General features: G+C 43.4%; 1 protein-coding gene and 1 long non-coding RNA gene across 3 annotated transcripts; both read left to right on the forward strand.

Moving 5' to 3' along the window:
• The first annotated feature begins 18,282 nt into the window (after positions 1 to 18,282).
• LOC125453933 (zinc finger protein 239-like) lies at positions 18,283 to 23,268 on the forward strand. Its single transcript, XM_048534097.2, has 2 exons — positions 18,283 to 18,486; positions 20,745 to 23,268. The coding sequence occupies exon 2, from the start codon at positions 21,070 to 21,072 to the stop codon at positions 22,063 to 22,065; it is 996 nt and encodes a 331-aa protein (XP_048390054.2). The 5' UTR covers positions 18,283 to 18,486; positions 20,745 to 21,069; the 3' UTR covers positions 22,066 to 23,268.
• Positions 23,269 to 31,048: 7,780 nt separating this feature from the next.
• LOC125453869 (uncharacterized) lies at positions 31,049 to 59,055 on the forward strand. 2 transcript variants are annotated; one of them, XR_007247878.2, is made up of 5 exons: positions 31,049 to 31,198; positions 47,049 to 47,291; positions 47,949 to 48,218; positions 56,221 to 56,467; positions 57,213 to 59,055. It is a non-coding gene; the product is annotated as an uncharacterized LOC125453869 (long non-coding RNA). The 2 variants fall into 2 exon arrangements; XR_007247880.2 differs by lacking the exon at positions 56,221 to 56,467 and having other exon boundaries at positions 31,050 to 31,198.
• The last annotated feature ends 13,034 nt before the right edge of the window (positions 59,056 to 72,089 follow it).

Consider the following 72,089-nt stretch of genomic DNA (forward strand, 5'->3'; position numbering starts at 1 on the left):
TAGTGTTTAACTTTTAACTTTATTCTGTCTTTTTGCCGTGTTCTGAAGATCCTGTACCTAGGTACTTGTCCCTAAGATGGTGTCCTGTGTGGCAACATTATACAGTTTTCACTGTACTTCTATGCTTGAGTAGATGTGACAATAAAATATTCAAAATCAAATCAGTCCTGAGATCATCATTCAGCTATGATTCAAAACTTTTTTTTGTTTGTAATCAGTTCTAACACTGCACAGTGGGAAGACCTTTAACCATACAGATTGAGTGAGTGCAACACTACACATGGCGGGGGGGTGGGGGGGGGGGGTGGAGAAGAGAACAGTGAGAGGTGACCCCATCAAAACGAATCAAATTTTGAAGGGGCTCGACAGGGTAAATGCTGAGAGGATCCTTCCTCTCTTTGGAGAGTCTCGGGCCAGAAAGCATTGTCTAAGAATAAAGAGATACCAAATTGAAGCTGAGATGAAGAGAAATTTCTTCTCAAAGGGTTCAGAGGTTTTGTAACATAGTGTCACAGAAAACTGTGGGAGCAAAGTACTTGTATATATACACAAGGCTGAGATAGCTAAATTCTTGATCACTAGAGGAATCAAGGGCTACAGGAAAAGCACTGGAAAGTGGACATGAGGAATGTCAGATTAGCCACAGTCCTATTGACTGGCAAAACAGACTTGAAGGACCAAATAGTCTATTCCTGTACCTATTACATATGGTCTTCCTTTAGACTGTAAAAAGAGCTCTAACCAGTTACACAGCCTGAGTGAGACTGTTGCAGTAAACTGACTGTCGAAAGAGTTTTAACTTAAACTAAAAACAAATACACCACATACAGTTGAGAGATACTATATGGAAGTTCTGTCCATCGGATTTGCATTTACCTGCTCACTTAGCCAGGAGAGACAAAAGATGCCTACACTATGAAGATACTGCGGAAATATCAGGATAATGACAGGGTTACAGTTACGTACCCGAGCTGGCCACCCACTGATGCCGTCATACCAGAGACAGAGCATTCTCCCGTTCCATGAGCAGGGAGGATTCAGTCAGTCATCCAGCTGCTGAAATACCTGCAAATTTACAGGTGAGGTTACATGAGTTGGATAGTTGCTTTTTATCACATCCAGCTTCACCTCCCCTTAAATGTTGCTCTTTTACCGCAGTAACCAAACAAAACTGCAGAACCCCGGATGGAAACCTTGGGACGGAAGAGAAGTGGGAGACCGGAAACGGGGGGGGGGGGGTGCTATGCGCGCCTCCCGCCCCCAAAATACATCTCGAAACTAACTGCGCACGCGTACTCCTACGTCCCGCTGATCCGAGATGGTGGCTGTTGTCTGGGGAGAAGCCTCAGGCTCTCTGCAGTTTAAATTGCAGCAACGGAAAACTCATGTTCGGATCTGGATGTTTAAGTTTGGTAATTATAAATCCTTCTTGCTGTACTATTTTGCCGAACGCTGGTCTACGCCTTTACTTACCGCCTGTGACTGATGGACAAACATTTTCTTTTCGCTGCGCATGCCGAAGTCCTAAATCACTGTCTGACTCTAAATAAACTAGATTAGATTCCCTACAGTGTGGAAACAGGCCCTTTGGCCCAACAAGTCCACACCGCCCGTTGGAGCATCCCACCCAGGCCCATCCCCCTATAACCCACACACCGTAAACACTATGGGGCAATTTAGCATAGCCAATCCACCTAGCCCGCACGTCTTTGGACTGTGAGAGGAAACTAGAGAACCCGGAGGAAACCCACGCTCACACGGGGAGAATGTGCAAACTCCGCGCAGATAGTTGCCCGAGGCTGGAATTGAACCCGGGTCCCTGTTGTTTAGTGCAGTTGTTTATTGCGAACCGAGCGGAGGTGTTCTGCAAAGTGGTCCCCAAACCTCGCTGCGAAGCCTCTTCTAGAAATGCCTAACCTGAAGAACCTCCGCTCGGTTCGCAAGAAACAACTGCACCTCCCAGTCGCGAACCATTTTAACTCCCCCTCCCATTCCTCAGACGACATGTCCATCATGGGCCTCCTTCAGTGCCACAACGATGCCACCCGTAGGTTGCAAGAACAGCAATTCATATTCCGCTTGGGAACCCTGCAGCCCAATGGTATCAATGTGGACTTCACAGGCTTCAAAATCTCCCCTTCCCCCACTGCATCCCAAAACCAGGCCAGCTCGACCCCCTCCCCCCCCTCCCCCCCCTCCTCCCCCCCCCCCTCCTCCCCCCCCCCTCCTCCCCCCCCCCCACTCCTCCCCCCCCCCCCACTCCTCCCCCCCCCCCCCCACTCCTCCCCCCCCCCCACTCCTCCCCCCCCCCCCCCACTCCTCCCCCCCCCCCCCCACTCCTCCCCCCCCCCCCCCACTCCTCCCCCCCCCCCCACTGCATCCCAAAACCACCCCAGCCTGTATCCGCTTCCCTAACCTGTTCTTCCTCCCACCCATTCCTTCCTCCCACCCATTCCTTCCTCCCACCCATTCCTTCCTCCCACCCATTCCTTCCTCCCACCCATTCCTTCCTCCCACCCATTCCTTCCTCCCACCCATTCCTTCCTCCCACCCATTCCTTCCTCCCACCCATTCCTTCCTCCCACCCATTCCTTCCTCCCACCCATTCCTTCCTCCCACCCATTCCTTCCTCCCACCCATTCCTTCCTCCCACCCATTCCTTCCTCCCACCCATTCCTTCCTCCCACCCATTCCTTCCTCCCACCTCAAGCCGCACCTCCATTTCCTACCTACCACCTCATCCTGCCTCCTTGACCTGTCCATCTTCCCTGGACTGACCTATCCCCTCCCTACCTCCTCACCTGTACTCTCCTCTCTACCTATCTTGTTTTCTCTCCATCTTCGGTCCGCCTCCCCCTCTCTCCCTATTTATTCCAGTTCCCTCTCCCCATCCCCCTCTCTGATGAAGGGTCTAGGCCCGAAACGTCAGCTTTTGTGCTCCTGAGATGCTGCTTGGCCTGCTGTGTTCATCCAGCTCCACACTTTGTTATCTAACAACTATTCACCCTCCCAGCCTGATCATTATCAACTCTTTATCTGTCCAAATGCTCTTCTCCCTCTTTAGGCTCTATCCTACCATTTCCTCCCTACCGCATCATCCTCCCCCCACCCTTTTTTTGCGTATAAACTGACGTTTTCCCAGCCACCATCAATTCTGAGGAAGAGTCACCAGACCTGAAATGTTAACTTTTTTTCCTTCAGTGTTGCTGCCAGACCTGCTGAGTTTTTCCAGCAACTTTGTTTTTGTCCCATCAATCACTGCCTGGACGAGTAAAGCATTGTATTTGACACAGAGTAAAGTTCCCCTAACAATGCCATCAACAAAAATGTGAAGGGTAGGTATAATCTGAGGAGAGATAAAGAATTAAACTCTGTCAACTATCCCCTCCAACACCATCACCGCACTACCTCCGAGAAATGAACCAGGTGTGAGTTGCTGCACGGAGTCTAATTAAAGGTGCTTTATCACAGATACATGGGAGTGAGTTTACAGTCTTGATCATTAGGAGGCTGGGGTGGTTGGTGTACAGAATAACAGGTAGTCAGGAGTGATATACAGACTGAAATCTAATTGAGTGGCTTGGGGATGTGTTTTGCATGGAAGCACAGATACCCTGGAGTGAGTTTGAGACTGTAAACTGAGCAATTTGGGGTGGTTTGTGCATAGAATACCAGATGCAAGGGAGTGTGTTACAGCTTGGAATCTAATCGAGGGGTTCAGAATGGTTTATGTACAGAGTCACAGATACATGGAAGCGACTTACAGATTGGAAACTTATTGAGGCATGCTGAGTGGTTTATATTCAGAATAACAGATGCATGGAAGTGATTTACAGATTGGAATCTAACTGAGGGGTTTGAGATCGTTTACGTGGAGAATAACAAAATGACTTGAGTGACTTCCTGGTTGGAATCTAACCAAGGTGTTTGCTAATAGTTTATGAGGAACAACAGATACTCAATGATGAGTTACATGCTAGAATCTAATCAAGGCATTTGATGTGGTTTATATACAGAATTGCGAGGATGAGTTACAGATTGGAATCTGACAGAGGTATTCGGTGTGGTTTATTTTTGAAAAACATACCCAGGAGTGGTACAGACTGGAACCTAATTGAGAGGTGGTTTATGTACAGAGCCATGGAGACATGTAAGTGATTTACAGATTGGAAACTTATCAAGGGTTTTGGTGTGGTCAGAGGTTACGTTGTCAGGAGAGATTACACAAATGAGCCATGTTATCTGTAGAATTCAGAAGGTTAAGGAGATGATGTGATTGAAGTCTTTAAGTTATTAACAGGGCTAGACAGGATTGATAAAGATAACAAGATGGAGAGCTGGATGAACACAGCAGGCCAAGCAGCATCAGAGGATTGGGAAGGCTGATGTTTCGGGCCTAGACTCTTCTTCAGAATCTAATTTCTGAGGAAGGGTCTCAGCCGGAAACGTCACCCTTCCTGCTTTTCTGGTGCTGCTTGGCCTGCTGTGTTTGTCCAGCTCTACACCTTGTTATTTCAGATTCTCCAGTATCTGCAGTTCCTACTATCATTGATAAAGATTAACTATTTTCACTGGTTGGAGATTTGAGACTAAGCAGCAGAATTAGGGGCAGACCATTCAAGAGGGATTTAGGAAGCACTTTGACTTACAAAAGTTGCTAGACATTTGGAATTTTTTTTCAATTAGACTAAATTCCCTACAATGTGGAAACAGGCCCTTTGGCCCAACAAGCCCATACTGCCCCTTGCAGCATCCCACCCAGACTCATCCCCCTATAACCCACACACTATGAACACTATGAGCAATTTAGCATGGCTGATCCACCTAGCCTGCACATCTTTGGACTGTGGGACGAAACTGGAGCACCTGGAGGAAACCCATGCAGACATGGGGAGAATGTGCAAACTCTGCACAGACAGTTATGTGAGGCTGGAATTGAACCCAGGTCCCTGGTGCTGTGAGGCTGCAGTGCTAACCACTGAACCACCGTGCCCCCCACCCCCCTCAACCTCCCACAACCACTTTCTTCCACAAACAGCAGTGGATGCCAGATCAGTTGTTAAGTTTGAATCTGAGATAGATAATTTTACAGAAATGTGGTAAGGGATATGAGCCAAAGAAAGGTATCTGGGGTCAGGCCACAGATCAATTATGATCCCATTGAAAGACCCAACAGGTTTGAGGGGCTGAATGGCCTACTCCTGTTCCCATGTTCCAGACTTAAGATCCCCTCTACATTGTCCTCATCAAACACTCTCGGGACATAAACAACATGGGATTATATACAGAGTAAAGCTCCTTTTACTGTACAAATCAAATACTCCCAGGACAAGGGCGGCATGGGATACGATACAAAGTAAATCTCACTCCACACTGTCCCCATGAAACACTCCCAGGACAGATAAAACATTGCATTTGATATATCCCTGAACTCTCGACTGTGATGAACTGGTTCAACAGTCTCAACAAGAATGGACTTACTCCACAGATTCAACACAAAAGTTCTTTATTTGATTCTCTCTGTTCTATTCTGTTTCTCTACGACATTCCTGCTCCTTAATATCCATATGTATAATCATGCTAATCCCATGTGCAACATCCTGCTCCCAAAGCCAGTGTGTGATCCAGGAGCCTGTCAGTTTCAGGGGGAGGTGAGTCTGGCTCCTGACCCAGCTGTGTGATTGTCCTGTGTTAATCTGACACACATGAATTATTTAAAGGAGCTGTAATGTTTGAAAATCCTAATATTATTTGGTATTCCCTGTGCCCTAATAACTGTTTTGTATTATTGGGTCAAGTACTCCTTCACTTCAGAACATAAATTATTAAATGTTATTGTCTGGATCCTAGTACACAATACACAGAAACCTAATGTGACAATTTCACCAAATATTCGGAGGACAACCGATGGATTGCCAGTTATTACCAGGGGATGGGATTTGGCATTGAGGATGTTTTGCATGATTATACAGGAGATTCTACTGGATAGGTTTGTCTCACTGAGGCAAGAAAGAAATGGTAAGGAGAAGGAACCTTGGATGACAAGACATGTGGAACACCTACTCAAGAGGAAGATGGAAGCTGACGTAAGGTTGAGGAAGCAAGGATCAGACAGGGTTCTAGAGGTCTACGAGGTAGCCTAGAAGGAACTGAAGAATGGACTCGAGATCCAGAAGGGAGTATGAGAAAACCTTGGTGGGTAAGATCAAGGAAAACATCAAGGTGTTCTATGCTTATGTGAAGAACAAGAGGACGGCCAGACTGAGGGTAGGGCCAATCACAGATAGTGAGGGAACTTGCGTGCAGAGTCAGAGGAGGGAGGGGAGGTCCTTAACGAATACTTTGCTTCAGTATTCACCGGTGAGCAGGATCTTGACATTTGTGAGGAAAGCATTGAAACAGGCAAAGATGCTCAAACAGGTTGATGTTAGGAAGGAGGATTGCTAAAAATTTTGAAAAACATGAGGATAGATAAGTCCCCTGGGCTAGACGGGATATACGCAAGGTTACTTCGGGAAGTGAGGCAAGAGATTGCTGCCCCTTTGGGAATGATCTTTGCATCTTCACTGTACACTGGAGTAATTCCAGATGATTGGAGAGTGGAACATGTCATTTTGTGGTTCAAGAAAGGGAATAGGGATAATCCTGGGAATTATGGACTGGTCAGTCTTACTTCTGTGGTAGTCAAATTGTTGGAGAGGATTCTGAGAGATAGTATTAATGATTATTTGGAAAAGTGCAGTTTGGTTAGAAATATTCAGCATGGCTTTGTCAGCGGTAGATCATGCCTCACAAGCCTTATTAAATTATTTGAGGATGTGACAAAACAAATTGATGAAGGCAGAGCAGTGAATATGGTGTATATGGATTTTAGCAAGACATTTGTTATAGAACATAGAACAGTACAGCACAGAACAGGCCCTTCAGCCCACAATGTTGTGCCGACCATTGATCCTCATGTATGCACCCTCAAATTTCTGTGACCATATACATGTCCAGCAGTCTCTTAAATGACCCCAATGACCTTGCTAAGTTATGGTTCCACATGGTAGGCTCATTTAGAAAGTAAAGGAGACATGGGATTCGGGGAAATTTGGCTGTCTGCATACAAAACTGGCTATCCAACAGAAGACAGAGAGTGGTAGTAGATGGAAAGTATTCAGCCTGGACCTCGGTGACCAGTGGTGTTCTGCAGGGATCTGTTCTGGGTCCTCTGCTCTTTGTGATCTTTATAAGTGACTTGGATGAGGAAATGGAAGGGTGGGTTAGTAAGTTTGCTGGTGACACGAAGGTTGATGGAGTTGTGGACAGCTTAGAGGGCTGTTGTAGGTTGCAACGGAACATTGACAGTTTGCAGAGCTGGGCAAAGAAGTGGCAGATGGAATTCAACTTAAGTGTGAAGTGATTCCTTTTGTTAAGGTCAAGTTTGAATGCAGAATACAGGGCTAATGGCAGGATTCTTGGCAGTGTGGAGGAACAGAGGGATCTTGGGGTCCACATCCATAGATCCCTCAGAGTTGCTACTCAAGTTGATAGGGTTGTAAAGAAGGTGTATGCTGTGTTAGCTTTCGTTATCAGGGACATTGAGTTTAAGAGCTGTGAGGTTATGCTGCACTTCTGGTTAGATCACACTTGGAATATTGTGTTCAGTTCTGGTCACCTCATAGGAAAGATGTGGAAGCTTTAGAGAGGGAGCAGAGGAGATTTACCAGGATACTGCCTGGACTAGAGGGCAGGTCTTATGAGGAAAGGTTGACGGAGCTAAGGGTTTTTCATTTGAGCAAAGAAGGATGAGCAGTGCCTTAATAGAGGTGTACAAGATAACGGGAGGCATAGATAGAGTGGATAGTCAGAGACTTTTTCCCAGGGTGGAAAAGATTGTTACAAGGGGACATAATTTTAAGGTGATTTGGAGGAAGGGAGAGGGGAGATATCAGAGGTAGGTTCTTTGCACAGAGAGTGATGGGTGTGTGAAATGCACTGTCGGCAGTGGTAGTGGGGTCAGATACTTTACAGACGTCCAAGCAACTCTTGAATAGGCACATGGAGGATAGTAAAGTGTAGGTTATGCAGGGTAGTTTGGCTTCTTGGAATAATAGGTTGGCACAACAACATGGACTGAAGGACCTGTACTGTGCTGTACTGTTCTATGTTCTATGAGACACAGTCACCATGAACGAACTCAAAAACGTTAACGGATGAATGTGGCAATTTACAGATATTCCAGGAGAGCAGAGAGAAACAGACAAAAGAAAAAAAAAATCAGAATTAGTTTTTTCGGGTCTGGTGACCCTTCCTCAGTTCAGGACAGTCTTCGATTTTAAAAAAAACATTTTCTTGCTGAAAATAGCTAGGCAGGTAAATCATGAATTGGATGTAATGGGTATTCAAATTGAGTGATGTAGGGATGGTCATTACGTGGGTAAAATATTGTCTCATGCAGTATTAAATGAAGAGTGTGATGTTTGTCAGGAAAAATCAGTAAAGAGCCTTTAATTTAGTTAGGAAGCATGGACTGGGAGCAGTTGTTCCATGGTAAGGGAACTATAGACATGTGGAGACGGTTTAAGGAACAGTTGTTGGGAGTGATGAGTAAATATGTCCCTCTGAGACAGGCAAGAAGGGGTAAGATTAAGGAACCTTGGATGACGAGAGCGGTGGAGCTTCTAGTGAAAAGGAAGAAGGTAGCTTCCATAAGGTGGAGGAAGCTAGGGTCAAGTTCAGCTAGAGAGGATTACATGCAGGCAAGGAAGGAGCTCAAAAATGGTCTGAGGAGAGCCAGGAGGGGGCACGAGAAAGGCTTGGCAGAAGGAATCCGGGAAAACACAAAGGCATTTTACACTTATGTGAGGAATAAGAGAATGGTCAAAGAAAGAGTAGGGCCAATCAGGGATAGCATAGGGAACTTGTGTGTGGAGCCTGAGGAGGTAGGGGAAGCCCTAAATGAGTTTTTTGCTTCTGTCTTTACGAAAGAAACCAACTTTGTAGTGAATGAATCCTTTGAAGAGCAGGTGTGCATGCTGGAATGGATAGAGATAGACGAAGCTGATGTGCTGAAAATTTTGTCAAACATTCAGATTGACAAGTCGCCAGGCCCGGATCAGATTTGTCCTCGGCTGCTTTGGGAAGCGAGAAATGCAATTGCTTCGCCACTTGCGAAGATCTTTGCATCCTCGCTCTCCACTGGAGTCGTACCTGAGGACTGGAGAGAGGCAAATGTAATTCCTCTCTTCAAGAAAGGAAATAGGGAAATCCCCGGCAATTATAGACCGGTAAGTCTCACGTCTGTCGTCTGCAAGGTGTTAGAAAGGATTCTGAGGGATAAGATTTATGACCGTCTGGAAGAGCATGGCTTGATCAAATACAGTCAACACGGCTTTGTGAGGGGTAGGTCATGCCTTACAAACCTTATTGAGTTTTTTGAGGATGTGACTAGAAAGGTTGATGAGGGTCGAGCTGTGGATGTGGTGTATATGGACTTCAGTAAGGCATTTGATAAGGTTCCCCATGGTAGGCTCATTCAGAAGGTCAGGAGGAATGGGATACAGGGGAACTTAGCTGCTTGGATACAGAATTGGCTGGCCAACAGAAGACAGCGAGTGGTAGTAGAAGGAAAATATTCTGCCTGGAAGTCAGTGGTGAGTGGAGTTCCACAGGGCTCTGTCCTTGGGCCTCTACTGTTTGTAATTTTCATTAATGACTTGGACGAGGGAATTGAAGGATGGGTCAGCAAGTTTGCAGACGACACAAAGGTCGGAGGTGTCGTTGACAGTGTGGAGGGCTGTTGTAGGCTGCAGCGGGACATTGACAGGATGCAGAGATGGGCTGAGAGGTGGCAGATGGAGTTCAACCTGGATAAATGCGAGGTGATGCATTTTGGAAGGTCGAATATGAAAGCTGAGTACAGGATTAAGGATAGGATTCTTGGCAGCGTGGAGGAACAGAGGGATCTTGGTGTGCAGATACATAGATCCCTTAAAATGGCCACCCAAGTGGACAGGGTTGTTAAGAAAGCATATGGTGTTTTGGCTTTCATTAACCGGGGGATTGAGTTTAAGAGTCGTGAGATCTTGTTGCAGCTCTATAAAACTTTGGTTAGACCGCACTTGGAATACTGCGTCCAGTTCTGGTCGCCGTATTATAGGAAAGATGTGGATGCTTTGGAGAGGGTTCAGAGGAGGTTTACCAGGATGCTGCCTGGACTGGAGGGTTTATCTTGCGAAGAGAGGTTGACTGAGCTTGGTCTCTTTTCATTGGAGAAAAGGAGGAGGAGAGGGGACCTAATTGAGGTATACAAGATAATGAGAGGCATAGATAGAGTTGATAGCCAGAGACTATTTCCCAGGGCAGAAATGGCTAGCACGAGGGGTCATAGTTTTAAGCTGGTTGGTGGAAAGTATAGAGGGGATGTCAGAGGCAGGTTCTTTACGCAGAGAGTTGTGAGAGCATGGAATGCGTTGCCAGCAGCAGTTGTGGAAGCAAGGTCATTGGGGTCATTTAAGAGACTGCTGGACATGCATATGGTCACAGAAATTTGAGGGTGCATACATGAGGATCAATGGTCGGCACAACATTGTGGGCTGAAGGGCCTGTTCTGTGCTGTACTGTTCTATGTTCTATGTTCTATGTTCTAATTTAAATGGTGATATGTTGCAGAACTCTCAGATGCAGAGTGATGTGGGTGTCCTGTGATATGAATTACCTCACATTGAGTTAACCTGCAGGAGCAGCAAGTGACGAGGAATGCAAAGGCATTGTAGATCATCAGTGAGTGGGCCAGCAGATTTAGACAATAGACAATAGGTGCAGGAGTAGGCCATTCAGCCCTTCGAGCCAGCACCACCATTCATTATGATCATGGCTGATCATCCACCACCAGTATCCTGTTCCTGCCTTATCCCCATAACCCTTGATTCCAGTATCTTTAAGAGCACTATCCATCTCTTTCTTGAAAGTATCCAGAGAATTGGCCTGCACTGCCTTCTGGGGCAGACCATTCCATTATATCTGCCACTCTCTGGGTGAAAAAGTTTTTCCTCAACTCTGATCTTCACTGCCTGCTGTACCTGCATGCTTGCTTTCATTGACTGATGTACAAGAACACCTAGATCCCGTTGTACTTCCCTTTTACCTAACGACTCCATTTAGATAGTAATCTGCCTTCCTGTTCTTGCCACCAAAGTGGATAACACCACATTTATCCACATTAAACTGCATCTGCCATGCATCCGTCCACTCACCTAGCCTGCCCAAGTCACCCTGTATTCTCATAACATCCTCCTCACATTTCACACTGCCATCCAGCTTTGTGTCATCAGCAAATTTGCTAATATTACTTTTAGTGCTTTCATCTATATCGCTAATGTATATTGTAAACAGTTGTGGTCCCAGCACCAAACCTTGTGGTACCCCACTGGTCACCGCCTGCCATTCCAAAAGGGACCCGTTTATCACTACTCTTTGCTTCCTGCCAGCCAGCCAATTTTCAATCCAAGTCAATATTTTGCCCCCAATACCATGTGCCCTAATTTTGCTCACCAATCTCCTATGTGGGACTTTATCAAAGGCTTTCTGAAAGTCCAGGTACACCAGATCCAATGGTTCTCCCTTGTCCACCTTCATAGTTACATCCTCAAAAAATTCCAGAAGGTTAGTCAAGCACGATCTCCCCTTCATAAATCCATGCTGACTCTGACCTATCCTGTTACTGCTATCCAAATGAGTTGTAATTTCATCTTTTATAATTGACTCCAGCATCTTTCCAAGAACTGACGTCAGGCTAATCGGTCTGTAATTTCCTGTTTTCTCCCTCCCTCCTTTTTTGAAAAGTGGGACAACATTAGCCACCCTCCAATCTGCAGGAACTGATCCTGAATCTATAGACCAATGAAACATGATTACCAATGCATCCACGATTTCTAGAGCCACCTCCTTAAGTACCCTGGGGTGCAAACCATCAGGTCCCAGGGACTTATCAGCCTTCAGACCTAACAGTCTATCCAACACCATTTCCTGCCTAATATAAATTCCCTTCAGTTCATCCATTACCCTAGGTCCTTCAACCACTATTACATCTGGGAGATTGCTTGTGTCTTCCCTGGTGAAGACAGATCCAAAATACCATTCAGCTCTTCTGCCATTTCCTTGTTCCCCATAATAAATTCACCCGTTTCTGTATTCAAGGGCCCAATTTTAGTCTTAACCATTAGTTTTCTTTTCACATACTAAAAAAGCTTTTTCAGTCCTCCTTCATATTTTTGGCCAGTTTTCCTACGTACCTCATTTTTTCTCTGCGTATTGCCTTTTTAAGTTATCTTCTGTTGCTCTTTAAAAGCTTCCCAGTCCTCAGGCTTGCCACTCATCTTTGCTATGTTATACTTCTTCTCTTTTATCTTTATACAGTCCTTAACTTCCCTCATCAGCCACGGCCGCCCCTGCCTCCCCTTGGGATCTTTCTTCTTCTTTGGAATGAACTGATCCTGCACCTTCTGCATTATATCCAGAAATACCTGCCATTGTTATTCCACTGCCATCCCTGCTAAGGTATTGAACCATTGAATTTTAGCCAGGTCCTCCCTCATAGCTCCATAGTTTCCTTTGTTCAACTGCAATACTGACACTTCCGATTCTCCTTTCTCCCTCTCAAATTGCAGATTAAAACTTATCATATTATGGTCACTACCTCCTGATGGCTCCTTTACTTTGAGGTCCCTGATCAAATCTGGTTCGTTGCATAACACCAGATCCAGAATTGCCTCCTCCCTGGTAGGCTCCAGTACAAGCTGTTCTAAGAATCCATCTTGGAGGCACTCCACAAACTCCCATTCTTGGGGTCCAGTACCATCCTGATTCTCCCAGTCTACCCACATGTTGAAATCTCCCATAACAACTGTACTAATACCTTTGCCACAAGCCAATTTCAACTCCTGATTTCAATTTGCACCCTACATCTTGACTACTGTTTGGTGGCCTGTAGATAACTCCCATTAGGATCTTTCTACCCTGAGAATTTCTCAGCTCAATCCATACTGACTCAACATCTCCTGATTCTATGTCCCCCACCCCTCGCAAGGGACTGAATATCATTCCTCACCAACAGAGCCACCCAATGCCCTCTGCCCATCAGTCTGTCCTTTTGATTTACCCACCATTCCTGTCAGCCCTCGAGAAGTTGGCAGTGAGCAGCCTTATTGAACTGCTGCATTCTAGAAAACTAATTTTTTGGAGAAATGGAACATGGCAGAAATTAAACTTTCTCTTTTCCTGCTCCCAGTTTACCATTTAGCCATTCAGTTCCTACTGAGTTCGAGATTGGAATCTCACTGATGGTCTCAAAGTACATACGTAGAATAACACAAGGGGGAATGAGTTACCAACTGGAATCTAATCAAGGAGATTGGGGTTTTACATAGAACATAACGTACCGGGGATTGACTTACAGTCTGAAATGTAACTGAGGGATTTAAGGTTGTAGATGGAGAATAATAGGATCACAGACTAGAATCTAAACAAGGGGTTCAGGGTGGTTTATATCTGGAATACACGAGAGTGAACTATGGACAGGAATCTAAGCAAGCGGTTTGAAGTGGTTTTTGTATGGACTCGGATACATGGGAGTGAGTGAGTGAGTGAAATGTTATTGAAGTGTTTAGGGTGGTTTATATATAGAATATCAGCTATATAGGAATGAGTTAGAGACTGGAATCTAATTGAAGGATATGTTCGCAAAACCTAACAGGGTCTGCAGAAAAACAGGAGAGGAGAAAGAGAGAGACAAGGGAATAAAAAAAATGAAGAAAATGTGGGAATGACGAGACAGGAATAAAAAGAAAAAGAAAAAAAGTGTGGAAAAGAACAGAGATAAAGGCAGTAAGATGAGGTTAGAGAATGGATTAAAAAAAGACAACACAAAAAAAGGGCATGGGTGAAAAATAAATCGTGAGAAAGAACAGAGACAGTTCAGGGTTAGAAATACGAAAGAAAGAAAGAGACAGTGTAAAAGACAGGTGGAGACAAACACAGGCAGAGACCAAGACAGAGACAGACAAGCAAAAAAAGTCAGAAAGAAACAGACAAGAGTTAGGGAAGAACCAGGAGAAATCAGGGAGGGGCAAGTCCTGTCCTGGTGAAGGGTGTAAACATGAAACAGCAACGTTTCTGCTCTTCTGATGCTGCCTGACTTTGTTTCCCTCCAACTCCACACCGTATTGACACAGACTCTCATCTGCAGTTCTTGGGGATACTCACCATTCCAGTGGGTCCCACCTCCTTCAATGGTTTCTCACTCCCTATCTTCCACAAGGTACAAGCCCTGCTCCTGAGGTTTGCTTCAGGGAGATGGTAAGGTGAGATTCCAACAGTACCTACATTCTCTCTTACACAGATGCAGAAACAGACAGAAACCCTCTGATACTCAGCTCCTGTTGTGTGCATATGACAAAGGGAACTATGGTTGCCAGTACCTACTTTAAATACCTTCAGGTCTGTCACTCAGACTTTTCTCCACCCAAATCCCTCTAGGTATGGAGATCAACAGGCAATTTTGAGATTAAAAGGGGGAGGGAAGAGTTGAGGGAGAAAGCAGCAGCTCAGTGGTCTAGTCCAGACTGCTTCTGTCTGCCCCTCTCCTCCCTACCTCTTCACCTCACACACTGGCCCCAGATTTAAAATCCACACAGAGACAAAGCTGCAGTTTCAAACCAGTAGCAGCCACAACACACAGGTTCATTTCAACAGTGGAACACAGGCTTCTGCAACCAATGGGCACACTTATTCCACAAGATAACACAGGATTTCACACAGATCAACATGAAGTACAAGTGGGACTAAAACGAACAAGTCACCAAGCTTACTTTTAATGAGTCTGAGAATTCTACAGATGAATCAATCCATTTTACAAACAAACAAAGTGATTACACAGATCTATTGTACAAATTAACATGTTTATTGTATGAAGGATTTATTAAACAGATCAACACTTATGAATTACTGAGAGAGTATTTGTGTCTCTATATGGATGTTTTTGGGTGTCTGTGTTTCTCTCTCTGTTTGAAAGTGTGTTCGTGTGACCTGTCTACATGTGTGTCTGTATACTTAATCTCATTTTGTGCTGTGTATGCGCACCCAGTTCTGCCTGCAATGGGATATACTTTGAAGGAGAGTATGAATCAAAATCACAGCGCATCTCTCTCATGTTTTAAGTGACAATGCCAACATCTACTGACCTCCCCAAATTACATCACAAAGTTACACATATTTCACTGTTCCACTGCATCTCCTTCGTGGCCCTCCGGGGTTGGATCAATCCACATTCACATTGATCACTCAGTCCTCCAGGGATTGGATCAAAGTTTCATTAAGAGCAACAGCAACCGACACTTGCCCTGCAGTCACTTGTGAACTCATTGGTGTGTCAGCAGTGGGATGCCTGAGTAAATACTTTCCCATGAGGGAGCAGGTAACAACTTCTCACCAGTGTGTATTTGTTGGTGTCTCAGAAGGTTTTTTGAATTCACAAACTGTTTTCCCACACACGCAGCAGAGGAGTGGTCTGTCCCCAGTGTGAATGTGTTGGTGTGTCAGAACTTCACGTCTCCACTTAAAGCTCTTCTCACAGTGAGAACATTTGAAAGGTCTCTCATCAGTGTGAGCCAGTTGGTGTGCCCTGAGATTGGATAACAGAGAGAATGCCTTGCCACACTCAGAGCAGGGGAATGGCCTTTCCCCAGTGTGAACTCACTAGTGTATCTGTAGGTACAATGAGTCACTGAATCCCTTCCCACACTCTGGACAGAAAATTGGCTTCGCCGAAGTGTGAACTCACTGGTATCTCAGCTGGTAGGCTGACTGAGTATATCCCTTCCCACAGTCTCAGCAGATGAATGGCTTCTCCCCTGTGTGAACCTGCCAGTTTGTCAGAAGGTTGGATGAGTCTCTGAATCCCTTCCACACTCAGGGAAGAAGAACAACCTCACCCCAGTGAGTGTGTTCATGTTTCAAAAGGTCAAAATCCCGTGTGAATCCCTTCCAACAAACAGAGCAGGTATATGGCCTCTCCCCAACGTGACTTTGTCAATGAGTTTCCAGTTGGGATGGGTATTTGAATTCCTTCCCATAATCTGTACATTTCCGAAGTTCCTCTGTGGTGCACGTGTCCTCATATCTCTCTCCATACTGCATGATTAGGTGACTCCTCATCCGTACCCAGGACTAAGATAGATTTTGTACCCGCGATGAACAGTGTGCTGTTATTTAGGATGTGTGACTGGTTCAAGACTTGTCCACAGTCTGTTCACTGAAACACTCATTAGGTGGATGATTGTGGTTCATTTCCAGTCACACTAACATTTGAAATCTTTTCACACAGAAATATGTAGAAAAACCAATGGTTTTCAACTCCTGATGATTTGAGTCACTCTCAGATCTTGATAGGATGTTTATTTGGAATCCTTGCGAATAAATGCACCTCTGTGATTCTCTGTAAAGCAAAGTTGAATCAGGAAAAGGTGAGTATGAGAAAGAGACCTGTTCAAGACACTTAAGGAGATAGTGAAATGGAGCGCATTGAATTTGGTAATTTGTGTGAAAGACACTCAAATAGAGACCATGAAAAGTTACTGGATTGTCATAAATACTCAACTTGTTCATTAATGAGACCAACTGCTTGTCCTAGACTTTCACAAGACTCAGCCATCAATGGGAAGAGAGACAGTGGTATACTTATATAATGGTATACTTAAGGACACGATTTACTCCATTGGCATCACAGGAGTAACACTGACAGATCATCACTCCAAGAGATGGTGCTAGGAGTAAAATCCAGCAACTTCTCCTCGCGCTGCACTATGGTTGAAAATGAAACATCAAAAAGTGACCTACACAGGAGGCCATGGACCCATCTCTGCATTCAACTGCCACTCTGATGTAAAACAGCTCTTTAACTGATTCACCTGTGGTTCGAGACTGGCCTCTGGGAGTAGTCCCTTACAACAGATACAAGCATGGGGTTGCAGGAAATTTGCAAGGAAGTGAAAGTACTGCGAATCGTCACCAGCTCATGCAGTGTCAGGGGGTAGGGGCGAGGGTGCAACTTCCAGAACATTGATGTTCAGTTTTCAGCTGCTCCAAAACCTTTCAGTCCAGGAGAGAAAAATGTTTCTCCAGCTTTGAATTTGCCGTGTGTAACTCCTGTCACTCCAACACCTTCCCACCGCCCGCTTTTCGGTAAAAAGAATTTCCTGGGCTCGGTACAAACGAAGGTCCAGGAGTTTCTAATCTGGCTACGGACAACTTTGACCGTGTACCAGTACCCCCTCCGTCTAAAATTTTTTTTTACGTACGTGTGGATATTACCTATTTAAGAACCGGACAGCTCTTGGACCTTGCCTCACCCATCAGTCCCCTACTGGAAATTATTCGGTTCCGTTCGTGGTGAAAACTAGCAGCTTTTCCGCCATCTCTAAGTCAAACTGATACAAGTTTTAAAAAGAAACACGCATACAAGACCTGGGACTGTCATCCTCATCGAACCTCCACATACCTGTCCGCCTGTCTTTCTACAGTGGGTTTTAGGAACAATCCCTGAAAGAAACACGAACAAAATGGTGGTAGTCTGCAACAACAGAGAAAATGCCGAAAATCCTCCCTACTCAGACGGTACCGGTGGACAGAAAGTGGACATTCTAGTTCAAGTACTTTCACTCCGCAATAACCAGCCTCTCCGTCGTGTCCTATACCTTCACTGCAAAAAGCTCTGTCCTGGGTTCTGTGAGACGCTAAGACTCAGTCATTGAGGTCACATTCGGCTTCCGAAAGGCGCACCCCGCAAAAGAAAAGTCTGCTTCCGAGGTGCGGCCTTTTGGCGTTTGCGCAGTAATGCTCTGGTGATGGATTAAGGCAGCAATTAATGCCATTTGGTCTTGCCATTTCACCATTGGCAGTAACTTTCCTCACGATAAATGAAGACCAGACGATGGACAGACGTTTCTTTCTCGGATCCTCAACGGTAAAAAAATACAAAATCCAAGACAGCCAGATGTACAGAGCATGTGAGGCAGTATCTGGTTAGAGAAAATACAGTGAATCATTTGAGTCCAGTTACCTTTCAGCAAATTTTATATATCTATTCGTTTTTAATTTTATACTTTGATCTCTCTGTGATCGCGCATTCTGGTGATGCAATGGCGTATGTTTTACCCAGAATGCCCTGCGAAGGCGACAATGTCTGATTCACATTGAAGGAGTAAATGCGCAGCTGCAATACCGGGTCACGGTTGCGAACATGAGCGCCTGCAGGCTGACGAGAACATGGTGTCGTGAGCATGCGTACTGATGGTCCGGAAGCAGGAAGGGAGACTGTTGTTCTTCTCCTGGGCAGACAGTGATGGCTCCTGGAAACTCCTTTCGCAGGGGTGAAAGGAAGGAGTAGGGGACCATTTCCAGACAGGAAACCTTTTCTTCGAGGAATGTTTTACTGGAGCCATGTGGGTGAGTCTTTCTAATCCCTGTCTTACTCTCCTGATGTCAGTGGAACGTAGTTCGCTGCGAACGTTAGGCTGCACTCCTTTCTTCCTCCTTTCTTTTATTTCCCATCCTAAATTGTGTCAGCCTGAGCTCAAAGCTTCAGACCCTTGAGGTTCGATATTATCTCGAGTGAGACTGTTGGGCACTGGCTCAGCTCCTTGGATTCAGAGATGCAGAGCTGGGGAAGATTATAGAGATAGCCATTTACCTGACTACGATGGAGAACTGGCGTTTTAAAATTGAGCTGCTGCTCAATATCAGAAGCCTATGTGGGTCAGCAGACACTGAAATCATAGGTTAACTGGACTTGGTGTGAGGGAGGCTATAGCCAGCAGTGACCTGGAATCAAACAATATCATTGGACCTGAAACACTGACTCTGCTTTCTCTCCATAGATGCTGCCAGACCTGTTGAGGTTCTCCGTCAATTTTTGTTTTTGTTTTTGTTTCAGATTTCCAGCATCTGCAGTCATTTGTTTCTTCTTTGATTAGTAATCTGGGTGATCTGAGATTGATGGAGAATAGACTGAGCGCTGACAAGTACATAATGTAATTTTCAGAAGATGCGCTAAGGTGGGATAGAGCCAGACACTATTCCTGAGGATGTAATGACATGGTCATACTGATAGTGTAGACATGTAGTTGGAAGCTACATTTTGGAGGCAAATTATTCACCAAGCTTTCAAGGAGCCTGGTTTAGTCTTGCACTTTTGGCAGGAAGAGGTGGCTGGAGAGTAGTGTTAACAACAGAGGTTGAAGACACTGGCTTGAATGACTTTATTTATTTATTTAATTAATTATTTAATGTGCAAAATTTCTAAGTATCTAGAATTCAAGGTTGGAAAAGTCAAGACAGTGTAAACATAGGGAGAAACTTCAGGACAATGATATTTCCATGAAGCTGCATTTTGTTTCATGATTATAGATTTGGCAGGTTCTGTCAAGCATCTTCTTGTGTTAATGACACCTAAAATGTCCACCCTTTTCTCCCTGTCTCCTCGCTCTCAGTCTCTATCACGCTGTCTTTCCTGTTTCGGGTCCCGAGTCATCCATAAGCCCAAGCCAGGAAGAGGGGTTCCTTCACTAAAGGAGATTGTTGAACCAGTGACAATCCATCCATATCCATGCCCATTAATTCCTAGTTTTGACCCCACAACCTGCCTTTGTGATTTTGTGGCTTCTCACTCCCTCCCATTTTTTATTGACCAGTTACATAAGATACTGGATTGGCATAATTTGCAGACAGAAGTTTCAACCATGCATGACGTCACATCAAAATTGAAGAGTAACCCAATTTCTCAGAACCCAAACACCACCTTGAATTATGAACATGAAAGGCTATAGCACATTCACAGTAGAAAGTGTACACGTGCTGTGTGTATGGGTCAGGTTTCAAGCAATCATCTGGCATGTCCATGCACAAGCGCAGGCACATTAGGGAGAACATGTGGAATGTGGGGATAGTGGGAAAGAATTCAATTCCCACCAAACCAGAATTTTATCTGTATATTCACACGAGGCGAGGCTACTCACCTGTTCCCAATGTCGGAAAGGATTCACTCACTCATTTCGTCTGCTGAGATATAAGTGAAATCACACCGTGGAAGTTCTGAGGTCCAAATGTCCCATGAATGTGTTCACACTTATCAGAGACCATTCAGGTGTTCCCACTGTGGGACTGGCAATCAGATAAACTCACTCGCTTGTATTGATGAGAGTCCATTCCGCTGCTGGGCATGTGGACAGGGAATTTAGTCAGACATCCACTCTGCTCAGACACCAAAAAATTCACAAGTAACTGCAGCGAATGGATTTTTCAGTTAATCACATCCGGGCTGACCCACGGTCATTGTGTTCTATTTGTACTGGTGTTCATTCAGTCCAATCCAGTCACAGATGCTGATATTTTGGATGAAAGTAGAATACAGTCACTTTACGTTTGTGTTTTTAATTTCTCTTACACAGGATCACTCATTTTCAAGGGCAGGCACCCTCCATTTTCTGCTTATCCCTCCCCTCCAACAGCTGGAGAATTGAAGCCAGCCGTAGTGGAGGGAGGGTGAAAACTGGGGGAAGAGAAAAGAAATGCTGGAATTGAGTTTGAATTTCGACCCAGGGAGAAGTTGTGGGCAGGGATTTACAGCTTTGGCAGAACGAGCGAAGAAAAACTGTTGTGTAGTAACTAGAATTGTGTCCTGAGTTTGTTTTGTGCCTCTTTTCTAGGGTATAAAGGAAGATCCACACAAAGTGAACCAAACAAAACTTCTCATCAAGGTATGAAATATTTACTGGATTCAACATGAGCTGAACTTCATTGGCCTTTGAATGTATTTGGGAGAAGTTGTTTGTGGAAGATTTCAAACATCTGTATGGCTGAGAACAAAACTCACACCTGCCCAAATGGTGTGTTCTAGCCTCCTGACATTGGAAAGAGCTTTTCAGCCTGAAAAGAAATCACACCATTCCCAGTGGGGAGAAACCACACTTGTGTTCCGTGTGTGGTCCAGGCTTCAATTATTCATCCAAACTGGAGAAACACAGGGATACCATGGAGAAACCGTGGAAATGTGAGGACTGTGGGAAAGGATTCAGTTATCCATCCCGGCTGGAGCGCCATCGGCGCAGCCACATTGGGGATGACACCATGGAGAAACCATGGAAATGTGAGGATTGTGGGAAAGGATTTTATTATCCATACCAGCTGGAAAATCATCGCCACAGTCACTCAGGGGAAAAGCCGTTCATCTGTTCAGAATGTGGCAAGGGATTCACTGTGTCCTCCCACCTGCTGTTACACCATCGAGTTCACACCGAGGAAAGGCCTTTCAGCTGCACTCACTGTGGAAAGAGGTTTTCGTGTTCGTCCAACCTCATTGTACACCAGCGAGTGCACACTGGGGAAAAACCATTCAGCTGCTTGGAATGTGGGAAGGGATTCAGCCAGTTGTCGGGTCTCCAGTCACACCAGCGAACTCATACTGGGGAGAGGCCATTCACCTGCTCTGTGTGTGGGAAGGCATTTGCTCTGTCTTCCAACCTGCTGTCACATCAGAGAGTTCACACTGAGGAGAGGCCATTCACCTGCACATCCTGTGGGAAAAGGTTCAGGTCGTCATCCAACCTCAGTGCACACCAGCGAGTTCACACTGGGGAGAGGCTGTTCACCTGCTCTGTGTGTGGGAAGGAATTGACTAATTCATCCAGCCTGCGGTCACACCAGCGAATTCACAGCGAGGAGAAGCCATTCAGCTGCACTCACTGTGGAAAGAGATTCAGGCAGTCATCCACCCTCACTGCACACCGACGCACTCACACTGGAGAGAGACCATTCACCTGCCCTGAGTGTGGGAAGGGATTCACTCAGTCTGGCAGCCTGCATTTACATGAACTGTCTCACACTGGAGAGAAGCCGTTTCCCTGCTCCGTGTGTGGGAAGGGATACACTCGGTCATCCCATCTGCTGACACATCAACAAGTTCACGTGCTAGTACAGGGTTTGGATTCTGCTGTGACTGCTGCTGTTAATCACACCCAGGATGATTGATAGCCTGATAACAGATGGTTTGTTAACATCTGTAACTGACTGGAGCTTAATATTCTGGATGTGTCGCTGATTTTTCAGTGTTGCACGGTCTCCTTTTAAAACACCACCTGTGATCTTTCCCCAATTACACCACTGTTCCGAACTTCTGCTTTAACTTTTCATTGGTATAAAATCTACAATTCAGTGTTCAAGACATTCTACTGATATCAAGAAAGTGCTGATTAATTCGTGCTGACAATTCTTACTGACTTACACATTCTTCATAGTGACTCCTTCATTATGGACTGAAATTATCAAGGAACATGAAGCAGCTTACTAAAATATTTTCCAGGCCCATCAATAAATGCTTCATAAATTAACATTGATATTGAAGAAGTTTGGAAGTCGCTGGATTAAATAACTCATGTCACAATTATCAATATTAGGAAAATGTGGAGCTCATAACAAAGACTGGTTTCGGACCTGCTCACCAGAGGTAGCAAATGTCATTGAAGCCAATTCCAAAGCCTTCTCAACATAAACCCAACAACTAGAACACTGAGGTAACAAGGTGTAGAGCTGGGTGAACACAGCAGAACAAGCAGCATCAGAGGAGCAGGAAGGCCAACGTTTCCGGCCTAGACCCTTCTTCAGAAACTAGAACATTATCACTTGGAATGAGCAAAGACAGTCTTGTATACTGCAGGGAGATACAGTACAAATAAACATTGGGTCAATCTAAGCTTTGAAATCCAAACTGCCATCGCGGATTGAAATCTACCTGCAGTGTGCAATACCATCGAGAGAGAACTCTGAAAAACCATCACTGACATTACCCCTGCTTGAAGTCAACAGACAGTGAAGTACGCAGGGAGGCAAATTGACAGAAGCGCCACACGGTTGAATATTACTTTGAGTAGTACTATGAGACAGATATCTCCCAATCTCCATTTGGTACTTCCTTGCAGTTTCCTGTCATGAATGAGTTGAATGCCGATCCCTCCTCAACTGATCTGAAAATGGCCATTTGTTGGATTGAGCGAACATTTGTAATTACACAAAAATGAAATGTTTGTCAAAAGCAATAGTTGGTCTACCCAGGCAGAAACGGGAGAATTTTTAATGGGAAATAAAGAAACAGCAAAGAATCTGTCTTCTTAGAGGAAGATACAAGAACAAAAACAAAGTTGCTGGAAAAGCTCAGCAGGTCTGGCAGCATCTGTGGAGGAGAAAACAGAGTTAACGTTTTGGGTCTGGTGACCCTTCCGCAGAGCACACCGGACCCGAAATGTTAACTGCGTTTTCTCCTCCACAGATGCTGCCAGACCTGCTGAGCTTTTCCAGCAACTTTGTTTTCATTCCTGACTTGCAGCATCCACAGCTCTTTTGGTTTTTATTTGGAATATACAAGAAGTCTCCCAGAAATAATTAATATGGAAAGTTCTAGTATTAGTACAAAGTAGAATTGGAGAAATTAATGGGACTGAAAGTTAAGAAATTGCCAGGACCTTCATTGTCAAATGTTGAAGTGATGGCTCTAGAGATAGTAGATAAATTGGTATTTGTCTATTAAAATGCAGGACATATACATTTAATGTTAAAGTCCTGGCGAGTGTTGCTGAACAAAGAGACTTTGGGGTGCAGGTTTTCTATCCTTAAAATTAGAGTTGCAGGTAGATAGGATAGTGAAGAAGGCAAATTTGATATGCTTTCCTTTGTTGGTCAATGCATTGAGTTTAGGAGTTGAGAGGTCATGTTGCAACTGTAGAGGACATTGATTAGGCTGTTTTTTGAATACTGTGTTCAATTCTGGTCTCCCTGCTGTAGAAAAGATGTGAAACTTGAAAAAGTGCAGAAAAGATTTACACGGGTGTTGCCAAGGATGCAGGGTTTGAGCTAAAGGTAGAGGCTGAATCTGGCTGGGGCTGTTTTCCCTGGAGTGGCGGGTGACCTTTATAGGGGATTATAAAATTGTGACGGACATGGATTGGGTGTCAAGGTCTTTGCCTTGTTCTGGGGATATCCAAAACTTCAGGTCGTAAGTTTAAGGTGAGAGGGAAAAAATTTAAACAGGACCTAAGGAGCAACGTTTTGTCACAGAGGATAGTGCATGCGTGGAATGAGCTGTCAGAGGAAGTAGTAGAGGCTGGTACAATTACAACATTTAAAAGGCATCTGGATGGGTATATGAATAAGAAGGGATTAGAGGGGTATGAGCCAAATGCTGGCAGATGGAGATAGATTAATTTAGGCTATCTGGTCAGCATAGATGAGTTGAACTGAAGGGTCTGTTTCTGTGTTGCACGTCTGTGACTGGATGATTAGTTTGCAAAGGTCCCTGCAAAATGAGAGGTTATAAATGTCCTGCAGTGTTAAAGGAGGGAGGAGAATAAACAGGGAGCTCAGACCTATTAGATCGCTGTGAATTGGTGAAAAATACTAGAGTCTATTTTGAGGGATATGCTTGCTGAATTTTCAAAAATAGTTGTTGGATTAAACAGAGCAGACTGACTTATTAAGGGAAAGTCATGTTTGAGAAACCTGATGTATGTTCTTTAAGGATTTTACCAGCAGAATCAAGAATGGGTGGGGTGAATATAGATTTTCCGAAGAGTTTGTTAACATTCCATACAGGAGCGTAATGAAACTGAAGTGCATCGGATTGAAAGAAATATACTAGGATGCATTGAAGACTGGTTAAAGAGGTAGAATGCAGAGAGTGGGAATAAATGAGTCACTTTCAGTTGCTGGTCTGTGCCTTGGACTCCAGCTATTCACAATCAATATCAATGATTTGGATATGGGAGCTGATGGCGATAATGTTGAATAGAGGAGGGGATTTATTTAGAATATTTCCTCATCGCCGATTACACAATCTTAGTGGGAATGTGCAATGCAAGGAATCTGTAAAGAGCCTTCAAGGCCTTAGACTGGATTAGAGAGTGGGCAAGAGCATGGCAGATGGAATATAATGTGGGGAAGTGAGAGGTAATTATCCACTTTGATTGGGAAAATCAAAAGTGTAAGGTGTTTGTTAAATGGTGAGAGATTAGAAAGATGTCTAAAAATATCCTTGTTATAACTCAGTGGAAGCTATTATGCCAGGTCCAAAACCAATTAGGTTTACAAATTTGCAAAAGGTTTTGAGAACTGAAGCAGTCTTGATTTAATTGTACAGAACACTAGTGAGACCACAACAGTAGTACTGTGTGCAGTGGGAAGAGTGTACTTGCCATAGAGGGAGTGCCGTAGAGCTTCACCAGACGATTCCTGAGATGGTAGAACTACTGTATTAGGAGGGATTGAGCTGATTGGTTCTCTAATCACTGCAGTTGAGAAGAATGTGAGATGAGCATTCAAAAATGTATATATTTCTGGAAGAGGTGAAGAGAATAGATGCAAAATGGATGCTTCCCCCTATCTGTGAGGGCCACAACTAGGGACAGAGGATCAGAATAAAAGACAATCCACTTAGGATTGAGATGGGGAGGACAGTCAGAGGGTGATGAACCATTGAAGCTCTCTTTCCCACAGGGCTGTAAAAGTTCAGTCATTAAGTAATTTGAGTAGAAATATTGATAAATTTCCTTTTATTAATGGCATCAAAGGATGTGGTGATAGCATGGGAATGTGGTACTGAGGGAGATAATAGAGGAGCAGGCTTGACAGGCTGAGTGGCATACTTCTTTGCTCCAACACAGCTCGTGTCATTGTTAATGACTCCCCAACAATCTCTGAGCCTCTGTAAAATGTGAGCTATTCATAGCTTGTGTCATAATTCTGTGTGAACTGATCACTCACTGAGTGAGATAATAAAATGTGAGGCTGGATGAACACAGCAGGCCAAGCAGCATCTCAGGAGCACAAAAGCTGACGTTTCGGGCCTAGACCCTTCATCAGTCTGATGAAGGGTCTAGGCCCGAAACGTCAGCTTTTGTGCTCCTGAGATGCTGCTTGGCCAGCTGTGTTCATCCAGCCTCACATTTTATTATCTTGGAATTCTCCAGCATCTGCAGTTCCCATTATCTCTCACTCACTGAGTGAGTCTGTTTCAATGTAACTGAGGCACAGCTTCCTTTGCCTCTGCTGTGACAAGTTGACCTGAGACAATATCAACCCCCTCACCTTCACCTCTATTGCCACTCTCAGTAGGGGAGTTTGTGTGGGGAAGAGTCTTCAACTAACTGTATCACTGCCAGTGACAACAGGAAACCCGCCTGAAGGGAGTTCAAAGAGAAACTAGGGACCATCAGATGAAGTTTGGCCCACTGGAAGAGAGAAAGAGAGGGAAGCAGCAGAGAAAGCTGATCAGATTCTCTCAATTCTTATGCCAAAGAAGCTCCATGAGCTCCTTGTTCTTGTGTTTGGAGGTGAGAATGAAGGACAAAGAGAGAGGGAGAGTGTTTGGAAAAGGGGTGATCTCATGTTGGGAAACATTTAAAGACTCAACACATTGTGTGTAAGACAAAGATAATTTATTTGACCTGCAGAGTGTTAACACCCATTACTAGGTTTATTAACATCAACAGAAACAGAGCCCCTGAATATGGTTGAAGCTTGGATGTGATGAGCAGCAGAATCCTATCATTGTATTTACTGGTGGACTTGCTGGTATGTCAGCAGGTTGAATGACTGAATGAAATCCCTTCCCACTCTCAGAGCAGGTAAATGGCCTCTTCCCAGTGTAAACTCACTGGTGATTCCACAGATGGGACAACTGAGTGAATCCCTGCCCACATACCGTACAGGTGAGCATTCTCTTCCCCAGTGTGAACTTGCTGGTGTCTCTGCATTTGGTGCAGGTGAGTGGTCTCTGTGCAGTGTGAAGGCACTGGTGTTTGAGGGGGGTGGATGACTGAGTAAATCCTGTCCACGTTTAGTGCAGATGAATGGTGTCTCCCCAGTGTAACTACACCAATGATTTTCAAGCTCAAATGGGCTATGGAATCCCTTCCCACAGTCCTCACATTTCCACAGTTTCTTCCTGTTGTCACCGCATTTGTCTCCCCACAGGTCACATGATTGACTGATGTTTTGTCCACACACAGAACATCACTGTAAACAATGCTTTTTCTTTGCATGTTCAAAGGCTGATGATATTCAGCTCCTTAGAATCGACCATTGCTGGCACTTCTTGATTTGAAGTTTGATTTGAGCTTCCTGTCCATAAATTTCTAATTGCCTGGAAAATAATTTAGAACAGGACAAAAATGGAATGAAAGTTGCTGGATTGTGATAAAATAACATAACCTGTGTCACTTTGTAATTGGATCAGTGTTAATGACCTAAGCTTATTGAAAAAGTAACATTGTAAGTAAGTGGGAATTGATGGACCACCTTCAGACACATGCAGCCCCCCTTGCATACTGCTGAAACTGCAATTTGAAGGATTTTGTTAACTGGTTACTATACTTAAAGAATGTTGCCAGTACATTGGAAGCAGTTCAGCAAAGGTTTAATGGACTAATACCTGGAATGAATGGATTACCTGATGTGGGAAGGCCAGACAAGCTAGACCAGTATCCTCTGGAGTTTCTTGAAGACCAAGATGATGAAATATTTTTGGGGATATGCAAGCACAGATTTGAGATTGAAATCAGATCAACCATGATCATGTTGAGTGGCAGAGCAGGCTTGAAGAGTCAAGTAGCCTATTCTTGTTCCTCATTTGTATTTTTGAATAAACTCGTGAACAAAGAAACTCGAGTCTTGTCTGATTACTGGGGGTAAGGAGGGTGTTTGAGTTCCAAATTCACTCATCCAATGGAAATTGTTCCTTTCTATCTACCCAACCAGCTTCAATTAACATCAAGACAATTTTCATCAAATCATCTCTCAATTTTTTAAATTGCAGTGGAGACAACATTCCTGGTGAGAGATACATTTTGGTAGAAGAGGTAGAGAATGTACAAAACAGGAATAAAGGTAGTCCATTCAGCCCCTCGAACCTCAAAGGTCAGAGTTGATTGATTTTAGGATTGAAATCCATATTCCCACTTAGTCTCAATGTGATAACATGGTGTGAAGCTGGATGAACACAGCAGGCCAAGCAACATCAGAGGAGCAGAAAAGTTTGACGTTTTGGGTCGAGACACTTGTTCATCTAACTCTTAATCCCTTTTTCTAGTGTTTGGCTAATAGCTTTGTATGCCTTTGAATTCCAAGTGCACATCTAAATGTCAAACCTTCATTCCCCTCTGCTGCTGCTTGGCCTGCTTCAATCATCCAGCTTCACGCCATGTTATCTCAGATTCTCCAGCATCTGGATACCAGCTCCTACTATCTCTAGTTTGAATAATCTCAACTAACAGTTGTTAATCTGTTGTTAGTCACTAACAATCCCCATTAACAACTATTCCCCTCCCAGCCTGATCGTTAGCAACTGCTTTGAGTGCCCAACTGTGTGTCTGTGTCTCTCTCTCTCTCTCTCTGTCTGTGGGCTCTATCGTATCATTTACTCCCTACCCCACCCACTTTGCTATCTTCTACGTATAAACTGATGTTTTCCCACCCACCATCAGTGCTGAGGAAGGGTCACCAGACCCAAAACATGACCTCTATTTTCTCTTTCATGGATGCTGCCAGATCAGCTGAGCTTTTCCAGCAGCTTTGTTTTTGTTATATAAATTTAATTGGTCTGCCATCCATTTCTGAACAGATATTCATCTTTATTTATCTTTTCTCCTCGCAGACATTTTGATGCTTTTGCCATTATCTGTGATCTAGCGTCTAATGATGACCATGAAACGATCATTAGGGAAAACCCACCTGGTTGACTAAGAGATAGCAAGAACTGCAGATGCTGCCATCCTTATCCAATCTGGCCTATATGTGACTCCAATGCCAAAGTAATGCAGTTGACTCTTAATGGCCTCTAGGCAATCAGGGATGGGCAACAAATTCTGACTTAGCCAGCAACACCCGCATCCTGTGAATGATTTAAAGAAATACATTAGTTTCTATTGTCCCTGCAAGATTATTCTTATACTCTATTTTCCCCTCTTCATCACTCCCTTTGTTGAAATCTAAGCTGTTTCAAATCCTCAGGCCTGTTGCTTTATGGTGCCAACTGGTATGCATCTTCCTTAAATTTAATACTAACCGTAAATTTCCTACTTGCTATGGTTTGTCCATGTTTCCTACATTGTTCCTTTGTCTGACTGGATGAATAATTTTTGTAGCTTGTCCAGACACTCGTTAAGTGTTTGTCATTACCTGTGTCCATTTAAACACTGATCCACACTTTATTACGACTAGGTCATGCCACATATCATTGTAATTCCTTTATTTCAGTTCAGGTTAATCTCAGAAGGATTGACATCTCTCCCCAACTTAATCAAAAATTCTATCCTAGTGTGGTCACTCTTCTGTAAGGGGCCGTGCTCAACTAAACTGATAACTATTCATTTTTTGTTACCAAATACCCAGTTGCTTCCTCAACATATTGGCTCATGAAACGATTCCAGATACGCTCACTGAATTCCTACTCTGTTGTATTGCTATTAATTTGATTTGCACAAATTATATACAGATCAAAGACACCCATGATTATAGCTACATCCGTATCTAAATTCATTCTAATGTCTTCCCCAAATTACTACTGCAGCTTGGATTCTATATAGAACCTTACTGTTGTTTTCTGCCTATTGGTGTTTCTTTACTCAATCTATATAGCTTCTACTTCACCAGACCCCATATCCTTGCTCAGAATCATGTTAATATCCTTTTTAATCAGCAATTCTACCCACCTGTTTTTCCTTGTTGTCTGTACAACTTGTTCTTCTTTGACAACCTGCCAATTCCAGGTATCAGTCCAATAAACCTCCTCTGAAGCATCTCCAATAAATTCATATACTTACTGAAAGTTGATGAGGAAAACAGTACACAGTATGAAAGATGCAGTCTTATTAAATTCCCTACACAAATGAAGTAGAACATCCTTACATTTATGTTCAAATCCTGTCATAAAACGGTAGCTTTCTTGACTACATGCTGTATCTGCATAGTAACTCTGTGACTCATGCTTTAAACCTTGGAATTCTGCAGTCATTCACCATTTAATTATATTCTGCTCTTATTTATTCTTCCTGCTCTAAGTGAATGACCATGTTTTCCCACTTCATACTCCATGTGCAAGATAATTTGCCTATTCACTAAACCTATCCATACCTGTCTGCAATCTCGTTATGTCCTCATTATAACATTTTTTTCCATCTTTATCCAGCGTGCCTTCATTCTTCTACTTAAGTTATTTGTGTAAAATCTAAAAGCTTGGGTAGTGCATTATATCCAACTATTTACAAGATGGGCAAGAGATACGCGGTAATAAAGTTATTTTTTTTCCAGGAGTGGTACTACGCAGTCCTTTGAGTTTATGGTTGGAAACCAAGAGAATTAATGACTTACGTTGTTCAAATTACTTCTTTCTGTGCCATGATAAATCGAAGACTGATTTTTACATGCCCTACTCATAATCCAGGAATCATTGGGGTAAACCTGTATTGCTCCCCAGGAAGGTCCATAGGTCCACCTTTTTAAGGTGCAGTGCCCAGATCTAGGCACATCCTCCAGGACTGCCCTTTGCAAGATTTTGAATCTCTCGGAGCTTTTCTAGTCACACTCATCTCGGAAATTTCTTGCAACAAACAAACTTTTGTGCTCCTGAGATGCTGCTTGGCCTGCTGTGTTCATCCAGCCTCACATTTTATTAACCTATTACGTTGCACGGCAAAAGGCTAATTAAAGTGAGGCGCTGATGAATGGAGTGACTCCGTTAGATCTTGCTGGAATATCTGTTTAGGATTAGCGATCTGGAAATGCTTCCCATTGCATGTAATGTTCGAAATGCCCTCGTTCGTGCGCACAATTCTCAACTCATTCACTGACTGGTTGAAGCCCTAACCACGTCCTTCGTTCAATCCGAAAGGTTGGAATCCCCGCCCACCCCCATTCTCTCTGATCGGTTGAAGGAACAGCAGTTCCGATCCTGCAGTCCTGCCCCTTGCTTGTGATTGGTCGTGAAAAGTCATCAATAATACGAGCAGTGTGCTGGAACTTGCGCAGTTTTCACTGGGAATTGCGATGTGGACTGGAAAGTAATCAATGCCGCACGTGATGCCCTGAAAGAAGCGTTCGTCTATATCGTGTAAAGACGGTAATTAATAGTTAAGCCAGCGTTTATCGCAATATTCTGGCAAGGAAGTTTCATGATCGAGAGATAGAAGGAACTGCTGATGCTGGAGTCAGAGATAACACAGTAGGCCAGGCAGCATCAAAGGAGCAGGAGAGCTGACGTTTCGGATAGGGATAACAAAGTGTGGAGCTGGATGAACACAGCAGGCCCAGCAGCACAAAAGCTGACGCTCCGGGCCTAGACCCTTCATCAGAGAGGGGGATGGGGAGAGGGTTACATTGTACCGGGTACAATGGATACAGTGTACCACATTGGCGGATGTGCAGGTGAACCGCTGCTTAATATGGAAAGTCATCTTGGGGCCTGGGATAGGGGTGAGGGAGGAGGTGTGGGGGCAAGTGTAGCACTTCCTGCCGTTGCAGGGGAAGGTGCCGGGTGTGATGGGGTTGGAGGGCAGTGTGGAGCGAACGAGGGAGTCACGGAGAGAATGGTCTCTCTGGAAGGCAGACAAGGGTGGGGATCGAAAAATGGCTTGGGGGGGTGGGGTCGGATTGTAGATCCCAGGCCCCAAGATGACCTACCATATTAAGCAGAGATTCACCTGCACATCTGCCAATGTGGTATACTGTATCCATTTCACCCGGTGTGACTTCCTCTACGTTGGGGAAACCAAGCGGAGGCTTGGGGACCGCTTTGCAGAACACCTCCGCTCGGTTCGCAATAAACAACTGCACCTCCCAGTCGCGAACCATTTTAACTCCCCCTCCCATTCTTCAGATGAGGTGCCCATCATGGGCCTCCTGCAGTGCCACAATGATGCTACCCGAAGGTTGCAGGAACAGCAACTAATATTCCGCTTGGGAACTCTGCAGCCCAATGGTATCAATGTGGGCTTCACCAGCTTCAAGATCTCCCCTTCCGCCACCACATCTCACAACCAGCCCAGTTTGTCCCCTCCCCCCACTGCATCACACGACCAGCCCAGCTCATCCCCTTCCCCCCACTGCATCCCAAAACAAGCCCAGCCTGTCTCTGCCTCCCTAACCTGTTCTTCCTCTCACCCATCCCTTCCTCCCATCTCATGACTAACCTCATCCCACCTCCTTGACCTGTCTGTCTTCCCTGGACTGACCTATCCCCTCCCTACCTCCCCATCTATACTCTTCTCTCTAACTATCTTCTTTTCTCTCCATCTTCGGTCCGCCTCCCCCTCTCTCCCTATTTATTCCAGAACCCTCTCCCCATCCCCCTCTCTGATGAAGGGTCTAGGCCCGAAACATCAGCTTTTGTGCTCCTAAGATGCTGCTTGGCCTGCTGTGTTCATCCAGCTCCACACTTTGTTATCTTGGATTCTCCAGCATCTGCAGTTCCCATTATTTCGGATAGGGACCCTTTTTCAGAAATGCGGCAGGGGAGGGGAGTAGGCAGGTCTGAAATCTGAGGTCTTTCCGGAGGGAGGAGGATAACTCCTTCAAGGTAGGCATCCCCCTTCGCAGTGGGGTTATGACTCACTCAGAGATTGTAAGAACTGCCGATGCTGGAGTCGGCTAAAACAGTGTGGAGCTGGAGGAACACAGCGTGCGAGGCAGCACCAGTGGAGCAGGAAAGCTGACTGTAATGGTGCCGCCTCATGCTCCCACATGGAGCTCGAACAGTTCATCAACTTTACTAACACTTTCCACCCCAACCTCAAATTCACCTGGACCATCTCTAATACCCCTCTCTCTCCTTCGTGGACCTCTCTAAATCCATCTCTGCTTACCACCTCGAAACTGATGTCTATTTTCAAGCCCACCAACAGCTACCTCGACTACACCTCCCCTCATCCACCTTCTTGCAAGAATGCAATTCCTCACTCTCAGTTCCTCTCATCTTGGGAAATGATGCGGGTGTTCCACTCCCAAACATCCCAGATGTCCTCGTATTTCAAGGACTGCAACATTCTCCCTCAGTGGTCGAAAACGCCCTTGAATGCATCTCTTGCATTTCCCACACCTCTGCCCTCACACCCCCCCACAATAAAAATAAAGACAGAAACCCCCTTGCCCCCACTTATCACCCCATTAACCTCTGAATTCAAATGCATCATTCTCTGCAGCTTCTGCCACCCGCAATCTGACTCCACTACATAGGATATATTCCTGCAACCGCAGCAGGTGCTACGCCTGCCCCTACACCCAAACCCCTCCCGATCCCAGGCCCCAAAATAACCTTCCACGTCAGACAGATGTTCACGTGCACATCTGCTAATATGGTCTATTTTATCCGCTGTTCCCGATGTGGCCTATTCTACGTCAGTGAGACCAAGCGGAGGATCAGACACTGCTTTGTAGAGCACCTGTGCTCAGTTCACGACAAATGACAACCCCTTTCAATCACAAATCACTTCAACTCCCCCTCCCTCGCCCTGGACAACATGTTCATCCTGCGCCACCTCTAGCATCACAACAATGCCACCTAAAACCTGGAGGAACACCATCTCATATTCCACCTTGGGAGTCTACAACCCAATGCTCTCAAAGTGGACTCCACTATCTTCAAAATGTCCCCATCCCAGAACCAACCGTCCCTCTTATCCCCACCTCCTTGACCTGTCTGCCTTCTCTCCCACCTATCCACTCCTCCCGCCTCCCTGACTAATTCCCTCAACTGCCTACCTGCACTCACCTATCAACATCCCACCTACCTTCCCCAGCCCAAGGCCCCCCAATTTATTTCAGAGCCCCTTTCCCTTCCCCCATTTCTGAAGAAGGGTTTTGACCCGAAATGTCAGGCGTCCTGGTCCTCTGATGCTGCCTGGCCTGCTGTGTTCCTCCACACTGCGTTATCTCTTAAGTTTCATGATTGCCTAGTAGAGGTCTCAAGCCCTAAAAACGGATTTTCTGGTGCCGCGAGTTCAGTTGCAGAGAGCCTCAGGCTTTTTCCCCAAAAACAGGCACGAGTCAACAGCAGCCAACTTGGTTGAGGAGGTGGGGGAGTGCACAGGCTCAGTTAGCACAATGAGGCAAGTGACCCTCCTGAAGAAGAGCCCCAATCCAAAATGTCAACTTTCCTATTCCTCTGATCCTGCCTGACCTCCTATGATCCTCCAGCTCCACGCTGTGTTCCCTCTGACATGAGCACCTGCAGTTTTTGCTACCTCTGAGTGAGTGGTGGGACCATGTGATGACCATCCCCCATTTTCTGATATCCCTCTTCCTCTCCCCAACTCTTCCCCCCTCTGTCTCCAAAACGCCCCAAAATCTCCATCTGGGGATCTGCGGTTTTGTTTGATTACTCCCGGTGGGAGGGATTACTGCAGTGAAAGTGCAATATGAAGGGGAGTTGAAGCTGGCGGTGATTCAAAAGTGGCAATCCCACCAAAATCCCACTCCTGTAACTCCCCTGTAAACTTGTGTGTCTCAGCAGCTGGATGTCTGACTGAATCCTTCCTGTACATGGAGCGGGAAAATGGCCTGACTCCAGTGTGACTGCACCATCAGTTCACCAGCTCAGGTATCCCCATTGTTGTCCAAATATATCCACAGTATCTCCATCATTTAGATATCTCTATTTTTTTTTCTCCAGGCTGGGTGATCAGGTAAATTCTAATCCACTGGACAGAACATCCATATATTTTCGGTCAACTGTATGTAGTGAGTTTTTATTTCACTCTCTAAGTTAAAGCTGTTTCCACAGTCAGTTCACTGGAATACTCATTCAGGTTGTGTAACTGGTTGCAGCTCTTTCTACAGTCTGTTGGAAGACCATTTAGCTCCCTGAGCCTGTTGCATCATTCTGTAGGATTGTGGCTGATCTGACATTCCTGATGCCCACTTTCCAGCGTTTTTCCTGTAACCCTTGATTCCTCCACTGATCAAGAATCTATCTCAGCCCTAAATATACATAAGGACTCAGTCGCAGCTTTCTGTTGGCAATAAGTTCCAAAGAGTCTCGACCCTCTGAGAGAGAAGTTCTCCTCGTATCAGCTTTGAACTGGCACTGTTTATTCTGAGACTTTGCTTTCTAGACCTAGACTCTCGAATAAGTGGGAAAATCCTCTCAACATTTACCCTATCAAGACATTCAAAGTAAGATTAGAACGTTGAGAGGTGATCTCATTAAAGCAAAACTCCATGCGTAGACTCCCACTCACCCAATCTCTGTCACCGGTTAAAAGTCTTTCCACTGTGTATTGTGTTAGAACCCTCACTGAGTTTTTTAAAATCATTTTTGGTTTGAATTTGAGAGTTGAACAGTGACCTCTGGACTGCGAGCAGCAGCTTGTGTTGAAAAGAATACACAAGCTGTTGTTCATTTCTGATGCCAGGCCTGGAAGTTATTTGCAGGTTTGTTTTTGATCAAAAACTCTGTAGACTGTTTTGGCCATTAATAAGGCCAGTATCTGGGTACTGGTACCAGCAAGTTTGGGAGAGCATGTGATCAAACAGAAAGAAGAGCCAGAGTTCTTTTGCACTGGGGCTTTCTGAGAAAAGGAGTTTGGATGTTGATGCGACAACATGAAGATTTGACAATCCTGTGTACCTGTGAAACAATGCATTATCGAAACTGCTTAAGTAATTTGATCAGTTTTGTTTGTTTTTTTTAACTTATCCCATGACCGTTTGTTTATTTGTCTTTGGTGTGAATTAGGCTGAAAACAAAGGCTATTAGGTTAAATCATTGCTGCGTCATTGAGGAGTATATAAAGTGTGCTGTTGGGAGATGCTTGTGCATGTGCTAATGACCGAAATTGTTGGAAAAGTGTCCTCATACACATCTTTGTCACTGAGCTGGTTGCCAATGTGATAGAGACTGAGAGAGCAGACCAGAGAGTGGAGGGAGAGAACTGAGCAGGGTGTTTAGGATGTGGTTTTGAAATTGGGGTTATTATTTCCCTGTCACTACATGACAAAACCCAATCCGTTGTTTCTCGCACTGCTCCCCTTCCCTTCCCCCAATATCAGCAGACTTTGGAAGATATTTTCTTATTCCCCAGATACTATGTTTTTTTTACATAATAATATTCAATAATTTGAGAACTGGAGAGAAAAAGGAGACAGAGTAGCCACTCCAGAAGCTTCCAAAATCACTCTGCACCTCCTTGACCTTCTTGAACTGCAGCATTCTGTTTAGTGAAACTGCTCCCAGATTGCCATTTCAGCAAGGAGTTACAGGATTTTCAAATGGTGGTGATAAGGTAGTGCTGATATCTGTGTCAGTTATAATCATTTTGTTTTTATATCCCAAGTTTAACAGAATAGAAACGTAGAAAATAGGAACAAGAATAGGCCATAGTGGTGTTTGATCCTGCTCTGCTGGTCAGCATGATCGTAGATGATCATTCCAGTCAGTAGCCTGTTCCCACTTCAGACCCATAACTTTTGGCCCTCGGATCCATATATATCTTCTTCTTAGAAACATTCAATGTTTTGGGCTTAACTGCTTTCTATGGCTCACGACTCTCTTGTGTAAATAAATGTTTCCTCATCTCAATCTGAAACAGCCCAGCCCATGTCCTTGAACTGTGAGTCACTGGTTCTGGACTGCCTGCTCGTTGACAGCCTCCTTCCTGCATTTACCTTGTTAGTCCTGTTGGAATTTTATTGATTTCTGTGATATGTTCCCTCATTCTTCTAAACTCCAGTGAATTTCATTCTAACCAATCTATTCTGTCCTCATACATCGGTCTTGCCGTCACAGGAATCAGCCATTTACAGTCTCCATAGCCAGAACAGCCTCCTTCTGTTAAGAATTCCAAATCTGCACGCTCCACTCCAGGCGTGGTCTGACTAAGATCCTGTACAACTCCATGAAGACGGCCTGCTCCTGTACTCCAGTCTTCTCAACTCTGAAGGCCAACATACTATTTGCTCCTCCACCACCTCCTGCACCTGCACGCTTACAGTCAGTAACCTGTGTTCACCTGAATTTGTAATCCAACTGGATAACCTCCCATTTTTCCACATTGTACTTCATCTGACTTCCAGTTTTGTCCCCTCACTTAACTCCAAATCACACTGAAGCACATCTGCATCCTCCTCACAATTCACTGTCCTACCCAGTTTCACGTCATCTACAAGCATGCAGATGTGACATTTAAATTTCCTCATCTAAATTATTAATAGATTGTGTGAATATCTGGGGTGCAGCCACTGACTGCTGTGGTACCACACTGGTCACTGGCTTCCACACAATAAATGCCTGATTATTCTGACTCTCCTGTCTGCCAGCCAGTTCTGTGTTCTCATGAATACCCAATCTCGTGCTTTAATTGTGCATGCTAATTTCTTCTGTGGGACCTTTTCAATGCCTTCTCAAAGCCCAAGTAATTGACATCCACTGCCTCCTTATCAACTCTAAACGCTGCATTCTTGAAACGTTCCAGCAGATCTGTCCAGTGTGATTTCCCTTTTGTAAATCCATGCTGACTGACTCTGTTCGATGTTCAACACCTGTTTTCCAGTGTTAGGCTGACCAGTCCATAATTCCATGTTTTCTCCATACCTTCGTTTTTTCAAATTGTGAGGTTACCTTAGCTACCCTCCAAGACATAGGTATTGTTCCAGAGTCTATAGAATCTTGAAAGATGACCATCAATTTCCTCTATTTAGATTGAAGCCCCTAGTTTCAGAATGCATCCATTATCTCTCAGGCCAAATTGTTAAGCAATCTCGGTTGAAGATTACTAGGTTCTGGGATATATTGGCTTTTAATCCCATCAATTTCCACAGCACCATTTCCCTACTAATACTGATTTCCTACAGTTCCTGCCTCTGATCTGTTACCCAGCATTTTAGGGATATTATTTGTGTCATCCTCTGTGAAGACAGAACCAAAATATGTGGTTAATTGGCCTTCCATTTCTTTGTTCCAAATTATAACTCCCCTGTTTCTGATTGTGAGGGATTGGTTTTCATTAATTTCTTTTTTCTCTTCATATACCTTTTAGGAGCTTTTACAATAGGTTTGTACCTACCCCGCAAGCTTACTCTTACACTTTATTTTTACCCCCCTAATCACTTAGTGCTCTTTTGCTGAAATCTGAATTGCTCCCAGCTTTCAGATCTGCTGCTCTTTTTAGCCAGTTTGTACCCCTGTTCCTTGGATCCAGTACTATCCCTAACGTCCCTGGTTAGCCATTGCAGAGCCAACTTTCCTCATTTACTTTGTGTCTGACAGGAATGAACAACAATTGTAGTTCCTCCAAGTGCCCACTTAATGTTTGTTATTCCTTTCAAGTTATGTTCCCCAATTTATTGTAGCTTGCACACGCCTTGTAATTTCCTTAATTTAGATTTCAGCCCCTGTCTCAGAGTCAACTCTGTCACACTCCACCTTAATTAGGAATTCTATCACTTGAGGTGCTCAATCTCCCACAAGCTAGATTGCCAATTATTCTCCTCACATTACACCGTTAACATTTTGAAACCCCAAGTGTCTTTATTTTACAGCACTACTTTAATTGTGTAAGTCCTGCCTGTTTAGCATTAGAATCCCTACAGTATGGAAACAAGCCATTCGGCCTAACAAGTCCACAGTAACTCTCTGAAAAGCATCATACCCAGACTCTCATCCCTACTCTATCCCGGCAACTCTGCATTTCCAACCTAACCTATAAATACTGGGACACTACGAGTAATTTGCATGGCCGATCCACCTTACCTACGTATCTTTGGACTGTGGAAGGAAACTGGATCACCTAGACGAAACCCACCTAGACATGGGGAGAATGTTGAAACTACAGATGGATGGTTGCCCGAGGCTGGAACTGAACCCATGCTCCTGGCGCTGTGAGGCAGCAGTGCAAACCGTTGAGCCACCATGCCACTCCACAGTGCAATAGCTCACATGTACCCAAATTAAAGTCCGTCTGCCACTTCTCAGCCCACAAGCACAATTGATTAAGATCTCCTTATAATCTCAGATAGCCTTCTTCACTGTCCTCTCCAACAATTTTGGTGTCATCTGCAAACTTACTAGCCATACCTTCTATCTTCTTATTTGAAATCATTTATGTAAAAGACAAGCACAGTTGGACCCAGCACTGATCTCTGTGGAATACTGCTGATCATAGGTTTCCAGTCCGAATAACAACCCTCTACCACCACACCATGTCTCCTATCATTAAGTGAATTTTGTATCCAATTGGCCATGAATCCCATGTGAGCTATCCTTACAAATTAGTCTACCAGGCGGAACCTTGTCAAGGGCTTTTCTGAAGTCCAAGCAAACCATGTGCACTGCTCTGCTCACATTGATTATCTTGGTTACTTCATCAAAAAAACTCAGTCAAATTTGTGAGACATGATTTCCGTTGCACAAAACCATGCTGACTATCCCTAATCATTCCTTGCCTCTCCAGATGCTATCTTTCAGAATCACCTCCAATAACTTGCCCGCCACTGAAGCCAGACTCTCGGGTCTTTGTTTTAGAAGGGATTTACGGAGAAGCCTGAGAACTAAAGGCACATCATTAGTTACTGTCCCGTCATCCAGCACCTCACTCATATTTATAGATAAAACAAAGGAGCCTCACAATTTCCTCCCTTACTTCCCACAATGTCCTGGGATACACCAGATCAGGCACTGGAGATTTATCCACCTCTATATTTTCTAAGCCTTCCAACACATCCTCTCCTGCCATTTTCAAAACATTAGTATTTGTTTCTCTGAGTTGTTTAGCCTCCTTCGGTCCAACTTGTCCATGCTGACCAGGTTTCCTAAACTGAATTAGTCCCACTTGCTTGCATTTGGTTCATATTCCCTCTAAACGTTTCCTGTTCGTGTACATGTTCAAATGTCTTTTAAACGTTGTAAATGTACCTGCATCTACCACTTCCTCTGGCAGTTCATTCCACATACAAATTACCCTCTTTGAAAAGTTTGCACCTTGGTTCCCTTTAAATCTTTACCCTGGCACTTTATAAAAATATACCCTCTAGTTTTGGACTCCCATATCCAAAGGAACATACCTTTGCTATTCACCTGATCTACACCTCTCGTGATTTTATAAACCTCTACAAAGTCAAACCTCAAACTCTGATGTCCCAGGCTATCCCTCTCCTCATAACTGAAACTCTCCAGTCCTAATGAAATAAGGACTGTAAGTGTAGCATGAAGCCACACACAATAGAAAGTCAATCCAATTGTGAGAAACATCACCTAGTCTCCATTTCTTTGGCCCTTGGTCAAATAGTTTTACAACAGGAACTGTGCAGCTTTATGCATGCTGAGTGAACATTTGGGCCAGCTTTCTCCATGTCAAAACTGACACGAAATATTCATTTTAATAGCTCTCCCATTGCTGAGTTTCAACACAAAGACATCCTCCTTGAGCTTTAAGGTGCTCCACTCTCTCTCTACTTGCTCTATAATACTTGTAGAATCTCTTTGGATTATCCAAAGCCTTAGCAGATCAGGTTATTTTGTATCCCCTCTCTGCCTTCGTGATCTCCCTCTTAAGAAAGCCCCAACACACTTTCTACTGTTCAAGAAATTCATTTGAACCCAGTTGTCTCAACACAATGTTTGGTTCATTTTCATTCTTGACTAGAGTCTCAATGCCTTTATTCATCCATTGTTTTCTAATCATACTTGCCTTACATGTCACACTAACAGGAACTTTATGGAATGTAATGGATCTGAACTCTTGTCACACTTTTGAAAGCCTCCCACTTATCAGACGTTAGTCTACCATGAACAGCGTACTCCAATCAACTTTTGAAAATTCTTGTCTCATACCATTAAAATTTACCTTGGTTGAATTAAAAACTGACTTATGGAAGGCTTATTCTTTTCCATAATTGTTTTTAAACTAACAAAATTATGACTACGAGACCTAAAGTGTTCCTCTCTATCACTTAAGTCACTTGCCCTACCTTATTACCCAAGAGAAGGTCAAGTTTTGCACCTTCTCTCAAAGGAACATTTACATAGAGTCGTACACCACAGAAATGGACACTTTGGTCCAACCAGTCCATGCCAAACATAACTTCAAGCTAAGTTAGTCCCATCTGCCTGGTCCTGGCCCATATCCCTCCAAACAATTCCTATTCTTGTACTTATCCAACATATTTTAAACATTATAATAATTTACCACGTCCACTGCTTCCTCAGGAAGTTCATTACAAACACAACCACTCTGTGTGAACAAATTGGCCATTATGTCTTTTTTAAATCTTCCTCCTCTCACCTTTAAAAATATGACGCCTAGTCTTGACATCTCTCACCCAAGAGAAATGGCACCTGCCATTCACCTTACCTGTATGCTTCATGATTTTGTAAGCAACTATAAGGACACCCCCACCGATTCCTGCACTCCAGTGGAAAAAGTCTTAGCCTATCCAGCCTCTCCTTATAACTCAAAACCTCCATTCCTGGCAAAATCCTGTTAAATCAGTTCTGAATCCGCTCAAGCTTAATGATATCCTTTATATAATGGTCAAACAGAAGTGGACACATCACTCCAGAAGAGGCCTCACTGACCATGCTTCACCATCCAATAAATTTATCACTGAGCTCACTTTCATGAAAAGCCTGTTCCTCAGCTTTGAATATTTTCAGTACCCCCACCTGCACTGCTCTCACCAAATACGCACAACCTTTTGAGAGAAGAAATTCCTCTTTGTCACTGTCTTAAACCAAACACTTTATTCTCAAACAGATTTTCCCTGTTCTAGAATCTGCCACAAGAGAAAACATCCTCTCATCACCTATCCTGCCAGGTACCATCAGAATTTTACATGTTTTTATGAGATGACCCATTCATTTTTCTAAACTCCAATGGGTACAAAACCAAATCATTCCACATTTAATAATCCTTTCATCCCGGAAACTGGACTTTGGAACCTTCTTTTGAATGGTTCCCAATGCAGGTGTAGCCCTGCTTAAAGAAGGCGGTTAGAACTGTTGTTTGGACTATGACAGGAGGAATGTGACAGTAATCAATTACAGTACAGCCCCATGACACCACCAATGACACATTCTGTGGCATTACATTGATTTGTTCATGACAATAGCCAATTAATTCCCAATCATGCTGCTATGCAGAATTAAAGGAGACTTTCACCACTCTTCTTTCAAAGTAAATTTCAACATATTGCATTTTTTATGAAACAAAACTAACTGTTAAAACTAGTGCCAATCTGTGGATAACATCTGAAATATAACTTGGAATAAGAACTATATTCCCTTAAAGACACACACAATACGTAGGATACTGTGGAGATTATTTTTAGAAAGGTGCAATGTTCTGAAAAGAAAGGATATAATTTCATGAATCTTTATAATCCATTTCTTGTTGATAAAATTGAATTGCTGACAGACGTAGGCTGGAAGATCTTCAGTTCGGAATGAAATTAAGCTGGACCTAGTGTTGGGAAGTGGTAACTGTTGAACTTTTGAAAGTCATCGTAAATACTGATATTTGGAAACTTTATCAGATTCCTAATAACATTTACTGAGAGACTAAGTGAGAGAGACTTGCAGCTTCTGAGATTTCCTTCCTTACTAACCAACCAGATCAGTGAAAACACACATCAAGCCTAGAAAATGTTATAAGGAAACCCATCAGCACTCATAATTCCCATTTTTTTCCAGGAATTTATTTCCATAAATCCATCTCCCAAAAAATTTTACATTCTTTTTCTTCTAAGTTATTTGACTTTCAGGTAAACCATAGCAAATATTAACTCTGAATGCATTTTCCAAATAAATGAACTATTTTCATTCCAGAAAGTGCCCCAAGTAGTTGAATACCTTCCTGTTTTTCACACAGATATGAATTTTATTCCCAACACTGCCCGAAGTACTCACAGACATCCCCACCAATGCCTTGCACAAACCTGATGAGATTTCCATATCAGGGCTAACAGTCCACTTGTTCTTCCTGATTATTTACTATAACTGCATACAACTGTACATGATCCAAGGACATGCAGGTCGTCCTGCAATGCAGCATTCTGCCATCTCCTCCACTGAAGAACCACTCTGCATTTTTATACTTCCTTCCAGAGTGGACATCCCCCAGTTAGGCTCAATCTGTCATTTTGTTTTCCCCAATACCTTTCGTGCAATAGGTTCAGTCTAACCTCCACATATCTTGCTTAGCAAGTTTTGTTACAGGACAGTTGACTCCTTCATCGAAGTTAATGGTGTAGATTGCAAATGGTTGAAGTCCATGAGTTAAAGTTTGCCAACATGAACAATAATCATTTATCACAACTATCAGGCTGCTGTTAGTGATTGAACTGTCTGCCATACTAACCACAAGCACTGTAAGCTCTTACTTTGTACAAAAACCTGGCATCTTATTGAATGCTGGTTGGAAATCCAAATACACAACATCTGGTCTTCTTTCTCCAACCTCTATCTCACATGCTCTAAGAGTTCAATGGTCCTTGTTGTTGGAGGTGAGAATAGAGGAGACAGGGAAGAGGATAAGTCCTTCACAAGGAAGTAACTTGCGTGAGAGATATTATTGTCTGGATCCTTGTTCACAAATCACAGAAAACTAATGTGATGGTGTTACCATAGGCTAGGGGGACAACTGATGAGTTATGATTAGATTCCCTACAGTGTGGAAACAGGCCCTTGGGCCTAACAAGTCCACACTGCCCCTTGAAGCAACCCACCTAGACCTATCCCCCAAAGCCCCACACGCCGCTGAACACTATGAGCAATTTAGCATGGCCAATGCACCTAGCCTGCGCATCTTTGGACTGTGGAAGAAAACCGGAGCACCCGGAGAAAACCCACACAGACACAGGGAGAATGTGCAAACTCCACACAGACAGTTACCCGAGTCCGGAATCGAACCCAGGTCCCTGGCACTGTGAGGTTGCAGTGCTAACCACTGAGCCACCGTGCCAAGGCATGGGAGTCAGGAGTTGTCAATGCCTTGCTGAGAGATTGTACAGGGACATGGTCACCATGAACCAAATCAAAAGGGTTAACAGATGAATGTAGCAATTTACAGATATTCCAGGAGAAGAGAGAGAAAAACAGACAGACAAACAGGCCAAGGGAGAGAGAGTGGGAAAAGGATATTCAGATTTCCAACATGCATCAGTTCATGTCAGTTTTCAATTTTAAAAAATTGAACATCTTCTTGGTGAAATTATTTTAAAAGGTGTATCGTGAAGGAGAAATAAAGAATATTCGAATCGAGTGATATAGAGATGGTCAGTGAGTGGGTAAAACGTTGTTCAATGCAGTATAAAGTGGAGAGCCTGTTGTTTGTCAGGAAGAATTGATAAAGAGCTCTTAATTTAAATGGGGAGATGTTGCAGGACTCTGAGATACAGTGTGACTTGGGTGTCCAGGTATATAAATCACATTGAGTTAGCCTGCATTGTCAGCAAGTGATTAAGAAGGTAAAAGGAATTTTTTTTAAATTTGTTCACGGGATGAAACCATCACTGGCTGGGCCAGCATTTATCCGCCATTCCTATCAGCCCTGGAGAAGGTGGCAGTGAGCTGCTGCACTCCAAGAAATTGAGTTTTTGTTTTGGACAAACAGAATGTAGCAGAAATTAAACTACAGCTTTCTCTTTCCCTGCTGGCAGTTTAACATTCAATCATTCAGTTTCCACTGAATTGGAGATGGAATCTCATCGATGGTCTCAGTGCTTTTGTAAAGAACATAACACAACAGGGAACGAATTACTCTCTGAAATGTAATCAAATAATCTGGGTATTTTACATACAGAGAAACAGGTCGCAGGGAGTCAGCTGCAACATGGAATTTAATCTCAGGGTTTGAGATGGTTTATGTCCAGAGTCGTGAAATCCTTGGAGTGAGTTACAGACTAGAATCTTGTCGAGGGGGTTTGGGCTGGTTTACATTCAGAATAAAAGATATCCAGGAGTGAGACACAAACTTGAATCTCAATAATGGTTTCATGATGGTTTATGCATGGAGTCACAGATACATGGGAGTGATTTACAGATTGGAATCTTATGGAGGTGTTCAGGTCGTTTTTAATGTAGAATGACAGATGCACAAGAGAGAGTTAGACACTGGAATCTAATCAAAGGGTTCAGGATGGTTTTAAAAATTGTGTGCAAACTTGAGAAGCAGAAAATTTGGAGGGGAGTTTAATTGGAATGTGGTAGGGAAAATATTTGTGGAGAGCAAAAATTTGAAGAGAGATGAGTACCAAATCTGAGGGGGAACAGTGTTAGGTGAGGTGCAGAGTTTGGGGGCATGATAATAGGGGGAACTTGAGGGCTTGCACAATATTTAGGGTTGCTAATTAAGGGGATCTCAAATTCGGGCCTGCATAACTGAGGAATATGCAACATTGGGGAGGGCATAATTTGAATGGGCATAAAATTGGGGGGTAGTTTGTGGAGGGCTGCATAATTCGGTGCGGGGTGCTGTCAGTGTGGGAGTACAATATCATGGGAGCAATACTTGGAATGCAAAGTTTGGGCAGGGGCACAAAACTTGGATGTGCAATATTTGGGGTAGGGTGCAAATTTTTGGGCAATACAGCAAAGTAGTTAGTTTTCTGTAATTGGAGTTGGGTGAAGACGTGATTGGATGCCACATGAGGCAGAGCCTAACTTTTGGGGAAAAATTGTGGGGGCTGCAAGCAGGAACAATATCGGGTGTATAAAACTGGAGGGTTGGCAAATATTAGTGGGCACAAAACTGGAGTTAAAATTGGGGTTGCAAAATATCAGGACGGGGCACAAAGCATGAGGTGGGCATAATATTTGGATAAGAGCAAAAATTTGGGAGGTGCGCATCAATTTTGGGGGTTGCAGTATCTGTGTGGGGACACAGCTTTGGGGTGGCATAATGGGGTGACCTTTCTTTGGAGGTGATGGAAAACATGGAGTTGTGGGTACACAGTGGACCCACAGCATCCGCTGTATCCGGTGTGGCATCCTCTACATTGGGGAAACCAAGCGGAGGCTTGGGGGCCGCTTTGCAGAACACCTCTGCTCAGTTCGCAATAAACAACTGCACCTCCCAGTCGCGAACCATTTTAACTCCCCTCCCATTCCTTACACGACATGTCTATCATGGGCCTCCTGCAGTGCCCCATTGATGCCACCCGAAGCTTGCAGGAACAGCAACTCATATTCCGCTTGGGAACCCTGCAGCCCAATGGTATCAATGTGGACTTCACAAGCTTCAAAATCTCCCCCTCCCCCACTGCATCCCAAAACCAGCCCAGTTTGTCCCCGCCTCCCTAACCTGTTCCTCCTCTCACCTATCCCCTCCTCCCACCTCAAGCCGCACCTCCATTTCCCACCTACCAACCTCATCCCACCTTGACCTGTCCGTCCTCCCCTGACTGACCTATCCACTCCCCACTTCCCCACCTATACTCTGTCTCCACCTATTTTCTCCTCTATCCATCTTCGGTCCACCTCCCCTTCTCTCCCTATTTATTTCAGAACCCTCTCCCCATCCCCCTCTCTGATGAAGGGTCTAGGCCCGGAGCATCAGCTTTTGTGCTCCTGAGATGCTGCTTGGCCTGCTGTGTTCATTCAGCTTCACACTTTGTTGTCCATTTTACAAGCGAACGGTGATTACACAGTCCTGTTGTACCAATTAGTCCAAGTTTAGTGTGCAAATGAGGTTTAGCTTATTAAGCAGATCGACCCTGACGCTGTTCCAAGGGACAATATGTGTCTGTGTGTATCTCTATATCGATTTTGTTTTTTTTTGTGAATGTCCGTATCTTTCTGTGTCAGCCTCTGTATGTGCAGGTGCCTATGAATGCGGTATTGTACCTTTGTGTGTACAGCTCTGCCCGCATTGGAACACAATTTCAATGAATGAATGAATTAAAATGTGATGAATCAAAACCACAGTCTCTCTCTCTCTCACTCTCTCTCCCTCGTGCTCTCTGTGTCTCTCTGTCTCTTCTAGTCTAACCCTCTGGTGTTTATGGCGATACAATGCCACCCTCTGTTGGCCTCCCAATGTCATATTGCAAGCAACGTATATTCCCTGATTTCACTACTTTGCCTTCCTGGTCCTCCGGCGGATGGATCAATCAAAGTTTTATTAAAAACAACAACAACGGATGCCTGCCCTGCAATCACTGGTGAAATCGCTGATGTCTCAGCAGGTGGAATTACTGACTAAATCCCTTTCCCACAAAGGGAGCAGGTAACAACTTCTCACTATTGTGTATTCATTGGTGTCTCAGAAGGTTGTTTGAATGGATGAATCGTTTCCCACGCCTGGTCCAAGTTGGCCTTTCCCCAGTGTGAATGTGCTGGTGTGTCAGCACTTCACGCCTGCTTTTCAAGCTGTTCTCACAATGTGGACTTTTGAAGGGTCTCTCGTCAGTGTGAACTATTTGGTGTGCCTGAAGGTTCTTTAACAGAGAGAGAATGCCTTGCTAAACTCAGCAGGGATTGGCCTCTCCCCAGTGTGGACTTGCTGGTGTCTCCGCAGGTTGGATGAATCACCTAATCCAGTCTCTCACTCTGAACAGATGACTGGCCTCTCCCCGGTGTGACTGCGTCAATGAGTTTCCAGCAGGGATGGGCATCTGAATCCCATCCCACAGTCCACACATTTCAATGGTTTCTCTGCGGTGCAGGTGTCCTCATGTCTCTCCATATTTAATGATCAGCTGATTCCTTGCCCATGCACAGAACAGGGATATAATTTCTCCCCGATGTGAATGGTTTTGATGTTGTTCAGACTATGTAACTAGTTCAACACTTGTCCACAGTCAGTTCACTGGATCACTTAACTTGGGTGGATGTGTTCAGGTGCATTGCCACTAACATTGATGTTTGAAATCTTTTCCCACAGCCAAATGTTTATAACCCAATGGTTTCCAAGTCCTGATGAACTGACTTGCTTTCAGATCTTGATGGGATATTTATTTGGAATTCTTGGCAATAAGTCATCACTCAACATAATGTCCCAAGTTCTATATCCAAACGTCTGAGCAATGAAGGCAAGTGTACCAAACACCTTCTTACCCAGCTGGTCTACATGTGTTGCAAACCTCAAAGAATTATGAGCCTGAAGCCCGAGGTCTCTCTGTTCTACACTACCCAAGGCCCGACTCTTAGTTGTGTAAGTCCTGGCCTTGTTTGTTTTGTCAAAACGCAATACTGCGCATTTATCCAAATTAGACACCATCTGCCATTCCTCAGCCCATTGACCCAATAGATCAAGATGGGTTTGTGACCCTGATTGCCAACTTCACTGTCCCATTATGCCACCTATTTTGGTGTTATCTGCAAATTTACTAACCATGCCTTCTATATTCACATCTAAATCCTTTATATAAATTTATATAAATGTCAAACAAAATGGACCCAGAACTGATCCCTGTGGAGCACCACTGATAACAGGCCTCCAGTCTGAAAAATACTCTATCTATCTCTATCACCAGTCCCTGTCTCCTGTCATTCAGCCAATTTTATATCCAACTGACAAGCTCAACCTGAATCCCGTACAATCTAAATTTGCTAATTAGTTGACCATGTGGAACCTTGTCAAAGGCTTTACTGAAGTCAAAGTAAACAGCGTCTACCACTCTGCCCTCAACAATCTTCTTTGTTACATCCTCAAAAAACTCAATTATGTTTGTGAGACAAGATCTCCTCCCGCATAAAACCATGCTGATTATCCCTAATCATTCTTTGCCTCTCCAAATGGGTTTAAATCCTTTCTTTCACAATTACCTGCAACTACTTACACACCACCAAAGTCATATTCATGGGTCATATTCATGGGTCTATAGTTCCCAAGGTACTCCTTACGTCCCTTAAACAAAGGCAAAACATTAGCCACTCTCCATTCATCTGGTACCTCACCTGTAGTTATAGATGATATGAATATTTCCGCAAGACGCCCCACATTTTCTCTTTAACTTCCCTCACATGATAGGATGCACTAGAGCAGGTCCTGGAGATTGAGTCGTAGAGTAATTAAGCATGGAATGAGGCCCTTTGGCCCAAACTGGCCCATGGTGCCCACTCAACAATTACCCAAATTTGGTCCATGACCCTCAAAACCTTTCCCATCCATATACCTAGACATTTTTTTTTAAATGTTGCTATTGTATCTCAATCACTTTGTCTAGAAACCCATTCCACATGTGCACCACTCTCTGCATGAAGAAGTTGCCCCTCAGGCCCTTCTTAAATCTGTCCCCTCTCACCTTAAAACTATACCATCTAGTTTTCAATTCCCCATCTCTGGAGGGGAAAAAAAACTATATGCATTCATCCTATCTATGCCCCTTATGATTTTATACACCTTAGTAAGGTCACCCCTCATTCTACTACACTCTAAGGAAAGTCCTATCCCAGCCAACCTCTCTGTATAACTCATGCCAAGTTGTCCTAGCAACATCCTCGTAAATCTTCTTTGCACACTTTCCAGCTTAATTATGCCTTTTGTATGACAGGGTGACCAAAACTGTACACAGTACTCCAAATATGTCCTCACCAATGACTTGTACACCTATAAATGTCCTGTACTTAATGTCTTGAACAATGAAGGCCCACATGTGAAAAGCATTCTTCAACATTGTGTCTACCTGTGATGCTGGTTTCAACAAGCACTATAGTTGCAATCTGAGGGCCCTCTGTTCCACAACACACCTCAGGACCTTACCATTAACTGTATAAGTCCTACCTTGGTTCGACTTTCCAAAGTGCAACACCTCACATTTGACTGTATTGATTTGCATTTGCCAATCCTCAGCCCAGTTCCCCATATGATCAAGATCCCTCTGTAATTTTTGATAACCTTCCTTACTATCAACAATACCTCCTAATTTTGCATCATCCATAAGTTTACTAATCATGCCTTAGACATTCACATCCGGATCATTTATGTAAATAACAAAAGTCCCAGCACCAACCCCTGTGGCATACCCCAAGTCACAGGCCTCCAGTCTGAGAAAGAACCTTCAACCATTTTGTCTGCTTCCTACCATTGAGTCAATTTTGAATCCAATTAGCTAACTCTCTTGGGATCCCAGACAACCTAACCTTCATGACTAGTTTGCCGTGCAGGACCTTGTCAAAGGCCTTACTAAAGTCTATATAGACAACATCCACTGCCCTACCCTCATCTATCCTCTAGATTACCTCACAGCAAAAACTCCAGGAGATTGGTCAGACATGATTTCCTGCGCATAAATTCATGCTGACTATTCCTAATCAGACCTTGACTATCCAGATGATGGTTAATCCTCTCACTCAGAATCCTCTCCAATAACTTGCCTACCACTGATGTCAGGTTCAGTGGCCTGTAATTCTGTAGCTTGTCTTTGCTGCCTTTCTTAAACAATGGAACAACTTTAGCCACCCTCCAGCTTCCAGAACTTCACCAATGGCTAAAGATGAAGCAAAAATCTCTGCAAAAGCCTCTGCAATTTCTTCCCCAGCCTGCCACAATGTTCAAAGATGGACTTGATCAGGCCCAGAGGATTTATCCAAGTTATTATTGCGCTTAGAGGCTACAAAAGCCTCCTCTCTGGTAATACGTGTGTGATCCAAACCACCTCCACCTGTTTCGCATATTTTCTTCACATCCAAGATTCTCTCCTCAGCAAAAAGTGAGGAGAAATATTCATTAAAAATCTCCTCCATCTCCTGTGCAGCCACAGGATATCTATTTTTATATTTTGAAGGTGTCCTTGTCAACTGTTTTCAAAACATAGTATTTCTTTCTCTGAATTCTCTTGCCTCTTCTTTCTCTTCTGTAAAAACTGATGCAAAATATTCCTTTACGATCTCTCTTAAATCCTGAGGTCCAACACAAAGATGACCTTTTTATCTTTGCGGGGCCCTGCTTACGTTCTTGTTGCTCTCTTGCTCCTACTGCACTCGTAGAATCTCTTTGCATTATCCTTAACCTTATCTATTGAGATAATTTCATATCCCTTATTTTCCTTCATGAACTCATGCTTAAGAATGTGCTCAACATTGTTTTTACTGTTCAAAAGATTCATTTGAACCCAGTTGTTTATATCTAATATATGATTATTTAAGTTTTAGCCAGGAATAAGAAATATTTTTCATCCATTGTTCTGTAATCCTATCAGCCTTACCTTGCACTCTAACAGGAATATAATGACTCTGAGCTCCTTTATCATACTTTTGAAAGCCTCCCAATTATCAGACATCCCTCTGCCTGCAATCTATTCCAATCAACTTTTGAAAGTTCATGTCTCATATGATTACAATTTGCCTTACTCCAATTAAACACTAACTTTTGTGGAAGGCATATCCTTTTCCATAACTGTTCTCAAGAGATAGAGTTGTTATCACAAGGCGCAAAGTGTTCATCTGCTGTCAATTCAGTCCTTTGCTGTGCCTTATTAACCAAGAGAAGCTCAAGTTTTATCTTTTTCTTTAGTAGAAACATTAACTTATTGATAAAGAAAATTTTCTTGAACACTTTTAACGATTACTCACCATTTAATCATTTAACACTAAAGCAGTCCCAGTCAATGTTTGGCAAATTAAAATCACTGACTATCACAACTTTATGATTCTTACATATACCTGAGATCTCTCCTCTCATTTGTTCCTTAATTTCCCTCTGACTATAGGGGGCCGATAGTACAATCCCATTAGATGATCGTTTCTTTCTTATTTCTAATTTCAAATTATATGTTTCAACTGGATGATTTTTTTTCAGAAATACTTCTTCTAGTTACAGCAGTAGTGTTTTCCTTAATAAAAAATGCCACCCCCTTTTTATGCTTCCCATAGCTTCTGAAATGTGGAACATTAGTATGGGGCAAAAAATCTTAGTGGTGCATAATATAGGAAAATGTGAAATCATTCACTTTAGCAGGAAGAATAAATAACAGCACAATATTTCTTAAATGGTGAATGACTGCAGAATGCTGAGCTGCAGAGGGATTTATGGCTTATAAAGTATGAGTTATAAAGTTAGTATGCTGATATATCATATTCTCATAGGGTTATATAGCATGGAAACAGACTCATCGGTCCAAATAGTCTGTGCCAACCATGTTCCCAACCAAACTGGTCCCGTTTTCCTGAGCTTGGCCCATAGCTCTTCAAACTGTTCGAATTCATGTTCTTATCCAAGTGCCTTTTAAAGATTGTAACTAAATCTGTATCCACCGCTGCCTCCAGCAATTCATTCCACATACTGAGCACTCTGTATGTTTAAAAAAAATGTTGTCTCTCATGTTTATTTTAAATCTTTCTCTTTTCACCTTAAAAATATGTCCCCTAGTTTTGAACTCACCCACCTGAGTAAAAAGACCTTTGCAATTCACCTTATCTGTGCCTCTTGTAATTTTATAAACCTCTATATAATAACCCATCAAACTCCTACCTTCCAATGAAAGATGTCCCAGCCTCTCCAGCCTGTTTTTCTAACTCAAACACGCCATTCCCAAAAATATCCTGCTTTTTTTTTCCTGTACCCACTCTACTTTAATAATACCCTTCCTATAACAGGTCAACCAGAATAGAGCTCTGTTGTCCAGTAGAGGACTCACCAACATCCTTTACAACCTCAACATGATGTCATAACTCCTGTACTCAAAGGCCTGAGCAATGAAGACAAGTGTACTAAATGATTTCTTAATTGCCTTGTCTACCTGTGAGGCAAATTTAAAAGAATGATGTACCTGAAACTGAGGTTTCTGTGTTTCACAGCACTATGTGAGGCTCTAACATTAATTATATTAATCCTTCCATTGTGAAGTGTTGCATTTTGGTAAAACAAAACATGTATCCAAATAAAATTCATTCTACTTCTCAGCCCATTGACCCAATTGATCAAGATCTCCCTATAATCCAGAAAGCCAATAGGCTGCATCCTTTCTGTTTGCAGTAACTAAACATCAATGTAAGTATGTTCTGTTTCAATTGAAAAGGAAAGTGGTGAGACCAAATCTCAAATACCATGTGCCTGTTTTGCTCTTCTGAACATTCGTTCAAAGTGGTTGAGAGGAGGTTTACTAGTTTGAAACCTGTAATAAGTAGATTGTCTAAGGAGGATTGGTGGGGCAGGCTAAAAGAATAAAGGCATAGGCTAGAACTGCTGATTAAAACAGGAAAGTAATATGTTGTGAGCCAGGATATAGGGTGTGGTGAAGTAGAATCTGAATGAGTTGAGCTTCGAAATACCAATGGACAGAAAATGACATTAGTGTTGTATATAGACCCTAAGCTGCACCAATATTTGGGGAAGTCATTAAAATAGAATTTAGAGATGCAGGGAATAAAGTTATGGCTGACTTCAACCTACATATAAATTGAGCAAACCACATCAGTAGCAGTATGATAAAGGAGGAATTCTTAGTGTGTATCTGGTACAATTTTATGAATTAATACATGAAGAAGTATTGGGTAACAGAGAAAGGAATAATCAACAATCAAGTTGAGCGTAGGCCCTTAAGGAACATTGACCATAATAGGATAGAATTCTTCATGAAAATGGAAAGTGATATTATTTTTTCAGGAATTATGGTACTGTAATTAACTGATAGAAGTTATAATATATGAGGCATGAGCTAGTTGTGATAAATTGTGGATCAGTATTTAATTGGGTGATGGGAGATGGGTAATGGAAAACATTGAGAGGGTGTAGACAAGCTGCGAAAGTTATTCATCCCAGTTTGGCATAAGCACAAACTGTGGCAGAGAAAGGGAAATGAACGCGTATTAAATTTAAGGGCAATAGCATACAAATTAGCTCAATAAAACAACAGACTGAGGACTGGGAACAGTTTAGATTTCAGCAGGGAGAGATAGAGATTTAGCAAGAGGGAAAAAATAGAATATGAGACTATGCTTGGAGGGACTACACAACCAATAGCATTTTCAAAATTCAGCCACAGGATGTGGGCATTGCTGACTTGGCTAGAATTTATAGCCTATCCATGATTGTCCAGAGGGCTGTCAAGAGTCAATTGCATTGTTATGGGGCTGGAGTCACACACAGGGCCAAACTGGGTAAGGATACAGTTTCATCCCCTCAAGGACATTAGTGAGTCAGATGTATTTTTCCTGATGTTCAGCAATGATTTTGTGGTCATCACGAAACTCTTACTTGATTGTAAAAGATTAGTCAATCAGAATGTAGACTCTCTTTACAATCAAAAGTAGGGAATTTATAATGGAGTACAAAGTGATGGCAAACTAATTAAATATGTCCTAGATTTTCAAAAAGAAGGACATAAATGAAGTCCCAAAGTTAAGGAGATCACAGGGTCTAATGGGAAGGTGGGATTTTTAAAAATCAGTACTAATAGGAAAATGATATTTAGAAAACTAATGGGTAAACAGGCAGATAAAATCCCAGAGATAGGTAACTTTCACCCCAGAGTACCTCAGGAAGTGGCCCGAGGAATAGCAGATGCGCTAGTGGTTATCTTCCAAAATTCTTCCGACTCTCAAAGAGTTCCTCTGGATTGAAGGGTAGCTGATGTAATCCTGGTATTTAAGAAGCAAATCAGAGAAAACAGGGAATTTGCATAACATTGATCATGGGAAAAAATATTGGGGCCCACTCTCTAAAAGATGGAATAACAGAGTACTTGACAGATAGTGATGAGATCAAACAAGTGAGCAGAGCCATTTATTTTTGTGCTGTAGAACTTGGAGTCTCCATGTTGGGTACCAATTCCCTTCAAGCCATTCCCTACCCTAATTTGGAAATCTATTGCTATTCCTTTGGTGTTGTTGGGTCAAAATCCTGAATTTCCTCCCTAACAGCATTCTGGGTTTACCTACAGCTCGTGGACTATGGAGGTTCAAGAAGGCACATCACTACTACTGTCTCAATGGCAAGTAAGGTCAGCCAGCAATTCCCACAGGAATTAAATAAAAATTATCAAGGCCAAATAGGAATGTGGAATTGAACCCTAAATAGCTTTGACTTTTTTGAGGTTTAAGAGGTAGAATGGACTACTTTGGGGTTCCTATTTCGTATGTCTTCTACTCCTTCTGTCAAAATGCATAATCTCACCAGGAATGGTGTATTCCCTGGAATTTAGAAGAATGAGGGCTGAATTGATTAAAATTTTCCAGAAATTAATTGACGCTGGTTGGGAGGATAGAGAGGAACTAATCCACTGAGTAGGTGAAGTGAGAACTGAAACACCCTCTTCACCCTCAGTAATCAGACATGGCTTGAGTTTATTTGTTTTCCAGCTAATTCAAACATGCAATTGAGGAACAAGAGTAGGCCATTGACCCTTCTGCAACTCAATAAGATCACTGCTGATCTGATTTTGACATCAACTCTACGTGGCTGCCTATCCCTGAACATTTTTCATCATCTTGGTCATCAAGAATCTGTGTGCTTTTGCCTTTTAAAAAAGAGTTCAAAGATTCTGAATCCACAGCCTTTTGATGAAGGGAATTACAAATATTGTCAACTGTCTGAGAGAAAAGAAATGTTCCTCATCATTTCAAATTGGCTAACCATTGCTTTTAAACAATGGCCCTCAGTTCTATATTCTCCCACAAGAGGGACCACCTGGTCAGGTACCCTCAAGATCTTTTATGTTTCAATTTAGTCTTCTCTTTCTTTTCTGAACTGCAGAGTGTAAAGGTTTAACATGTCTAGCCTTTCCTCTTAAAGTAATCCGCTTATTCCAGCTTTTCGTCCATTAAATCTTCTCCGAAATCCTTCCAATGAATTAACAACTTCTTTAAGTACGGTGACCAGAAGTGAACACAGTTCTCCAGATGCAAGTCTCACCAGTACAAAGGGGGACTGCATGTATCTGAAGTTGGTCCATGAATTCCCACTTGCTTACAGTAATGCTTTTTCAGCAAGCTTAGGTCATTTACGTTTATCCCAATTACAGACTGACACAGATTATGGTCAGACAGTTGTACAATTTGTATTGTTTAACAGACAGCATCATTGTGGTATCATTCAAACCTCCCACTCTGGCTCTGCAGAAATAATGACTGGCCATACAGCCAGTTTCTGCAGCCTGATTTGTCCTGTACTTTTCAACTTTTGACCTTTCATGGACACTCATGATCCAGGTGGGTTTTTATGACAATCCAGCAGCTTTTATTTCACTTTTAACTGCTTTAAATTTATTTTCCAGGGAATTGGGAAGGGAGAATTTACAGACAGGCAGCTCAACTCAAACATTAGATCAAGAGCTGCCAGTAACACTCAATTCTCAAGAGCTTTGAACATGGAAGGAAAAAACATCATTCACAGTGAAGAGAAAGCAGACACGTGGGCTGTGTGGACAAGCCTTCAGTCAATCATCCAGCCTGTCGAGACAGGGCGATAATAATGAAATCAAGCAGCACTTCCCTTGCAATATCATGGTCATGGATCTCGGGGTGAGTTAAGCAAGGGCCTCTCAGCTCCTGATCTCCTTACATTCTTGAGGCAAACATGGGCCAAACAGCTGAATTCCAAATGTGAGAGTGACTATCCTCTATCTTAAGGCTGTGTTTGACAAAGTATTATATCAAGGAATCACAGCAAAATGAGAGTCAATGGGAATCAGAAAATATTATTCTCCACTTGATAGTGGATTTTAGAAAAAAAAACTGCTGCTTCAGACCTGAGTAAATCGAAACAAGGTGAATTTATTCAAACTTGTACTACATATATGTGGAAGAGGTCCCTAAGTCTCCCTCAGAGACACTACCGCTTACAGGTTAAAACAGCATGTTAAGACATTTTCACGTCAGAATTGTATAAAAGAGATTGTGTCAGTCATTTACAACAAAGATAGAATGCTGTTACGTTTCTTACAAAGTTCTGAGTCCTCTAATTTCAACAGTCCTTCCACTTCCATGTTATCTTCAGAGCTTTTCTGACCCCGCCATCCAATCACAGCACGCCAACCTTCCCTTTATGGGTAATACTTACTGGCCTATCTTAAGCTATACGGATGGTCCCTGAGCCCTAAGTAACTGCTGACCGTTCACTGTTATGGATATGCTGTTAAACTTCCTGAACCCACAGTAACTGTGGCCTTAAATGGTTGTATTTGACTCTTAGCCCTATGCTGTACTACTCTTTCAAGCTTTTTGCCTACTTGTTCTGTGTTTTAATGTTCCATTCCTTTCCTTTTAGATTTCGCTTCTGCACTCTCCTGTACTCCTAATCCTACTTCACCCTGGTTGGATAACACTGAATACAGAGGAGGATGCTCGTGATTGTTGGAGGCCAACCACGCCAGCTGCAGGAGTTCCTCAGGGTTGGCTTGTAGCCCCAGCCACCTTCAGCTGTTTCATCAATGACCTTCCCTGCATTATAATGTCAGAAGTGGGAATATTTGCTGATGATTGCACAATGATTAGTACCATTTGTGCCTCCTCGGATACTGAAGCTGTAGATATCTAAATGCAGCATACCTGCATTTGTACCAACAAGTATCAACAAATAATGACCAAATCTGAGACATCAAAATATAACCATAACCCATTGACATTCAATGGTTTTATCTTTACTGAATTCCCCACTATCATCATTCTCGGTGCTAATATTGACGAGAAACTGAATTAGACCTGTCATCTCAATACTGTGCCTACAAAAGAAGGTCAGTGGAATGAGATCCTATGGTGATTATTTCAACTCATGACTCCCCAAAGCCTGTGCATCATCAGGAGTGTAACAGAACACTCTCCATTTGCTTGGATGGATGCAGCTCCAACAACACTCAAGAAACCTGCCACCATTCAGATCGATGCAGTCCACCTAAATGGTGCCCCATTCAGTGCCTCCAGCAATTAATTCCTTCACCACTGAGGTATAGTGGCAGCAGAGTGCACCATCTACAAGATGTTACTCACCTGCGCTCCTTTGACAGCACTTTCCAAGGATGCAAACTACCACCTGTAAGGAGAAGAGCAGAGAATGCATTGGAACACCGTCAATGCGCATACCATCCTGACTTGGAGGGGTTTCAGCAATGATCTCCATTTAAGGTTTTGGAGTAGATTTGTAGTTCGGTTTGTGGGTGTTGAGGTTGCTTGGCTCACCAAGCTGGTTTGTTGTTCTGCAGACATTTTGTTATCATGCTGGCTAACAGTGATCTCATTGAGTGATGCAACAGACCTGATGAGCCAAAATGCCACTTTCTGCCCTTCATCTTTTACGATGATGTGTTTTTTTTAAAGTTGATTAATGCAGTGACCAGACTTGTAGTGAGTCCTCTAGCTGTTCTTTAAACTGGTGTTTGCTAAGGCTGTAGCATTATCTCCCTGACCTTGTATTCCAGACTGTGGTCAAGAACAGAAAGGATCCCAAAACATTGTTGACCACCTGATCTCCCCACCCAACCACCTTTGGGGATCTGTGAATATCCACTTCGAGGTCTCGTTCTTCCTCTTCACCACTCAGTATCATTGTTCACCCTCCATTAATTCCTTATTATTCACTTCTCTGGGTTGAATTCCATTCTTCATGAACAACGACATGGCCAATTGTTGCACATCATCTGCAAACTTCTAAATTCTGCCTCCTTCACGTGGCTTTTATCATTATCTACATCAGAAAATAATGGGGAAAAAAATTCTGAAGAGGAGTCTAGACCCGAAACTTCAGCTTTCCTGCTCCTTTGATGCTGCCTGGCCTGCTGTGTTCATCCAGCTCTACACCTTTGTTATATCAGGCTTACATTCAAGATGCTATTCGGTGAATTTAAACTCCAGCAGCTGCTGTGTCTTAGTCCCTGGGGATTACAAGGAGCTAAATCACTGTAACACTGCTATCTTCCTGCTGCATTGCTCCATCTTACGGAACAACTATCACTGTTCAGATCATCCCACAGTGAGAGAGAACAGGGGAGGCCATTTGCATGATCATGCCAGTTCCTGGTAAGAAAGAGATTGAGTGAAACAGAAAAGAATTGGCTAGTGCGTGTTTACAGCATTTACTGTGTGCGTCCGTGTCGCAATAAACATGGTTTACCACAGATTTAAGTATTTACTTGGCACAAGAAGCTAATGGAGAGACAATGTGAGCAAAACTAGCCGCTACTACCATAACAAATACCACTTCATTGATGTATATAACAGAGGATGGTTTTGAATCCATCAACCTTTGGGTTATGGATCCAGCATACTCCTGCTGCACCACTTTGTGTGATCTGCTAGCTAACCTGCTAGCAAGTGAAATAAGTTTTAAATTCCTTCTTGCTTTTGCAGAGTAGCACACTTGTTGGCACCCACCCCAACTTGACTGTACCATTCCAATGTGTCACACTACCCAGAATGTGACAGACAGAAATACACACACACACACAAGCAAACAGCAAAGTACCATTAACACATCCAATGTCAGACAAGGGGCTGAGCAAACCAGTAACTCACTCAGGGAGACAGACTCATGATTTTTCATGAACTTTCAGTAAGGCTAATCCAGCAGTTACATTCCTCTTTCTGAAGACTGCTGCGAAGAATCTCTGAACCGGACACAGATACTGTCAGACCTACTGAGTTTCTCCAACAATTTCTGTTACTGTTACATTTTTCATTGTTCATCTGTGAACAGTAACATTCCCCGAATTGTGTACAATGACTTTCAAGTTTGTCTGAAGTCTATCATTTGCCGCTCTGACTTTATCATCCTGTTCTCGCCTTTCTAGCTTCCAAAATCACACTACACAACTTGTATATTTTTTCACTTCCTCTCCCTATGGTGTCAAACACATGAAAGTTCACCTGGTTTGGTTTTAAAAAAAGAGTCATAGATATCAACTAAGAATCCTATTTTAAAAGACGCATGCAAAGATACAATGCGTGAATTTAACAGGCAGGGTGAGTCTTTCAGAGGATGGGGGTGCAATCACTAATTTGTTTGATAATTAGACATTTCCCCAGGACAGATCATGATCCAACAAAAGAAGCTAGTCTTTTTAACGCGTTCTGTTTTGACCGACATTGCTTTGTGATTTTCCCACAGCCTGATGTCCCAATAATTCCTGCTCTATGTTAATAAAAGCTGCTGTGGGTGAGGTTGGAACTCACAGGCTCGGCGTTTGATGTGCCTCAATGCCATCATAAAAGGACCACGGACTCACCGATTGTGTCACTGGACCCACAGAGTAGCACCGTGTGCTCATTGCCACCCATGTCTGGTTGTATATGCGTGGCTGGGCCATTGAGCTTCTCTGGTTGTGGGCCTGGGAACTGGAGTTATATGGGTTGTCTGCAGCTGTGGTTAATTCCTTGTGTGAAGAAACTGGTGAAATAACCAATGTTAAATTAATTGCAGTTGAAAAATACATTTCAGCAATATCTCACCCTATCCCCTGAATCTTTGTTTCATAGAAATCTATAAGTCTCAGTCTTCAACATACTCAATGATGCAATCTCCACAGCCCCTGGGTGCATTGAAGCTAGAAATTCCAGCTCACTCTGAAACCCCACATTACAGTGCATTACTGGGAAAGTATTCCTGTTGTTTGGCTGATGTTGTTCCTAACACATCCTTTGCCTGGACTAATTGCTGTTTGTAAGCACCCCATTCTGTGTAGTGGTTTGTACTCTGCATTGTGGCCACAGCAACAAAGCTCAAATCTGAGTCATGGCAATAGGTGTTCGCTGCATTTTTACTCCTTGTGACACATGCTGCAGATGTGGCATATTATCAAACTTTTTTAACATGGAAATCAAACCCAGCTCTTAGAGATTTCTCTCCCTGTCACAATCATCACCCATCCTTTACGTCCCTCCTTCCATTTCACTGAGGCACTGCACAATCTAATAGTCATTTTCACATTGGCATTGTGGTCAATTGGTGTTGCTGGGTGAATGTGCCCCAAACTCACCATTGGGACCTTTAAACCACTCGATCCATTAAGATACCGTGATTGTTAGATCAAACCTCATGTTGCAGCTATTACTGATAGACCAGTGATTATTGGAGCATCAGACTCAGGAAGACGACACAAGGCAATATTGAGCAAAAGAGACTACACTGGGAAGACCACTGCAAAAGACGTTCTGCATCATTCGTGTCATTTGTTCATTCGGCTATAGTTAGAGTATTGTGTGCAGGTCTGTATTCACATTATATCAGGGATGTGATGGCACCTGAAACAGTGCAGAAGAGATTTATCAGGATATTTTTTCTGGGCTGAAGATTTTCAGTTATGAAGAGAGTTCAAACAGACTGGGGATGTTTTCCTCAGAGCAGAGTAGATTTAGAGGAGACATGATTGAGATATACAAAATAAGGAGTGATGTTGACAGGGGAGACTCAAAGAAATGTTTCTCCTTCATTGAGGGAGTGATTACCTGGGAGCCTTAGATTTAAGTTAAGAGGTAGGAACATTTGAGTAGATATATGGAAAAATATTTTCAACCAGCAGGTGGTGGGAAACTGGAACCCACTGCCTGTAAGCGTCCCAGAGGCAGATATCCTGATAAGTTTAAGAAGCATTCAGCTGCAAGTATGCGATGCTAAGGTATAGAAAGCCATGAACCAAGCAATAGAAATAGAATTTGGGTAGTTAAGCAGTTGTATTTGACAGCGCATGCGTAAGGTACTTAAGCGTTGATAGTACTCATGAGGTCCTTGGCAGTATAGAGTGGTTAGTATGTCCGCCTGTCACACGGGAGACCAGGGCTCAGTTCCATGCCAGAGAGAATTCAGGCATTTTTGGGACCTTTCAATGAAAGGGAAGGAACTTTGAATCTATCCTTGGTCGATGCCCATGTGGAGTTTGCATGTTCTCGGATTGTCTTCATTGGGGTGCTCCAGTTTCTTCCACATTCAAAACATATGCGGGTGAGGTGAATTGGTCATCGGAAATTGCCCCATCATGTCCAGGAATATGCAGTCCAGGTGGTTAGTCATGGTAAATGCAGGTTTATAGTGATTGGCAGGTTTCACTGGTTTATACCGGGCTCTGGGTGAGAATGGTCACAGTTTTATATCGGGGTCTGGGGAGAATGGTCAATGTTTTATATCAGGCCCTGGGAATAATTGTCACTCTTTTATATCAGGCTCTGGGGTATAATATTGCTTGAGAAAAACAGCAGTATCATAATGAACACCATTCATTTACTGAAAAGCGGGGTGAACACATTGTGCTGAAATAATGAGGCAGCAGTCCACTAATGAATCGAAGACCTTTTTACATGTGATGCTAACGCAATAACAACAACACTCCTGAAACACAACGGGACCGCTGAGCCATGGAGCTTCCTTGCTGTCCACGTCATTGACTGTGGTGCTTTAAACAGTGCACACTGCAGTGAATGCAGCTTCACGTCAATATACCCGCATAAAGCTCAGCATGACGAAGTACGAGCAACGAAAACAACGGGAATTTGAAAGCACACCACCTTAGAAAGTGGAATGGAAACGCAGTGCCTTTGGACTGTTCGGCCCAGCTACCACTCCAGATTTGTCTTAAATATGACTTTTCCCATTTGCTACTGCAACACAACAAAAGCGAACGCACAGGCAAAGGCTTGGAGGATCCTATTCTGCTCGTCCGTTTCCTTAGTGGCCACAATATCAATTTCCCACAAGATGCTGACAGCCTTCAGGACCCAAACAGACCGCTCTGAACGTGTAACAGAAGCAAAAATGACAGGAGAATTTTTTTTTAGGACTGACAACTGTGCGCACAATGAGCAGCGGTGCAATTCCAACCTACGCTTTGGAACACACTGGAGTGTTAGTCCACTGGCACGTTCCAAAAAGTGGCCAAGTAAGCAAAAAAGAGCAGCACAAGAATGACCCAAGAAAAGTGAAGATAACCAATTACACGCTCAGTTAGATCCCACTTGCCTTCCAATGCAAGTGTGCACTGCAACAATTGCAGCGGATTGAAAAAGTGGCTTCCCAATCCACCTTGCCAGGACAAAAATGAAGGATGTGAGAGAAATTTCACATTGTAATTAATTGGAATTACCCTCCTTCTCACCACAGCAGCAAATAATGGTGAGTAGATTTTGTTACACAATAGCAGTTAAATGACAATCTCCATTGCATTTTTCAGTGAGAAGGATGAACAGCGCAATTCGCGTGGTGTATGAGGCGGCAGCGCAGCATTCTTTGAGCCCAATATCAAGCCAGGGGCCTTCATATGCGAGGCGAATGAGATGACAACTGGGCAATGGAAACGCGGCACGAATTCTCTGCGCTGTCTAACATCGTATGTTGGTTTGTAATGAAATTTCACATATTATTGCGTTCAACTTAAACATAATTCATCCCTACCAAGCTTCATCATAACGGCCAATGAACACAACATGCACTGAAATTTGCAGATGTTCAAAACTTTCAAAGAGATTTGATTGTGCCCAGTATTATTGACATTATATAAAAGATATCACGTGAAATTGCCCAGAAAATATTCACGAGGATGTTGCCAGGGTTGCAGGGCTTGGATTGTATGGCGAGGCTGCACAGACTGGGGCTCTTTTTTCCCTGGAGTATTGGAAGCCGAGATTCGACCTTTTAGAGGTTTATAATATCATGAGGTGTATGGATAGGGTTAATAGACAAGGTCTTTTTCCAGAGTGGGCAAATGCAAAAGCAGAGAGCATGTATTTCAAGTGAGAGGGAAATAAATTATAAAAGGGACTTAAGGGGCATTTTTCCATGCCGAAAGTGGTGTGTGTGTGATGAACGAACCGCCAGAGGAAGTGGTGGAGGCTCATAAAAATTACAAAATTTCCAAAGCACCTGAATGCATGAATGAATCAGAAGGGCTTAGAGGGATAAGTACCAAGTGCTGGCAAATGGGGTAAGCCACACAGAGGCGAGAGACTCATTCACTTTTGCCCCCACTGACCGTTCTCCGTGACACATTCTAAGATCTCAGTGAGGATTTTGGATATAGGAAGATACCTCACAAACTGTGATAGCACCTGAGGTGTCAAGCGAATCCCTAAACAGACAGCACTTAACACACAACAGAAGCAGAAATGACAAGGCGAATGCATTTCCCGACACAGTGAAGCATGAATGCTGTCTGTGAAACACTTCCAGTTCTCTGAGTCACGAACTAAACACGCAACTTGCATCGGGGCAATTCCAAACTGTTCCCTCAAATAGATTGGAGGCTTAGTCCAATGCCACTTACCGAAAAGTGCTCATATCAGGACAAAATAGAACAGAGTAGGATTGACCCACGAAAACGTGAGCAATCACAGTCTTGATTAGATTGGGTTTTCCTTCTGATCAACAGTGCAGGGTGTGCCTGCTCCACAATGATTGCAACGTATCAAGAAAGTGGCTCATCAGCTCCCTTCTCCCGGACAGAAATGAAGGAAATGATGGAAGTTTCACAAAATTTCACATTACAATTATCCTCCTGTTCGCCAAAAAAGCAAATAACCGTGAGTAGATTCAATGCAGGACTTTGTTTGACACCAGCAGCAAAATAACGATTGCCGTTCATTTTCAGTGAATAGGGTGAGCAAAGCAATTTGCCTAGCACATGAAGCAGCAGCGCAGCCTGCTTGCTCCCGCTATCAGGCTGGGGGCATCCTGCACGTGATAACCACTGCACCATGGAAACAAAGCATAGACGCTGGTCCGATGGAGGCTTTGTGCTGTCCCACATCAAAGACTGCTTTGGGTGAAACAACGAGATTTTAAATACAGCTCATCCGTACCAAGCTTCTACATAAGAGTCAGCAGCAGTGGGATTCAAACTCATGCCTCCCCAGAGAGTGGAACCTAAATCCAGTGCCTTGGACAGCTCGGCCACACTACCACACTCTCCAGTGCTACTATCACATGACAACTAAAGCGAAGGCACAGAGAATGGCTTTGAGGAACCATATCCATCGTGTCCATTTTCTTAGCTGCTCTCTTATGCCTGACTACAATATCAATTTCGAATCAGTTACTGATATCCTTTCAATCAAAACAAGTATCAATGAAAAGCTGAAGGCATCTTGTGAGACTTAGTTGAGCAACAAATGTAATGTGCCTGTGTGAAAGTATATTTGGTTATGATTCGGTGAAGAACACATGAGCTACACAACATTTCTGGAATTCAGATTTTCGCTCTGGTAAATGATTTCACTCATTGCTTTAAACAGAACAACTTTTTGCATTTGCACATAACATGAAATGCACCAGACTACAGGTAAAATGCATAAAGTTGAGTAGGCCGTATACCAGATGATACTGAGCAGCATACTTACAGTTATCGTGCCTGTTTTGCAGAATAAGTGGCTCAAAGAAAGCCCTCCATCTAAAAACCTGAGTTAGCATTAGAATCTGGGACCAACACATGATATTGCGAGCTGTTTGAACCTCAGTGCAGGTACAACTTGCCACTTTCCTTGGCTTTCTCCTTAACCATGTATTTTCCTGCAGAAATTTCCAGACCTCGACATGATCAAATGTCACATGGCTGCCAGCTGATTTGGAAACTTGTGTGGGAATCGAAGAAAAGTGACTCATTAAATTTTACTAAATTCCATGGTGTTTACATAGACATGCACAAAAGGCAGGTTTCTAAACATATTGACAGAATGTCAAATGCAATCAAAGATGTCAAAAGTGCTTACAGCATGTGATTGATCTTTGTCCTAGACTTGAGGAGTTCTCACACTTGAATCGCTTTTATGTCTCTTGTTGCTGACTTTTGTTTCACCAGAGCTGTATGTCCATCGCTTTCCTGTTCCTCCCTCTTTAGATGTTCATGCTCCTCTGCAGTTTAACAAGAATAGAAGTCTGTGACATGGTAGCCTGTCTTGTCACTTTCTCAGTTTCCTTTACAAGATGGCTTACAATTGAGAGCAGACACTAATGTTAGAGATTCTATAACAGTGCAAGTCAAGAGGTTCGTCAGACCCTGTAATTTAATTCACTGTTGTTGTTGATTGAATGAGCCGTCAGTGCACCTGGCACTTAGAAATGTGAATATTTTTCTCTACTCCAAAGCATGACAGGATTTCCGGTTTACATTCACGCATTTTGAGACATGGCAGACATCAACGGAATTCAGAGATAGCAAGAACTATAGATGCCGGAGTCAGAATCAATGTAGTGTGTAGCTGGAGAAGCTAAGTGTGGCCGGCAGTATCAGAGGAGGAGCAATGTTGATGTTTCAATTTTACACATTTTTTCATGACTGGTGATATCACAATGTCACACGGTGTGATGCTGAGCCACACGTTAAGTGGTAAAGTTGCCATTCCCGTTCTGTACCATAGGGCTATTTACTTGTTAGACAGAGACAGCTGGTGTTGGTTTTACCAGAGGGAGATCTCACATCAGGTGAGCAGAGAGGTTGCAAAGAAGAGTCATTTATGATAACCTCAGCTGGTGTGGATTTAAACTCACATTTTGTAGGCCTGAGGAGAAAAACTAGTAAACAGCTCTGAGCAAGAGTTTGGCTTTCGTAAGTTTTTCAAAGAAGAAAATGTAGATTTCATATTCCAGCAAATAGCAATGTGTCTTAGTTTTGGATGAAGGAACTATTTTTGTTCAACTGAAACCCTCAAGACATTGAATAACTATTCAGATGACCACTTGAAACTTCACAGCAAACAAGGCAATGGGCCAAGTGCCAGAAACTGTGTTTAGAAGTCAGATGTTTGATGAGTTGTATTGATATAATGGATAGAAGGACCTTTCTCCATGCTCTTAAAAATGCACTGACTATCGTTTTGTAAGTGAAGGTCAAAAGCAATGTCAAGAATGAAAGTTGCAACATTGTGTGCGCCTTCCTTGTTGGGATTCAGAACTACAATTATTGTTTTCCCTGTGTAACTGCCAGCCAAGAATGACGATTTAAATTCCGTATCCAAACATATAAATTTTACACGAATTCCTGGCTTTAAAAACAGTAAAGGAAGCAGCTCTTTCAGAATCAGGGAACATTTCATATCGGAGATGATAACGAATGGGAGGAAACACTGAAATCCTATGGTCTTAATGTGCTCAGGCACGACAATAAAAATACTTGCTCCTTATTGAAGCATACAGGTTTCTTAGAGATTTAACAGGTTGAACACAGAAACTTTGATTTCCCTTCTTGGACAGTCATGGATCAGAGTGCCTAAACTAAGAATGGGGGTACCACATTAACGACAGATGAGGAAGAATTTATTCTGTCAGACAGTTGTGAATCTTTGGAATTCCCTACAGCAGAAGGTTATAAGTCTGAATCATTAAGTATATTCAGGGATAAAATCGACAGATTTTTAATCGATCAAGATATCCAGGGTTATGAGGAAAGGTAATAAAGTGCAGTTCAGGATTATCCGATCAGACACAAGCTCATTCAATGGCAGACTAAATGGGCTGAATAGTCTCTTTCAGCTCCTAAAATTTGTGGTCTTAATGTGAGATTTAAAATTGAACTGAGCAAAATTTGCCAAGTTAAAATGCACAGATCCCCGTTGGGTACTGAACCAAGGTGACATGTGTAAAGCATAACCCACAAAGGAGTGACATTGTAGGTAATTGATCCAGAGTGATCTGTATATCAAGGTAAACAGTGAATACCAGTCTTCAGCAGCTACATTGTACCTGGCTCCATTCGGCCGACAGTCAGCTCTCACAAACCAGGCAATTGCAGGTGACTTTGCTGAAGTTGATCTGTAAAATGTATTGAAACGATTCTAAATGGATGATCCATGACATAATTCTGCTTCTAAAGATTAGTCAGTCCTTCATATTTATTACTATAAATGTTAACCATTAACAGGCCATGGCAATGAAAACATTGAATTTTAATCACTAGACTATTAGCGAAGATCTCTGTTCATACCACCCTGTATACTGTCTGTTCCAGCATTGCATTCTCCCATCCTTCTGCACATGATCCCCTTAGCTCTGCCTTTGAATTGTTACATTGTCTTGGTGTCTGAGGCAAAGACTATCCAGTCATCTGTTACATTGCAGTTTCTAATGCACGAGTATCATTTTCAGAGGACACCCAGTGGCTGTGATCTCGATTCTGTCCGGAGCCTGAGAAACTTTTTGCCACCTGCTGCATCTTACATCCAACGAGCTCTTTAAAGTCGTTTGAAATTATTTCTGATGCAATAGCCCTAACGCCACCATGTCATTTCCTGCACCAGCCAGAAATGCATTTGAGATATCACATTCCTGTTTGCCCTCCTAGGTACTTGAGGAAGATCTTTCGAAAGGACAGGAAGCAGCTGGCGTGGGCAATGTTCCAGTTTGGCAGGAGGAATGAGGTGAGGCAGAATAAATTACAGAGTGACGGGGAAGCAATGGGGGGACAAGACGGGCGGGGGAGCGGCTTAATGTTTCCTTTCTTTGCTGATTCTGAAGTCTGAAATAAGAAGAAATAAGCCAAGTGGGTGAAGTCCTTGCTTTCTGGGGGGGGGGGTTGATCTCTCCTGAGGCCTCTGTCGTTTTTGGGGCAATGCGTCTGTGTGTTTCCCTCTGTGGGTGAACGTGACGTTCCGCTCACCGAGGAGACATAAACACAGTTCTACCATCTCAAGCTTTCGTCCCTTCATTGTGCCCTTTGAGATTAAAACATTAAAGGGGAGATAGCATTGTGAAATTCTAAAGAAGGGTCTAGACCCAAAATGTCAGCCTTCTTGCTCCTTTGATACTACTTGGCCTGCTGTATGCATCCAGCTCTACACCCTATTACCTCAGACATTTGCGTATTACAGCTCAGAAGATTGAGAGGCTAATCTTGTTAAAATACACAAGGTTCTGACGGGGCTTGACAAGATAGATATGCAGGAGATCTATCCATGAATGGGTGAAACTTGAACCACAGGCACATTTACAGAATAAAGGGACACTCAGTGGGATGTGAAGGGATTCCTTTTCTCAGAGAGTAGAGCAAGTTTGGAATTCTCTACTGAAGCAGTTGTGGAGGAAAGATCACTAAACGTATTCAAAGGGATGGAGAGATTTATTTTTAAACACTCGAATTTGAAAAATATAGGGATCTGGGAGAAAGGCGGCGTTGCTTCCTCGTGCAGATTAGCTCTGATTTTGCTGAACGGTGTGTCAGGTTTGAGTGGCTTAATGTCCTCAGCCTGCTCCTGTCTATAATGTCCTGATGCCCTGAAGTGGGCAGCACAGTGGCACAGTGGTTAGCACCGCTGCCTCACAGCACCAGGGACCCAGGTTCGATTCTCGTCTTCGGTGTCTTTCTGTGTGGAGTTTGCACATTCTCCCCGTGTCTGCGTGAGTTTTCTCCGAGTGCTCCGGTTTCCTCCCACAGTCCAAAGATGTGCGGGCTAGGTTGATTGACCATGCTAAATTGCTTGTAGTGTTCAGTGGTGTGTGGGTTACAGGGGAATGCGTCTGGGTGGGATGCTCCAAAGGGCAGTGTGGACAGTTTCCACACTGTGTGGAATCTAACCTAATCTAAATTGCTCGTAATGTTCAGGATGTGCAGCTTAGGTGGGTGACGGGGGAATGGGCCTGGGTGGGATGCACTGAGGTTCGGTGTGGACCTGTTGGGCTGAAGAGCCTGTTTCCACACTGCAGTGATTCTATGAGTCTATATTGTTTCCAGATGGGACAGAATGTGCCCAGAAACAAAAACAGAAGTAAGTAATACTTACTCAATAACTTGGCCAATGTTGCCTTTCTCATATGTTGCTGGCAAGGATGGATCCAGGCACGGTCATTATTAGACTCTTAATTCCAGATATTTATTGAATTAAGACCCCATCATCTACCATGGCCAGATTCGAACCGGGTTCACAGAAATTTATCTGCGTTAAGGGCGGAAGTTACTGGAAAAGCTCAGCAGGTTTGGTAGCATCTGTGAAGAAAAAGAATTCAGAGTTAACACTTCAGATCCGGTGATTCATCCTCAAAGCATGTTATCTGGGTCTCTAGACTAACAGTACAGCAATTGTACCATTCGGTGATCACCTCCTCACATTGATCTCACGTTTGCCAGATCGCTCCAACAGCTTTTCGAAATAAAAGGCTGCACTTCATGATATCAGACTGTTTGAAATAGGATTGAGCTTCCGCACTGGTGGTGTCTTGTAGTGAGCATGGTGTAACAACACACCTGTTGAAAGTGAAAACAAAGGTTTTAGGATGTTTGCCCACACAATCCAACTCTGAATGCATCCTCCTGAATGCATTATTGCTCGGTTCTGGGTGTCAAACGTCAGGAAGCGGGGACATGAAGTAATTGGAGACAGTGCTGAATAGTTTCTCGTGAATGGGGCCGTGTATGAGGAACGTTAGTCGTAAGAAATTGGAAAGTTGAGACAGTTCTCCTTGGCTGACTTGACTGAAGCTTTCACAGTCATGAGAGGTCAGGACAGAATGAAAAAGGAGGAAATGCTCCTGCGCATGAAAGAATCAAGAATGATTAATTAGAAAACTAATGTCACAGAGTCAGGGAGAGTGACTTCATGAACAGATGGCATCATTCCAGTGCTGAAAGAAACTGTTCAACCCATCGAGTCCACAGCGACTCTGTAACACTTGCACCTCTCTGAGCTTGTTCACAATTAGTGATATCGGTCCTTGTCATAGTGAACTGTATCTGTGTCGTGATACTGTCTCCAACATACTAGTCTTCTTGTCATTCACATCTGAAATGGCATGGGAATTACTGCAAGTGATGTGTTTCAACTTCACCAGTTCATTCCCAGCTCATAGAAGAGGCTTTACAATTCAGTTCTGAGCAGACGAGAACAGGAGAAGGCCATTCAGATTTTCAGATGTGTGTCCTCTCGCCTAGATAAATTTGGCTTGTGCATCAATAGCAGTTTTTTTTCCCCTTTCTTACTCCCTGCTCCAAGGAGGTTGTAGCTTCCTTCCCCTGGGACCGGGCTTTCTCCATTGGCAGCTGGAGTAAACCATCTTCCACTGGCAAGCATTGCTGGGGGACAGCAGTACGCATGCAGTTTTCAGCTCCCTGTCAAACACGGGCTTGTGGGTGGGTGAGGAAGGTGTTAGGAGTAGGAGCAGTGGAAAGTATGGAAGGATGTGCAAAAGGGAGATTGCATGTCCACATGAACTAAAATTCTGTTGGGAACCTTGTCCAAAATACTTACCCGAGACAGAGCGAAAAGAGGCAGAGTTGCCGGGAAAGAGAATTTCTCCCAATAACGGGGAACTGTGTTTGTGTCCTTCTTAATGTATTAGGGTGAATCAACGTGGGGTGCTACTGCAGGGAATCCTGTCCCTCAGATGCATTGCACCTGATGTCTATAAACTTAACCACGTTGTTCCCAGCTTAGAGAACAGTTTTTACGATTCAAATCATTCCAGAGTGACAGAGAACGGGGGAAGGCAATGCAGCCCATCATCTTGTCACCTCCTGGAGAGAAAAGGGATGTGTGAGAGCGGACAGTCTCGACTAGGCCATGTTTTCAGCATCTGCAACCTTGTCTCATCTGACAATAAAATCAATTTAATAGATTGATTCAGATACAGATAGCAGGAAATAGTAGAGACAGCTTATCGTCCTTCTGAAAAAAGCTGAATAAATTGTGCAGAGCAGCAGGTAGTGTTGGTGAAATGATGACAGTCAAGTACGATTTCCAGAGTGTGGTATGACTTCTGGGTCATGGAGTCAGAGCACTGCCACTGTAACAGACTCCTTGCATGGTTTGATCCATCCTCCTATAACATACCTAATCTACACACTGCTAAACACTACAGGCAATTTAGCATGGCCAAACCATCTACCCTGCACATTTTTGAATTGTGGCAAGAAACAGGAGTACCCAGAGGAAACCAATGCATCTTCCAATGACAGGCAATGCTAGGGGACAGCAGCACGCATGCACTTTTCAGATCCTGTGAGGGAGAATGTGCAAACTCCACACAGAGAGTCGCCTGGTGGTGGATTTGAACCCAAGAACCCAAGTTGCAGCAGTGCTGGCCACTGAGCAGTCTATGTTACACAATGACAGAGATAGTAGAAACTGCCGAAGCTAGAAAATCTGAGATAACACGGCGTGAAGCGGGGTCCGGACCCTAAACATCAAACTTTCCTGCTCCTCTGATGCTGCTTGGCCTGCTGATTTCATCCAGCTTCACACTGTGTTT

The sequence above is a fragment of the Stegostoma tigrinum genome, chromosome 7, assembly GCF_030684315.1.
Source record: "Stegostoma tigrinum isolate sSteTig4 chromosome 7, sSteTig4.hap1, whole genome shotgun sequence".
In the NCBI taxonomy this organism is placed as follows: domain Eukaryota; kingdom Metazoa; phylum Chordata; class Chondrichthyes; order Orectolobiformes; family Stegostomatidae; genus Stegostoma; species Stegostoma tigrinum.

Excerpts from the sequence above, each read along its gene's own strand:
- LOC125453933 (XM_048534097.2), top strand. The coding sequence starts at position 21,070 with ATGGAGAAACCGTGGAAATGTGAGGACTGTGGGAAAGGATTCAGTTAT.